This window comes from Hemitrygon akajei, unplaced genomic scaffold (genome assembly GCF_048418815.1).
Source record: "Hemitrygon akajei unplaced genomic scaffold, sHemAka1.3 Scf000096, whole genome shotgun sequence".
In the NCBI taxonomy this organism is placed as follows: domain Eukaryota; kingdom Metazoa; phylum Chordata; class Chondrichthyes; order Myliobatiformes; family Dasyatidae; genus Hemitrygon; species Hemitrygon akajei.
The window spans coordinates 172434-244522 of NW_027331982.1; the positions used below are offsets into that span (position 1 = coordinate 172434).

Sequence of the window (72089 nt, forward strand, 5' to 3'; positions counted from 1 at the left end):
CATTCTGGTTCCATCTGCTCATTCCCCACACATCTTCGTTAAACTCTGTCCAGCCCGTAATCCACCATCCCAATGATATGCATCAACCATCTTGTTCAACCCATGTCCAACCTGTATCCAACCACCCCAATATGTATCAACCATCTTGTTCAACCTCTGTCCAGTCTGTGTCCCACCACCTCATTGATATATATCAACCATCTTGTTCAACCTCTGTCCAGCCTGTATCCCACCACCTCAGTGATATATATCAATCATCTTGTTCAACCTCTGTGCAGTCTGTATGCCCTCACTTCAATGATATATATATCAAACTTCTTGTCAATTTCTGATCAGTTTTATCGCATCAATAATTACAATTCTAGGTTCAACGTTACAAAATGGCAAAGTGTTAATCTTGACAGCATTTAAAGTGAGTCTGTTATTGCATTTTTTTTGTCGTTTTTGGAGAGCCACTTTCTCTGTTGCCAGGGCAACCACCCATGTAAATTGCAGGGAGTGGTGCACATTTTTATCGCTCTCTGGTCACGGTCCCTCAATGAGAGACATGGGCCTCGGGAGCAGATGTAACAGACTGATAGTGGGGTGGGGAGGATTTTGTGAGCAGTGAATGTATCGACTGTATTAACTCTGTGTTGGAATGAAGACGAAACTAATGAATGTGGGCATTACATTTCTGCAACGTTGTTCAGACCGTCACAAACATCCTGTAATCAGTCAATAATTGTGCATAATTTAAAGTAAAAGGAGAAAAAGCTGGAAACGTTCAGCAGATCGGGCAGCAACTTGGACAGTCTCAGTTCAGATACTGGGTCTTCCACAGTTTCTCTTTCCACAAATCTAATCTGATGAAACGAGTTTCCAGCACTATTATTTCAATTTTATATTTAAAACATTTTATTCCTGTTAGCCTACAGGAAATGTGATGACCGGCTGTGCTGGGCAAGACATGATTTAACAAAAAGATCGTGATAAATTGAATCCGGATTAGTTGCAGGGGACAATGTGAAACGTATCCCCGGTATCTGGTGACTCACGCCCAGGTTTTCCAGCCTGATCATTGGTCCAGTCAGATGACCATCAGGTTCCCATTCTGCCATAAGTTGACGCAGTGTTAGTTTTTGAAATCTGATTGGCCGAAACACTGCATCATATTACCGGTAGCAAGGAGTCCTTGGAGAGTTGCTGTTTGGACTGTAATCATTGAAACTACTACTGTCTCCTCATTGTGAATTATTTTGCCTCACTATCGGTGTTTATTAACTAGAAATAGCAGAGGATTTATTAAATGCAGCCTGAGGTAAGGTAAAGGCAAACATTACAATTTTAGTTTCAACGTTATAAAATAGCTGTGTGTTAATTTTATATCAAGTCATTTTACGGGAGAATGTCAGGGTAACACTCTGTCAACTGAAGTTTAATTGAAGTTGGATAACGCAACAAGACAATAATCCAGAAGACAAGAGTAAATACTAGAATAATTACAAAAGAAAATTAGAATGGCCGAGTCAAAGTCCTAACGTTAATCCCATAGGAAAGTTGCGGAATGGGCTGAAGCAGCAGTTCCGTCGAGGAATCCTACCTCGAAGCAGCAGTTCGTCGAAGCAGTTTTGTAAGGCGGAATGACATAAAATTCTTCCAGGCCGATGTGCAGGAAGATCAGCAGTTAACGGAAGCATTTGGTTGACGTTACTGCTGTACGGGGGATTGGGGGCGCGGCGGGGGGGGGGGGGGGGTGGGGCTTCACACCAATTAATGAAAGCCAAGGTTCACAGACTTATTTTGAACAAGTACATGCAATATTGAATGATGTTAATATTGTCATAACGAGACTCACAGCGTTTTAAATTGACTCTGTTGTTTACATTTTCGGTGACTTTTGGAGAGCCGCTGTCTGCATTGCCAGGATAACAGCCCATGTGACCGGTACGGAGTGGTAAACATTTTTATCGCGCTCTCGTCACCGTTGCTCAGTGAGAGTTAGTAGCGTCAGGAGCAGATGTAACAGACTGATAAAGGGGTGGGGATGATGCTGTGAGCATTGACTGTGTGTACTGAATAATTCCTGTGTTGGAATGAAGAGAAAACTAATGATGATCCCTTTTCCCATCTGGTTCCATCTGCTCATTCCCCGCGCATCTTGTTTAACCTCTCTCAGCCCTGTAACCCATCACCTCAATAATATATATCAACCATCTTGTTCAACCTCTGTCCAGTCTGTATCCCACCACCTCAATGATATATATAAACCATCTTGTTCAACCTCTGTCCATTCTGTATCCCACCACCTCAGTGATATATATCAACCATCTTGTTCAACCTCTGTCCATTCTGTATCCCACCACCTCAGTGATATATATCAACCATCTTGTTCAGCCCCTGTCCATTCTGTAACCCACCACCTCAATGACAGTCTGTATCGCATCAATAATTACAATTTTATTTTCAACATTACAAAATGGCGAAGTGTTAATCTTGACAACATTTAAAGTGAGTCTGTTATTTCATTTAATTTTTGTCATTTTTGGAGAACCACTTTCTCTGTTGCCACAGTAACAGCCCATGTGACTTGCAGGGTGTGGTGCTCATTTTTATCGCCCTCTGGTCACGGTCCCTCAATGAGAGACATGGGCCTCGGGAGCAGATGTAACAGACTGATAGTGGGGTGGGGAGGATGTTATGAGCATTGACTTTATCGACGGATTTATCCCTGTGTTGGAATGAAGACAAAACTAATGAATGTGGGTATTACAATTGTGCAACTTTGTTCAGGCCGTCGCAAAGATCTTGTAATCAGTCAATATTTGTGCATCATTTAAAGTAAAAAGAGAAAATGCTGAGACCGTTCAGCAGATCGGGAAGTAACTTGGACAATCCCAATTCAGATTCTGGCTCTTCCACAGTTTCTCTTTCCACACGTCCTATCTGATGAAACAAGTTTCCAGCAATACTATTTCAATTTTGTATCACAAGCATTTTATTCCTGTTAGCCTACACAATTGTGCTGGACAAGACCTCACTTAACAATAAGATAACGATAAATTGTGTTCAGTTTAGCTGCAGGAGACAATGTGAAACGTATCGCTTGTATCTGGTGACTCACGCCCAGGTTTTCCAGCCCGATCATTGGTCCAGTCAGATGATCATCAGCTTCCCGTTCTGCCATAGGTTGATTGAGTGTTAGTTTCTGAACTCTGATTGGCCGAAACACTGCATCATTTTATCGGTAGCAAGGAGTCCTAGAGTTGCGGTTTTGGCTGTAATCCTTAGTACTTATACAGAGAGGACACGATGTTCCTCCTTCCAAATGAATCAGAAGTCTCGGGCATCTGGACATTGGTTGTGGGTATATCCCTGAATACACCACTTGCTGTGAGATGTGTGGACGATGTGCGAGGCTTCTGGCGTCGGTAAGGGACAGGTTCAGCTGTGTGACCCTGTGAGGCTGGGTCATGGGATATCATAGTTTTAGATCAAGTAAAATGGACCGGGGGGTCAACTTGCCCAGGTTTATGATGTGTTGAGCGAGTATTTCTGGTCTGTGGGATCATTGTTCAAACCGTTTAAACAAACCACAACTTTTCACACTAAATTGTTCTGGTATCAATTTGCCTGTTGTTCCCGGGAATCTGTTCAGTGCAGTTGTTGCTAACAAGGTCCACATGAATAATCTCAAGAATGATGGGCTTTATGTATGAGGAGCATTTGATGGTTCTGGACCTGTGCTCAATGGAGTTCAGAGGGGCAGTGGGGGTGGTGGGGGGATGTATGTTTAAGTAAACCTACCGAATGCTGAAAAGCCTGGATACAGTGGACATGGAGAGGATGTTTCCATTAGACAGGGAGTCTGTGATCTGAGAGCACCGTCTTAGAATAAAGACGCCTGCTTTTAAAATTATGATGACAGACAGGCAGACAGACATACTTTATTGATCCAGAGGGAAACTGGATTTCGTTACAGCCGCACTAACCAAGAATAGAGTAGAAATACAGCAAAATAAAACTAGAAATAATTAATTAATAATAAGTAACTTATGCCAGGGGAAATAAGTCCAGGACCAGCCTATTGGCTCAGAGTGTCTAACTCTCCGAGGGAGGAGTTGCAAAGTTTGATAGCCACAGGCAGGAATGACTTCCTATGACGCTCAGTGTTACATCTCGGTGGAACGAGTCTCTGGCGGAATGTACTCCTGTACCTAACCAGTACATTATGGAGTGGATAGGAGACATTGCCCAAGATGGCATGCAACTTGGACAGCATTCTCTTTTGAGACACCACCATCAGAAAGCCCCACAACATCACTGGCCTTACGAATGAGTTTGTTAATTCCGTTGGTGTCTGCTACCCTCAGCCTGCTGTCCCAGCACACAACAGCAAACATGATAGCACTGGTAACCACAGCCTCGGAGAACATCCCCAGCATCGTCCGGCAGATGTTAAAGGACCTCAGTATCCTCAGGAAATAGAGACGGCTCTGACCCTTCTTCTAGACAGCCTCAGTGTTCTTTGACCAGTCCAGTTATTGTCAATTCGTATCCCCAGGTACTTGTAATCCTCCACCATGTCCACACTGACCCTTTGGATGGAAACAGGGGTCACCGCTGCCTTAGCCCTCCTCAGGTCCACCACCAGCTCCTTAGTCTTTTTCAGATTAAGCTACAGATGATTCTGTTCGCACCATGTGACAAAGTTTCCCACCGTAGCTGTGTACTCAGCCTCACCTCCCTTGCTGATGCATCCAACTATGGCAGAGTCATCAGAAAACTTCTGAAGATGGCAAGACTCTGTGTTGTAGTTGAAGTCCGAGGTGTAGATGGTGAAGAGAAAGGGAGACAGGACAGTTCCCTGTGGAGCCTCAGTGCTGCTGACCACTCTGTCTGACACACAGTGTTGCAAGCGCACATACTGTGGTCTGCGAGTCAGGTAATCAATAATCCATGACACCAGGGAAGCATCCACCTGCATCACTGTCAGCTTCTTACCCAGCAGAGCAGGGCAGATGGTGTTGAACGCACTGGAGAAGTAAAAAAAAAATGACCCTCACAGTGCTCTCCGGCTTGTCCAGGTGGGCGTAGACACGGTTCAGCAGGTAGACAATGGCATGCTCAACTCCTAGTCGGGGCTGGTAGGCGAACTGGAGGGGTGTCTAAGTGTGGCCTAACTACAGGCTGGAGCTGCTCTAGGACAAGTCTGTCCAGCGTCTTCATGATGTGGAAGTTCACTGCCACCGGTCTGTAGTCATTGGAGCCACTGGGGCGCGGCGTCCTCGGTACAGGGACGAGGCAGGACGTCTTCCACAGCACAGGAACCCTCTGGAGAGTCAGGCTCAGGTTGAAGACATGGTGAAGTACTCCACATAGCTGGGGGGGGGGGTGGGACAGGCTTTGAGCACCCTGGGGCTGACACCATCCGGGCCTACAGCCTTGCTTGAGAAAAATCTCTTCAGTTAAAGGACAGCTGCTGTGTGGAATCTGTTGCCGCAGAGGGGGGTGGAGGCTGCCCTTTGCGTATATTTATGGCAGATTTTAATATGTTCGTGATTGCTCAGTAGCTTCAGGGTTGCAGAATGAAGGCAGGAATATGGTGTTGGAATAAAAAACATGTTTGAATGGTGGAACAGATTCGATGGACTGAATCATCTAATTCTCCTCCTACATCTTGTGTCTGACCATAACTGAACGATGACTCCATCGTATCCCATATCAGGCATTGGGAAGTACGAGGGGAAATTTCAGATTTGTTCTTTGAAATCGTTGTATTTGTCTTCAACATTTAAACTTCGATGAACAGAAATATTTTTTTTATCATTTGTATTGTTAATGTGCTTTATTATCTGTCTAGTTGAATTTGGAGCTTCGGTGAGAGATTTATTGGAAGAAACACCCCAAATGGAAGCAAACCACGACTGAAGACGAGGGAACATCAACAAGTGAACCAGCCCGAAGACTGAGAGCACCAACTGGAGATAACCTTTCTGACTCAGGGTTTCCATTGATTCAGTCAGGAGAAAGTCTGGTGAGTCTCATTTACTCAAACACTGGTCCTTTAGACATTACATATCTATACAAAGGAAGGTAGGAAACAGTTGGAATGAGACTGAATGTGCCAGGTATGCCTCTGTCATACCCAGCTGCAATCACTTCAAGTCTGGTAATGTGTTGTCAGCAGCCCAGCTCTTTAAAGCCACTCACATTCCCTCAGTGTTTGCTCATTTCAAGCTTTTGCGTGTTTTGAAATAGCTTTTGGTCAGTTCTGAGTGGGGAGCGGGAATGAGAGGGGTTTGTTTATACTTACTGTCTTTCAGAAATGTAATTGCTTGAACTTAATTTGTGCCGACTGACTAACCATATCCTGTACCTTATGAACCAAATTATCGATATACACGACAAGTAGGAATGGGTGTAACCCCGGGAAGCACGGAACCCAAGTCCAAGAAACAGCTTCTCACCATCAGCTTCTGCTTCCTAACAATCATCTGTTTGCAGACTCTGGGGCCCTGTAACAAACTCAATGTTAACAGCAAGATTAGACCCTATCTATAATAAAGAGGAACTTGTGCTTCCTGGGGGCAGGTCTGGCACATGTGACGCTCGCAAGGAAAACCTCAAGGAGGGCGATCAGCGGGAAAGGAAGAATGGAAGAGGGAGTCGCGAAAGGAGCGGAAGTGTGGGGGAGAGGGGTGAGGGAAAGCTATGTTTGTTACTAGTATCCCGTTCGAGATGGCGAATGTTACGGAGAATTGTGTGCTGGCCGCAGAACCTGGTGGTGTGGTAGATGAGGATCAGAGGAAACCTCTCCATTGTGGGGCCGCGGGTGGATGGGCTGAGGGCAGACGGAAGATGGGCGTAAGAAATGCGGATTAGGGCAGCATTGCTGGGGAAGAAAGGAAGCAGAAGGACATATCATTAGTTCTGGAATGAAAAGCCTCATCCTGAGAGCAGATGTGGCGGAGACAGCGGAACTGAGAGAAGGGATGGAATGGGTATAGTGCAGGTAGCTGTAAGAATCAATGGGTTTATTCAAGATGTCAGTGGATATACGGCCTCCTGAGATGAAGAAAGATAGTTCGAGAAAAGGGTTCGACGAGTCAGTAAATGGACTAAGTAAACTTGACAGCAGGTGCAGGAAGAAACACCAATGCATTCGGCAGTGTTGTGTCAGAGGAGTTGGGAAGCGATACCGGTGCAGGCTTGGAACAAGGATTGTTCCACATTCCCGGCAGTAGGTAGGGGGTTAGGTCGAAGGTACATTGTGCTTATTGTAAATGTTATTGTGTAAAGGAGTGACATGGTTTCACTTCTTTGGGCTTCGTTGAGATTGTACCTGTAATATGGTGTAAAATCCCGCTCCCCATACTAACACTGGTTACACAGACCAAAGAACAAACTGCCGGAGGAACTCAGTGGGTCGGGCAGCATCTGTGGAGGGAAATGGACCGTCAACATTTCGGGCCGAGACCCTCCCTCTGGACTGAGAGTGGACGGGAAATAGTCAGAGAAAAGAGGTGAGGGCTGGGGATGGGGCAAGAGCTGGGGAGAGAGAGGCGGATCCAGGTGGGGAGGTGGGACGATGGAAATAGTGACAGGGGTGGGAGGTGAGTGGTTGGGGCAACACGGGGCTGCAGAAGATATTTAATTCCACGGAGGATTACAAGAAGTCAGAGAGTGTTTCTTTTAGAGATTCACCAGACTGATTCCTGGAGGACGATGAAGATCAGTGATCGTCCTCACATAAAACAGATGCCGGCAGTTAGTGGAGACCGAAGGGATCGAGGAAATGGGGATAATGCAGAAACATGTGGCTGAGATGGGAGAGCAGCCGTCATCTTGTTGATAGTTTGAGGGGCTGAATGGCCACCTCCTCCTGTTTCTCACTTGATGTTTCAGTGTTCATGTCCAGTGAGGCTCCGGAGGAATGTGAATAGAAATTAGTGTTTATAAACGTAGAAGTGATTTCAATGAAACCTGCACAATTCTTCTTCGGGTGGGAATTCAGTGTCGGAACGGGATGAGAATTGATCCAGTAACTCTGAGAACCGGGTGGTGGAGCGATGGGGACGGGGAAGACGCAGAGGGAGAGATTAAAAGTGTAGCTGGGCTAAATATGAAATAATATGTAAAATGCGGCTTGCAGGTCGGGCAGCGTGTGAGGGGCAAGGAGCAGAGTCACCGGTTCAGGTGGGAAACCCTCCAGCCGTCACGTGATCCAGGTTCTCACTCCCATTTCAAACGCAGATCTGCAGCATCTCAGGTTCTCGCTTCCGAGGCCCCGCCCCCGCTCTCACAGAGTCCGGATGGTCGGGGTTTTCTTTCCGTTCTCTGTTGAAGCGGATCGTCTGCTGGGAGCGGATAGTCCGATCGCTGTCTCCTGGAACAATTAATCAAGTTCTCATCGGTGAGTATTGATAACCGGTTACTAGGGGTGAACGCGACCGACATTTTCACATCTGTGAGTACTGAAGCCGATCCCGGGGGAAGTTGGGCACCTGATGATGGGCAGGGAGTCCCGTTAACGTCCTCGAACCGGTGGTCTCGTTCCGCTTCCAGGATACAACCTGTTGTGGTCGGTCCGAGTTATGGGACCTTCACACCAAACCGACTGAGATGAGCCAGCCGCTCAGCCCCTGGTGTTATGGTCCCAGGAGCGGGATGAGGTGGTGATGCCGAGACTGAACCCATCCATTAAGATGTACCTGGGGAACTTTACCTCCATCACCCGGCCCGGTATCGGATCCAAACTTCACCTGGATCGATGCCTGGGGTCGGTAATTGTTTTACATATTTCCAGCACACTGGAAACGGCCCTATTAATGCGAGAAATAAGTCTTGTTCATTTATCTGTGTTTCTCGGAAATGTGTACACTCCTTCCGGAATTTCCAAAGGAGCAGCCCACGCTGTCTAATATTTCCACACAATTGAAATGGGGAATGTTTTCCATGTACAGAGTTAGAGTGAAAATCGTGTCTTTGGTATTCTCCACACAGATCAATACATTGCAGCAGTACATTGAGGTAAAACAAATCATTCTGGTTACAGAGAAAGTGCAGTGCAGGTAGATATGTGGTGCAAGGTCACATCGATTTAGACTGTGAGGTCAGAAGTCCACTCATCACGCTGTTCGCTTCTAACAGCAGAATGGACACCGTCCTTGAGCGCGGTGGCGTGTTTCTGTTTTATTTTATCTTCACCCCTATGGGAGGGTGAGAAGTGAGAATGTTCAGGATTGTGGGGAGTTTTCATTATGTTGGCTGTTTTACTGAGGCAGTGGGAAGAATAGACAGAGTCCATGGAGGGGAGGTTGGTTTCTATTACGTACTCAGCTCTATCACAGTTCTCCACTATTTCATTCAATTAAAGGAAGAGCAGTAGCTATATGAAGATGTGAAGTATCGGTATGGGATACTTTCTGCGGTGAATTGATAAAGTGTGTCGAGTAGAAAATGACATATGCCAAAATTCTTATTGTTTGTTCTGGTTTTGTTATATTGGAATCTGTTATCTACTCGTGCGTACTATTATTTCAGGATCTGTGTATTGCGGGAGGAACATCAGAGATCGCCCTTGATCCCATTCTCCCATATGGCTCCATATGCTCATCCCCTGCCGATCTGGTTCAAAATCTGTCCAGCCTCTGTCCCACCAACTCAGTGATAGATATCAACCATCTTATCCAATCTCTGTCCAGTCTGTATCCCACCACCTCAGTGATATATATCAACCAACTTGTTCAACCTCTGTCCAGCCTGTATCCCACCACCTCAATGATATATATCAACCATCTTTTTAAATCTCTGTCCAGTCTGTATCCCACCAACTCAATGATATATATCAACCATCTTGTTCAATCTCTGTCCAGCCTGTATCCCACCACCGCAGTGATATATATCAACCATCTTGTTCAATCTCTGACCAGTCTGTATCCCACCACCTCAGTGATATATATCAACCATCTTGTTCAACCTCTGTCCTGTCTGTATCCCACCACCTCAAAGAAATATATCAACCATCTTGTTCAATCTCTGTTCAGCCTGTATCCCACCACCTCAATGATATATATCAACCATCTTGTTCAACCTCTGTCCTGTCTGTATCCCGCCAACTCAATTATATATATCAACCATCTTGTTCAAACTCTGTCCAGTCTGTATCCCACCACCTCAATGATATATATCAACCATCTTGTTCAACCTCTGTTCAGCCTGTATCCCACCACCTCAATGATATATATCAACCATCTTGTTCAACCTCTGTCCTGTCTGTATCCCGCCACCTCAATTATATATATCAACCATCTTTTTCAACCTCTGTCCAGGCTGTATCCCGCCACCTCAATTATATATATCAACCATCTTGTTCTATCTCTGTCCAGTCTGTATCCCACCACCTCAATGATATAAATCAACCATCTTGTTCAACCTCTGGCCAGTCTGTATCCCACGACCTCAATGATATTTATCAACCATCTTGTTCAATCTCTGTCCAGCCTGTATCCCACCACCTCAGTGATATATATCAACCATCTGGTTCAACCTCTGTCCAGTCTGTAACCCAGCACCTCAATGATATATATCAACCATCTTGTTCAACGTCTGTCCAGCCTGTATCCCACCACCTCAATGATATATATCAACCATCTTGTTCAACCTCTGTCCAGCCTGTATCCCACCACCTCAGTGATATATATCAACCATCTTGTTCAACCTCTGTCCAGGCTGTATCCCAGCACCTCAATGATATATATCAACCATCTTGTTCAACCTCTGTCCAGCCTGTATCCCACCACCTCAATGATATATATTAACCATCTTGTTCAAACTTTGTCCAGCCTGTATCCCGCCACCTCTGTGATATATATCAACCATCTGGTTCAATCTCTGTCCAGTCTGTATCCCACCACCTCAGTGATATATATCAACCATCTTGTTCAACCTCTGTCCTGTCTGTATCCCGCCACCTCAATTATATATATCAACCATCTTGTTCTATCTCTGTCCAGTCTGTATCCCACCATCTCAATGATATATATCAACCATCTTGTTCAACCTCTGGCCAGTCTGTATCCCACGACCTCAATGATATTTATCAACCATCTTGTTCAATCTCTGTCCAGCCTGTATCCCACCACCTCAGTGATATATATCAACCATCTTGTTCAACCTCTGTCCAGTCTGTATCCCAGAACCTCAATGATATATATCAACCATCTTGTTCAACCTCTGTCCAGCCTATATCCCACCACCTCAGTGATATATATCAACCATCTTGTTCAACCTCTGTCCAGCCTGTATCCCACCACCTCAATGATATATATCAACCATCTTGTTCAACCTCTGTCCAGCCTGTATCCCACCACCACAATGATATATATCAACCATCTTGTTCAACCTCTGTCCAGTGTGTATCCCACCACCTCAATGATATATATCAACCATCTTGTTCAATCTCTGTCCAGCTTGTATCCCACCACCTCAGTGATATATATTAACCATCCTGTTCAACATCTGTACAGTCTGTATCCCACCACCTCAATGATATATATCAACCATCTTGTTCAATCTCTGTCCAGCCTATATTCCACCACCTCAGTGATATATATCAACCAGCTTGTTCAACCTCTCTCCAGCTTGTATCCCACCACCTCAGTGATATACATTAACCATCTTGTTCAACCTCTGTCCAGTCTGTATCCCAGCACCTCAATGATATGTATCAACCATCTTGTTCAACCTCTGTCCAGCCTGTATCCCACCAACTCAATGATATATATCAAATGTCTTGATCAATATCTGTCCAGCCTGTATCACAACAATGATTATACCAACAATCGCTCTTCTGTCGCTGTCTTCATTGTGAAGTATTTTGCCTTACTGAGTCATTTCTGAAATCGATGTTTGTTACCTGGATTTCGAGAGGATTTAGTCAATACAGTATGTGGTAGGTTAATGACAACCATTCTGATTTTAGTTTCAATGTTACCAAATGTCCACTGTGTTAATCGTTTTTAGGAAATAAATTGATAGTGAGATGCGGAGGATGTTGTGAGCACTGAATGCATCGACTGTATTACCCCTGTGTTGAAATGAAGGCAAAACTAATGAATGTGGGCATTAAAGTTTTGCAGCTTCGTTCAGGCCATCACAAACATCTTGTAATCAGTCAATAGTTGCGCAACATTTCAAGTAAAAAGAGAAAACGCTGAGAGCATTCAGCAGATCGGGCAGCAACTTGGTCAGTCCAGTTCTGACACCGGGTCTTTCCTCAGATCCAATCTGATGTACCGTTTCCAGCACTTTACTTTCAATTTTATATTAAAAGCATTTTATTCCTGTTAGCCGGTAGGACATGTGATGATTGTGTTGTGCAATATCCCATTTTCTTAACTCCAGATATGCCACCAGTTCTGATCCCACTGTGAGAACATTTATATCTCACAGGAGGCTGTACGAACCCATGTCCTTCTCTTATGCAGAGGTCACTGACACCCTCTCTCCATTCCCAATCTGTACTCGCAGCCCATGACGGTGATGGCTGTCTAGGGTAGAACCATAGAACAGTACGGCACAGTACAGGCACTTCAGCCCTCTATGTTGTGCCGACCCATATAATCATTAAAAAAAGTACTAAACCCACACTACCCCATAACTCTCCATTTTTCTTTCATCCATGTGCCTGTCCAAGAGGTTCTTAATTACCCCGAATGTTTTAGCCTCCACCACCATCCCTGGCAAGTCATTCCAGGCACTCACAACCCTCTGTGTAAAAAACTTACCCCTGATGTCCCCCCTAAACTTCCCTCCCTTAATTTTGTACCTATGCCCTCTGGTATTTTCTATTGGTGCCCTGGGAAACAGGTACTGACTATCCACTCTATTTATGCCTCTCATAATCTTGTAGACCTCTATCAAGTCCCCTCTCATTCTTCTACGCTCCAAAGAGAAAAGTCCCAGCTCTGCTAACGTTGCTTCATATGACATGTTCTCCAATCCAGGCAACATCCTGGTAAATCTCCTCTGCACCCTCTTCAGAGATTCCACATCCTTCCTATAATGAGGTGACCAGAACTGAACACAATACTCTAATTGCGGCCTCACCAGAGATTTGTAGACTGAGACTTTGTAGGTTCTGGGACTCTGTAACAAACACAATGTTAACAGCTAGATTAGACAGTAATTAATTAATATGAAGAGAAAATTGTTGCTTCCTGACATATCCTGTCAGATCCAATGAACCAGATCCTCCCTAGTTTACCACTTAATTTGCCCCATGTCCGTCCTCCACGTCCAATAACTGCGTCTGATAACGCTCAATATCCCTCCCTCCCACTACTGTGCCAATCGCTCCAAATCCTTCCCAGCATTCAGCCCACACCGACACACATATAGACAGCACCTCTTCACGCAGGTCCACCCTTCCAGCAAGGGGACCCGCATCTAACTGATCCCACAATCCCGGCTCAGGCGCAAAACCGGGACTGAAAGACTGGAGAGCCCGGAGTCTCTGGCTGTCCGGCAGAGCTCGAAACCGGACATTTCCCACTGCAACTCACCCTCTATTTACTCAAAGCCGAGATCAGCCCCTTCCTCACCGCCGCTCGTACAGGAGTCCCGCCGGCGTCAGCTGGAGTCGGCACTGCGCCTGCGCTTTGCAGGAGGTTCACCGCGGCACCATCCGTGGCTGGAGGTCACAAGGTCAGAGCGTTTGGCTGTCCGGTTCTTTCACTGTGACACCCCAAACTCCACATCAACTCCATCCAAACCACCCAGGGCGAACTTTAATGACCAACAAACCATAATTGCTCTCAGTGATCAGCGATCTGAATGATTCAGTCGCTTTTAGAGGAAGGGATACCTAAGGTCGACATTGTGAAAGTGTTTAGTTTTCCAGGAGACAAGACTGTGTACGGGAGGTGTTCTGTTACGTGATGCAATATGTGTTTTCCCTGCTGGCAATTCCAGCTAACATCAATAAAACTATTGTTTATGAAAATCCTAAGCAACACGACTCTGCACTGGATGCAGCCACTCCATCCCAAAGCAGATCACCCTGGACAGTCCTCCCCTCTGATGACGCATTGATCATAATGCGCATGCTCGCATTCCCGGATGGGCGGTGTTTTCCTTTCCATTCTTTGTTGAATAGGTTTCGGGTTTGGGAAAAGTCCGCCGGGCGGGGAGCAGGGGTATGGATCACTGACTGCGGGGTGAAGACATAACTTTCCCATCGGTGAGTATTGAGACCAGTCCCGAGTGAGGAGGTCTGATGCTGGGCAGTGAGACCCGTTATCTCAATCGAACTGGCGGCCTTCGCCCCGCTTCCTGGACGGAAACTGCCGGGGTCAGTCCGGGTTGTGGGACCTTTATACCAAACCGCATGGGATCAGCTAACGCTCAGCCCCTGTTATTCTGCTCCTCGGGAGGGGTGGGGATGAGACGGTGGTGCTGGGACCACACCCATCTTTCGGCCGTTTGGACAAGGCAGTGAGATCTACATCTGTCACGACCTTCCGCTGCAGGTGGGGAATATGTTTCTCCTGACTCCATTCCACTCTTCCAACCGGCCGAAATGCAGCCAGTGTTTCCGGGTATATTACCCATTTGTGTGAGAATTTAGTCTTTTCTATTTTCTGAGCTACTCAAAAATGTGTGCACTTCAATTAAACCTCCCTCCCGAATTTCCAGTCTATCTGATATTTCCACATAATTAAAATAAGGATCCGGTTTATTGTCACGGGAGACACTCCACCAGTCACAGGACCCTGTGTCCCCCTCTCATTTTACCGCAGATCTGCAGCATCTGTAGGTTTTATTTCAGCCCCGCACTGATGGTGCAACAGTCATTGCGCATGCTCACTGTTCCTGGATGGGCGGCAGTTTCCTTTCCATTCTGTGTTGGGTTTGTCTGCGGGGTCGGGATTGGGAGAGGACCCTCGCCTCTGGGGCTGTGAACTGGGGTAACATCACCTGCACAGGCTGAATTAAATGTAGCATGACGCAGGGTAACAGGAGCCAATACAGCTTCAATTTCACTATTATGGAATGTTGCCGCATTACTCTTGCTCATAATTAAACTCACAGTACATGATGTAAAGCTTTGTTATTTGCTTTTTCGGTTATCTTTGGTGAGCCACTGTTCAGTAACAGCCCAAGAAGGAGAGCTGCCTGTTTTTTTCTTTAAGTCTCTGATCACTGCCCCTCAGTGAAGAGACAAGTGACCTCAGCAGGAGATGTATCAGATTGACAGTGAGGTGCGGAGGTATTGGGGATGGATGTTGTGAACATTGATGTATCGGAATGAAGAGAAAACTAGTGAATATGGGCATTGCATTTCAGCAAAATCTGTTCAGGACATCACAAGCATTGTGAAATCAGTTGATGTTTGTGAATTGTTTAAAATAAAAAAAGAGAAATTACTGAAATTCTGGGAGATCTCCAGCCTCCCAGATAACCACATCTGCACCAGGTGCACCAAGCAGCAACTCCGCAGAGAATGAGTTAAGGAACTGGAGCTGCAGCTCGATGTCATTTGCCTCATTAGGGAAGTTGAGTAAGTTCAAAGTAAAAATTATCAGAGTACCTTTAAAAACACCATCCCCGCAAAACTATTCAGCAAACTCCAAGACCTGACCTCAATACATCCTTGTGCAATTGGATCCTGGATTTCCTCACTTGTAGACCTCACTCAGTTCAGATTGGCAAAAACATCTCCTCCACAATCTCCATCAGCACAGGAGCACCACAGGGAAGTGTACTTAGCCCCCTGCTCTCCTCGCTTTACACCTGTGTCTGTGCGGCTAAGTACAGCTCCACCACCATATATAAGTTTGCTGATGATACCTCTGTTGTGGACTCTATCAAAAGGGGTGTTGAATCAGAATACAGGAGGGAGACTGAAAACTTGGCTGAGTGGTGTAATAGCAACAACCTCTCACTCAATATCAATACGACCAAAAAACTGATTGTAGAATTCAGGAGAGGGAAGCCCGCGGTCCTTGAGCCAGTACTCATTGGAGAATCAGAGTTGGAGGGGGTCAGTAACGTTAAATTCTTGGGTCTCACTCTCAGAGGTCCTGTCCTGGACCTTTCATATAAATATAATTGCGAAGACAGTACGACAGTGCCTCTCCTTCCTCAGGAGTATGTGGAGATTCGGTATGTCATCAAAAACGTTGGCAAACCGCTGTAGATGTGTGGTGTAAAGTCTGCTGATTGGCTGCATTACGGACTGGTCGGGGAACACCAATGCTTTTGAGAAGAAAATCCTTCAAAATGTACTGGATATGGTCCAGTATGTCACGGGTAAAGGTCTCCCAAATATTGAGTTTATCTACATGAAATGTTGCCGTAGAAAAGCAGCATCCATCATGAAAGATCCTCACCGCCCATGCAATGCACTTTTCTCGCTGCTGCCATCAGGTAGAAATTACAGGTGCCTGAGGACACGCAACGCCAGGTTCCAGAACAGTTACTATCCTACAAACATTTGGATGTGAATGTACAAGGCTTGACCAGTAAGTTCGCTGATGGCACAAAATTAGTGGATGGTGTTCACGGTGAAGATTATCGTAGCTTATAGGGGATCTAAATGGGCAGAGGAGTGGTAAATAGATTGAAAAACCAACGCGAGCAACAACGGTTTCATGTAGAGGTGGTGATTATGTGGAGGGAATTGCCAGAGGAAGTGGATGAGGCAGACCCAATTGTATAATTCCAGAAGCAGTTGGGATGTGTAGATGGAGTGAAGAGGCCAGTAGGGAAATGGGCCCATCACTGGAAATTGGGACCATCTCGGTGAGCACTGTGGTCAGCATTGTCTCGTTGGGCTGAAAGGTCTCTATCTGTGCTCTGTTACTCTGTAACTCTATCAGTAGATGCACTGGACAGACACAGACATGGTGTGGGAGTTCATGTTAACAGGAAATGTTTTGTCCCTAAGCCAACGGATGCTCTGATACAGGGGATGGCGATACTGTTATTTGCAAATACTGTAATCGTATTCTCTCTGACTCACTGTCTGCTTGTTTGTAATTCAGGGTATCACCAGTAGGTGGAACTTACCTGCTCCGGGACCAAAGTATAAACAAGACGACGGCAATCAACCATCGTCAGTCAGATACAGAATGGACAAAGGTATGATCACTGGGATCATTCTAACTGAACTTCTGTCCTGTTGGCACACACAAGTACAGATGAACAAACTTACACAGATGCTAACTGGGCACAGAAAACTTTCATCAAGCAGTATCATTGATCCCACTGGTAAAGCGGCCTTGATGTAATTGATCAATCTAACAGTTCCAGCTCAGGGACCTGACACCGGTAATGGTCGAATCACTCCACTCACCTGAGTGAGCTTCAAAGCTTCACCTGAGTGAAAGGAGCAGGTACTCCTTGATCAGATGGCTGTGAGTGAAACACAGGAATGCAATAGCGGGCTTGTGGGCTATGTAAAAGTCCTGGGTCAGCTTCTGTTTCACCTCGACACAGGCCCTGATGTGTAAGATATCTCCAACTTTCATTTATAAAATTCAGAACCAGATGGTAGGAGCATTTCCAGGAATTCAGAGATGTGTGATAAACGAGCATTTCAGGATTTGGAACGGCAGCTATCAACTCCCTCCTGGTTTTCTTGTCTGCTGTGGAAAGGACATGAGGGGAGTTTCCGAAATCTGTTCTCTGTAGCCAAGCCGAGAACATTGGCAGCATTGGGAATGGTTGAAGATCAGATGACATTTCATTCTGGATTAATATGTGGTTTGCTTCAGTATTTTAATACCCGAATCCATGTCTGCGCTGTGTACAAATGGTGAATGTGAGTTCTCAATATTTCCCTATTAAGTTGGCCTGCTACCTGGATTTAAAATTCCCAGGATCTCTGATGGAAAACCAGGTATAGCCAATGACCAAATGTCTCAGTCCCCAGTAGGCACTGTGATTGTGCTCAACTCTGATTCCGGGGAAAATAAAACAGACATAACAGCCTGGACACAGGTCCTTCGGCCTAGCTAGTTCATGCTGATCCAAATGTCTTTTGTGCTTGCTCCATTTTCCCACAGCTTTTCCCAAATTTCCCTTATAGACTTCTATCCTTTTCCCTGCCCACATCCTCTGAACTTTGTAAATTTATTTCTGTTTATTGCCTCTTCTGGCTGCATGTAATTTATACCCATCACCCGCCACATAAACGAATGCCCCTTCGGTCCATTTTAAATTTCTGTCCTCGAGTCTTAGACTCCTCTACCCCGGGAAAAAGACTATGACCATCTACCCTATCTAGGCCCCTGATTATGTTTAAGTATATGTGTAAGGTCACCCTTCAAGATCCAATTATCCAGGGCAAATGGTCCCAGACGAACCATATAATAGAAAACCCAACATCCTAGTCCAGTGACGTACTGGTCATTCTCCACTAAACTCTTTCCAGCTTAATCTAGTCCATTCTATAGAACCAGAGCTCCAGAGCAGACAGTGGAGCGGGGGTGAAAATAAATAATGTTAAAAGTTCATGCAAAATCAGAAAGGCTCTTTGATGGTGGTAATAATCTTCTGAGGTGTGTCTATTTCAATGCAAGGAGTATTGTGGCGAACGCTGACGAGCTGAGGGCCTGGATTGACACGTGGAATTACGACATTATAGCCATTAGTGAAACTTGGCTACAGAAGGGGCAGGGCCGGCAGCTTAATGTTCCAGAGTTCCAATATTTCAAACGTGGTAGGGGCACAGGAATGAAGGGTGGGGAAGTAGGATTGCTAGTCAGGGAAAATGTTACAGCAGTGCTCAGGCAGGACAGATTCGAGGGCTTGTCTACCGAGGCCATATGGTTGCAGCTGAGAAACAGGAAAGGTATGACCACATTAATGGGGTTGTATTATAGACCACCCAATATTCAGCGAGAATTGGAGGAGTAAATCTGCGGAGAGATAAAAGACAACTGCAGGAGACAGAAAGTTGTCATTGTAGGGGATTTTAATTTTCCACACTTTGATTGGGACTCCCATGCTGTTAAAGGTCTAGATGGGTTAGAGTTTGTAAAATGTGTTCAGGAAAGTTTTCTAAATCAATATATAGAAGTACCAACTAGGGAGGGTGCAATATTAGATCTCCTAATAGGAAATGAGTTAGGACAGGTGTCGGAAATGTGTGTAGGGGAACACTTTGGTTCCAGTGATCATAACACCATTAGTTTCAACTTGATTGTGGATAAAGTTAGATCTGGTCATCGGGTTGAGGTTCTCAACTGGGAAAAGGCCAAATTTGAAGAAATGAGAAAGGGTCTAAAAACCTTGGATTGGGACAGGTTGTTCTCTGGCAAGGGTGTGACCTTGGTTCTCAAGGGATATTGGAACTATGATAAAGAAGAAGAGAGAGATGTATGACATGTATGACAACATGGAGGAAATAAGATGCTTGAGGAGTATAAAAACTGCACAAAAATACTTAAAGAAATCAGGAGGGCTAAAAGAAGACAAGAGGTTGCTTTGGCAGTCAAGGTGAAGGTTAATCCAAAGAGTTTCTACGGGTATGTTAAGAGCAAAAGGATAGTAAGGGATAAAATTGGTCCTCTTGAAGTTCAGAGTGGTCGGCTATGTATGGAACCAAAAGAAATGGGGGAGATCTTAAACATGTTTTTTGCATCTCTATTTACAAAGGAAACTGGCATGGAGTGAACGGGAATAAGGCAAACAAGTAGTAAGGTCATGGAACCTATACAGATTGAAGAGGAGGAGGTGCTTTCTATCTTGAGGAAAATCAGAGTAGATAAGTCCCCAGGACCTGACAGGGTGTTCCCTCGGAGCTTGAACGAGACTAGTGCTGAAATTGCAGGGGCCCTGGCAGATAAATTTAAAATGTCGGTATCTACGGGTGTGGATTGAAGGATAGCTCATGTTGTTCCATTGTTTAAAAAAGTATCTAAAAGTAATCCGAGAAATTACAGGCCGGTAAGTTTGACGTCATATCTTTATTTCATTTCCCAGTATCACCGGACACCGTTGCATTAAGATCCCATGGTCATCATTCAACTGCTGTAAATTAAGTGATTAGCATTACTGTGTCTATCAAGTTATTTTAATGGGAGTGAATATGTCCAGTCACCGTCTTATCAGGATGGTCACCAAACAGGATGTACGGTTCACATTACCCAGCACAGTCCCACTCCAAATCTGGTCAGCCAGAGTCACAGCTAAATTGCAGTCTGAATCAGTTTTGCTCAGATCTAAATCATAATCGTTTAACCTGCAATTCATCATTTATTTCAGGTAGGAAATTGAAACGAGTAGGAAAAGTACTGAAGAGGATTTTACCAGGCGGATCATCGAGGGAAGATGATCGGGCCAAGGGAAGCAATGTACCAAAACAGGGTCAGATTGAGAGCAATATCCCAGAATGCAGTACGGCCGCAGAGGAAGTGGAGAAAATTCAGCCCAGAGACTCCGATCAGGACCCTGGAACCGGCACAAGTGAGGCGACTGCCTGTCAGCCCAGAGTCAGTGACGTCAGAGACACCGATCAGGGCCCTGGAACCAGCACAAGTGAGGCGACTGCCTGTCAGCTCGGAAGCTCATCAAACACGGAATTGTCAAGTCCCCAACAAGGAGCAGGTGAGTGAAATATGAGAGTGATGTGTTTGCAGAATGTGGCAGGGAGGAGGGTAAATGCGATTCCTTGTTGGAGGGTTGGTCAGAGAGAGGGGGAATGTGTGGATGTGGTACATGTGGTGTAGTGGGGCAGCCGTTATCCCACTACAGGAAATGTACTACCTGCTCTGAGGATTTCCACGATGTGCACTAAGGGAAATGTGTTCGCCAGGATGGAGAGAGTATCTCTGGGAAGGGAATATTACCGACAGTCCCAGCATTTATTGCCAACCCAAAATTGAAATAGGTGAGTGGGCCGCATGGGGGATGGACTGGTTTGCATTAAATATGGTCCTTTATTAAAGTCATGGCTAGAACATCGTTGCTTCGATTTTAAGGTCAGTGTTGGAGATGGGGAATTAATCCATTTTTGTGTCTGTGAGCAGGTTCAAGTCATGTTTTTTTGTTCAGTTGGGTGAGATCAATGGAGACGAGCGATATCTGAGTTCAATCCTGTATTTTCCTTTTTATATTCCCAGATACAGAGTTCACAATCTCTGACCTCCTGGCAGAGGGGGAGGAGTATCGACTGTACCAACTGACAAAGTTCTACAGGGACAGACTCCAACAAGCAATTGAAGAAAAGGTTGAAAGACTCGGTTGGATGTTGACAAAGGAGGGACATTTCAGTAGAGAAGAGAATGAGGTGAGTGTAGTGTGTGTATTGTCACTGAACTGTATCGTGTATGGTGACCAAAATTAATCTTTACGTTCTTGGCGTTCTACATGGCAATGGAGACTTTGATCTCTGACTTCTCTCCAGCAGATCTGGTTTCAGCTGTTAAGGTGGGGAGCACTGGGAACTGCAGGGTCAGCCTCAGCTTTTTTTCTCTCACACCTGCTGCATTTATCAGTGTGATATCAGAGCAGTGGCTGCGTATCTGGACCTTGAACAGGCATTGAGTCTGAAACCAATTTCAAATCTTGTCTGAACCGTCGGGCAGATTCATCTCATCTCATTAATCCAGGATGAATATTGAACTGTCAGATTGTAAACTGAGACAACCGGCTTCACTGCCGTACATGACAGAGGGAAACCTGCTAACCGCATCTGGTCTTGGCTCCATGAGTTCCCAAACAATGTGTGGCTGATCTGTCATAGTCCTAAAAAAGTACATCACAGAATCAGGCCTGTTGGACAATCTATTTCCATGCTGGAATACTTAACTACATATTCCCATCAACCTTCACCGGGCCCTGGTGCTCTATACCCTTATCATTCATGGATCTATCCAGACTTCTCTTAACCGCTTGTACTGCCTGCGCTGCTAGCTAGTTTCACACTCTTAGCACCCTCTGAGTCAACAAGTTTCACCTTTGTACCCCCTGAACTTTTCACCTTTCACCCTTTACTGATAACCTCTTGTTGTAGTACCTCTTTACTTCAGTAGAAAATGTTGCTGCATTTATCCTGCCTGTACCTCATGTATCGACAATAGCCAATACGTGCAGGAGTAGGCTATTCGGCCATTCTAGCCAGCCCCGCCATTCACTGTGATCATGGCTGAGTATACACAATCAGAACCCCGTTCCTGCCCTCTGCCCATATCCCTTGAGCCCGCTATCTATAAGAGCTCTATCTAACTCTCTCTTGAATGCATCCAGAGACTTGGCCTCCACTGCCTTCTGGTACAGAGCATTCCACATATCCACCACTCTCTGGGTGAAAAAGGTTTTCCGCATCTCAGTTCTAAATGACCTACCCCTTATTCTTAAACTGTGGCCTCTAGTTCTGGACTCACCCATAAGCGGGAACATGCTTCCTGCCTCCAGCGTGTCCAATCCCTTCATAATCTTATATGTTTCAATCAGATCCCTTCTCATCCTTCTAAATTCCAGTGTATACAAGCTCAGTCGCTCCAATCTTTCAACATATGACAGTCCCGCCATTCCGGGAATTAACCTTGTGAACCTACGCTGCACTCCCTCAATAGCAAGAATGTCCTTCCTCAAATTTGGAGACCAAAACTGCACTCAATACTCCAGGTGTGGTCTCACCAGGACCCTGTACAGCTGCAGAAGGACCACTTTACTCCTATACTCAATTCCACCTGTTATAAAGGCCAGGGTGCCATTAGCTTTCTTCACTGCCTGTTGTACCTGCATGCTTGCTTTCGTTGACTGATGTACAAGAGCACCTAGATCTAGATCTCGTTGTCCTTCTCGTTGTAATTGTGTAAACTTCTCTGAAATCACCCCTCAATCTCCCACGTTCCAATGAATAAAGTCCTATCCCGGTCACTCTTTTCTTCTAATCCCGACAACATCCTTGTTTTTTTTTTTGTGTACTCTTTCAAACTTATTTCGATCTGCCCTGTAGGTAGGTGAGCAGAACTGCACATAATATCCAAATTAGGCCTCAGCAACCTCTTATTCAACATCATATCCCATCTACTGTACACAATATTTTCATTTACGAAGGTTAATATGCTAAGAAACTTTCTTTCAGATCAGCAACTTGAGCACATTTGCCGTCACTTTCAATGACTTATGGACCTTTATTCCCAGATCACTCTGTTCTACGACACTTTTCAGTGCCGTACCGGTCGCTGTGTAATATCTATCCTGCTTGGTCCTTCCAAAGTGCAATTTGTCTGTATTATATTGCATCTGCCCCTTTTAACCCCATTCTTCATTTTGTCTAGATCTCACTGTAAGCTCTTGTAGTCTTCCTCTTTGTCCACTGTACCTTCCCAATGTTGGTGTCATCCGCAAATTTGCTGATTCTGTTAACCATAATTTCATCCAGATCATTGATATAGATGACAAACAACAACAAGCACGGCACCGATCCCCGTGACACGCTCTGCATTCCTCCAAAAAGCTAGTGTCTAATCCAGTTTACTACCTCATCTCGGATGCTGAGCAACTGAAACTTCTTGACCGACCTGCTATGAGGGACCTTGTCAAATACCGTGCTGAAGTCCATGTAGACAATGTCCACAACCTTGGCCACAGAAAATTTCCTGGCAACTTCCTCGAAAATCTCTATGATATGTTAGGCGTGAAAGATCACGCACAAAGCTGCTATCTCATGACCACAAAAGTCAATATTTTGACCTAAAAGGGAAGAAGAAAGCACAAAACATAAATCTGCTGACTGGCTGATATCTCATGATCTCAGAAATCAACAGGTTGTCCTGAAAGAGAAGGGGCAAAATGAAAAAGAAATCTGATAACTTGCTGAATATCTAACTAATGAGAGACAGGGACACACCATTTCAGGTCCCTCTCCTTGGAGCTCAGAAACAGTGATTGTATTGTCCTATAACTAACCTACTCAGCCATGAGTGGTATTAGAAAATCAAGTGCGTTATACCCGTGAGTGACTCTGTTCTCGTTGGGATTCATTGGCGCTGTCTGTAATGAATCAGACAGGCATTACCCAAAGGTAAGAGAAGTAATTTGAAAATATGTATGTCCATCTATAAAATCATCACCTGAAGACATCGGCTTCACTGGAAAACCATTAAGTCAAGTCAAGTCACTTTGTTTTGTCATTTCGACCATAACTGCTGGTACAGTACACTGTAAAAACGAGACATCTTTTTTCAGGACCATGGTGCCACATAAAACAGTACAAAAATTACATTCAACTACGTAAAAAACAACACAGGAAAAAAAAACTACACTAGACTACAGACCTACCCAGGACAGCGTAAAGTGCACAAAACAGTGCAAGCCAGTACAATAAATAATAAACAGACAATAGGCACAGTAGAGTAAGTTAGTGTCAGTCCAGGCTCTGGGTACTGAGGAGTCTGATGGCTCGGGGAGAGAAACGGTGACATAGTCTGGTCATGAGAGCCCGAATGCTTCGGTGCCTTTTCCCAGACGTCAGGAGAGAGAAGAGATTGTATGAGGGGTGCGTGGGGTCCTTTATAATGCTGTTTGCTTTACTGATGCAGCATGTAGTGTAAAGGTCCGTAATGGCGGGAAGAGAGACACCGATGATCTTCTCAGCTGACCTCACTATCCGCTGCAGGGTCTTGCGATCCAAGATGGTGCAATTTCTGAACCAGGCAGTGATGCAGCTGCTCAGGATGCTCTCAATACAACCCCTGCAGAATGTGATGAGGATGGGAGGTGGGAGATGGACTTCCCTCAGCCTTCGCAGAAAGTAGATTCGCTGCGGGGCTTTCTTTGCTATGGAGCTGGAGGGACCAGGTGAGATTCTCGGCCAGGTGAACCCCAAGAAATCTGGTGCTCTTAACGATCTCTACCGAAGAGCCGTCGATGTTCAGCGATGAGTGGTCGCTCCGTGCCCTCCTGAAGTCAACAACCATCTCTTTTGTTCTGTTCACCTTCAGAGACAGGTTGTTGGCTCTGCACCAGTCCATTAGCTGCTGCACTTCCTCTCTGTCAGCTGACTCATCGTTCTCTTAAATCTCTTGTTAAATCTCTTTCACAACTGAAACTCATCAGACCTGGTAGCAGTGAAACTGAGGGATTATTTTACAGTGCAGTGGACCATCAGGGAATTATGCTGATTTATTCCATAATTGTTGTCCAATATTCGTGTTATGGCAAACCTTTCCAATTCCTTACTGGTAACTGTTCTGGGAGATCAATCATTCAAACCCAGGACACCATTCCTCTTGTTTCTCAGAGCAATGTCCTAAGCCCATCCATGTTCAGTTGCATCCTCGATTACCTTAATTCCATCATCGGTGTATGTTCTGGTCAGAGCACTCGTCTGCGTGCTACCGGTGCCATGTAACCCAGTACTACCTGTCGCATGGTTGGATGGTCGGTGACTAAACCAGCTCCCCCACCAGACTGGCCTGGTGAGGAGGGTGGCTAGACATCCTGCAGGACGAAAAACAAGACCTGTCAAAGGGCGGATGACCCCTCTGGTAGGGTCAACGGCCATCTAGCAAAGAAGAGCGGAAGGGGCATCCCTTGCATCGAGCTTAGTCTGGCCATTGACTGCAACAGAACTTCCCCCAGCCATCTTGGACCCAACCTGGCTGCTGGATCCGGGAGGGGATGTCGAGAGGGTGGATCCGGACCGGTGCAACGCCCTACTCACCTAAAATCCACTCACGCACACGGTTCCTTTCTGAGGAGTGGGGTACCACCCCACTAACTGACTGAAAGGAACCATCATCACCCTATGGGACGGATAGCCAGAGAGAGAGAGAGAGAGATGTTGCTTGAAGACGGTTCAATGTTTAATTCATAATTCCTCAGTAAATGAGGAACATCATGCCTGCATTCAAAAAGTGATCACCATTTTACAGCATGAGTGCCAGGCAGTTACAATCTCCATGATAAGACGGCCGCACTGACATACCTTAATGTTCTGTTGTCTTTACACATCATAATAGCATAAAGCATCGGAACACAAATAGGCCTTTAGGCCCATCGATCCTATTCCGCCATTACATCATGGGTGATTTACTGTCCCTCTCAACTCCATTCTCCTGCCTTCTCCCAGTGAAACTTGCTGACCTGATTAATCAAGAAGGAACCAACCTCTGTTTTAAATATAATAAATGACCTGGTCTCCGCAGCAGTTAGTGCCAACCAACTCGACAGATTCACTACTCCTCGGCTAAAGAATCTCCTCATCTCTGTTCTAAATGGACGTCCCTCTATTCCGAGGCTGTTCCGTCTGGTTCTAGACTCCCCCACTTTGAAGCATCATCTCCACGTCTTCTCAATGCCTTTCGATATTCCACAGGTTACAATTAGATTCCCCTCATCCTTCCACACTCCAGCCAGTACAGGCGCATCCAGGAATCATTCTCATCAAAATCAGGTTTAATATCACTGGTTCTGTTAGTTTAGATTCCTCTCTGGATTTCCACAATGCCATCACATATTTTCTCTGATCAGGGGACTAAAACCGTTTGCATTATGCAAGTGCGGTCTAGCCAGTGCTTGTTCTTATATTCTAATCCTCTCGAAATGAATGCTAACATTGTTTTTGCCTTTCCTAACTCTGACTCAGACTGCAAAGAATCCTGCACTTGGTCTCCAGAGACTCTTTACAACTCTGATTTCTGAATTTTCCCCCAGTTTAAAAAACAGTCTATGCTTCATTATTTCTGCCAAAGTGTATGGCCATGTACCTCCCTATAATACATGCCAGATGCCACTGATGTGTCCTTTTATTCATCGGTCTATGTCCTCCCTTGAAATCCTTGCTTCCTCAACGCTTCCTCTTCTCACTATATCTTCATAACTCACACAATCTTGGCTATATAGCCTTCAAATCATTGACATAATGGAAAAAGAAACTGTCCCAAAACCAACCACTGCAGAACACCACTGGTCACCAACATCCAACAAGAAAAAGCCCTATTTGTTCCCGTTCTGTGCTTCCTGACAGTCAGCAAAATCTGTCTGGAGAAAAACATGGATCCTCTATCCATGCTAGTATCTTTCTTGTCCTACTGTCGGCCCTGGTCTTGTGAAATGGCGTCATGTGGGACACCTGGTCAAAGGTCCTTGGGATGTCCAAGTAAACAACTTGCTCTGACTCTCTGTTGTGGACCCAGCATGCTGTTCTCTCAAAAAATTCTATCAGGCAAGATCCCTTCCGAGGACTTTGGCCTTTTTTTTATCATGTGCGTCCAAATACCCCGAAACCTTATCCTCAGTTATCGACTGCTGACATCTTCCCAAATGCTGATCAGACTAAATGGCCTATAATTTAAAGTGGTGGGTCCTCCGGAACCATTCCAAAATCTATTGATTCTTGAGCGGTCATTACGAACGACTCCACAATGTCTTCAGCCTCCTCCTTCAGAAGCAATCGGGTGCAGTTGGTCTGAACTCATCTATCTTCAGAACTTTCAGCTTCCCGAGCGCCTTCTCCTTAATAATTGCAAAAACACTCCCTCCTGCCACCTGACCTTCTCAAATATCTGGCACGTTCTAGTGATTTTTACAGTGAAGACTGACGGAAAATACTTACTAATACCTTCCGCCATTTCCTTGTCCCTTGAGAGTACCACTCCACTGTTATTTTCCAGCAGCCCAAAATCCACTTTCCTCTCTTTCCCTCTTCATATATCGGACAGACCTTTGTTTTGTTAAGCTATTTTACATTATTCGCTAGCCTACCTTCATATTTCATATTTTTTCTACTTACGGCTTTTTAATTGCCTTCTGTTGGTTTGTATAAACATCCCAGTCCTCCAGCTTTCTACTATATTTTGTAATATTCTGTGCCTTCCGCTTTGTTTTTGTGCTGCTTTGACTACCTCGTCAGCCACGGTTAATCATCCTCCCTTTAGAATAATTCTTCATCTTTGTGATCATTTGTCCTGCGCCTTCTGAATTGCTCCGAGAAGCTTTAGCCATTCCTGCTCTGCTATTGTCCCTGTTAGTCATTTTTGAATTTATTTTTGCCCAGTTGCTCTCTCGTGCCTCTGTAATTCCTTTAGTCCACAGTAATACAGGTACATCTAACTTTACCTTCCCCCTCTCAAACTGCAGTGTGAGTTCTGATATTTGATGATCACTGCCTCTTTACTTTCCTTAAGCTCCCTAATCAAATCTGGTGCAATACGCAGCACAGGATTCAGTTCCACCTTTCCTATAGTGGGATCAACCATAAGCATCTCTCAAAAAACCATGTCAAAGGCATTCAATAAATTCCCTCATATGGGATTCAGCACTGACCTGATTTTCCAAAGCTACCTGCATATTGAAATTCCCCATTGACTATTTTAACATTGACCTTTTTACATGCCTCTTCTCTTTCCCACTGGAATTTGTAGCCCACATCCTGGTTATTGTTAAGGGGCTTGTATATAATTTCCATCAGGGTCATTTTTCGTATGCAGTTACTTAACATCTACAGCGTTCAATCAGATATCACTTCTTTCTCAAGACCTTTCATTTTTAATGACAACAGAGTCAACCCAACCCTTTCACCCACCTGCTTATCCTTTCAATTAAATATGTATCCTTGGAAGTAAGCACCCAAATATGATCTTCTTTCAGACACGATTCAGTGATGCCCACCATCCACTTTTTTTTTTGCTCTCTCGCTCTCCCCTCTCTTCCGTTCTTGTTGTCAAATCTTTTTGATGTAATGTTGCACATTGACGGACAAGTAAATTCATCACGTTGCATCTACCGCAGGATGTCAGTAAATCCTTATTGTTTCACAATATTGATTTAGAATTTCCTCCAGTTACTGTTTCTCTGTTAATGACTGAACCCAGGGAGGATGAGGCAACAGCCCAGTGACTGCATCTGTTCTGAAGCTACTGGGGCCATGAACAGATACTTTCCTGTACATTCTCCATGTCTGTCTGTCTGCTCCACAATAAATTCATTGTTTTCCTTTTGTAGAAAGTCACTGAGCTGACAGAGAAGGGAAAACGGGCAGAGAGTTCCAGACTCTTCCTCAGTTTGGTGATGGGCAAAGGCTCCCGGGCTCGGAGGGCGATGTGGGAATCCTTTGTGATGTGGAGGACTGAGTTACCCAAGTTGGACAGAATTCTGAGGGAAATAAAGGAACTCGGTACGTTAAAAACATGCACTGAACACAAAGACATATTGAAGTAAACATTTTAGTTATTTTTGCTCTGTTTTCATGGACATTATTTTGACTTAAACAGGTCCTGATCCACTGGAATACATAGACATTGCCCAAGGGTTATCTGAGTTGCCCTCTCATCTGATAGGTGAGTGACGAAATGCACCGTTCAAACCACATCTCAAATGTTATACTGTGACTTGGCAGAATCTGGAAATGAAAATTCACCATTAATCATTCGCTTGAGTCTGGTTTCAGGTTAAAATTCAGATCATCTCTTTTTGCAGCCTGAATATTCTAAAATGTATTTTTCCAGCTGTTCCAGCTGTTAATGTGTTAATCCATCTGTTGGGTGTGCTGAACCCTTGACTCCAGTTTCTAATACTCTGGGAATCCCCAGACACCCCAGACAGGCTCCTGATACACTGTATGTCCCAGTCCAGGTGACTTTTCTATCTTCAGACCATTCAGATACAGATGCAACCTTCCCCTTCATAATTGCAGCTACACTCAATTCTGTCCGCGGATGCCCTTTACATTTTGGAATTCTGCTAGTGTTTATGTATTTAAGTAAACTACATAAGAACTTTTTAAAAGCTATTATTAATGCTTTTTGAGAGGGTGATTTTAGATGCATATCATATTTTTACTGAGTTAAGTATTGTATGTAATTAGTTTTTGCTACAATAAGTGTATGGGACATTGGAAAAAATGTTGAATTTCCCCATGGGGATGAATAAAGTATCTATCTATCTATCTATCTATCTATCTATCTATCTATCTATCTATCTATCTATCTATCTATCTATCTATCTATCTATCTATCTATCTATCTATCTATCTATCTATCTATCTATCTATCTATCTATCTAGTGACTTCCACAGAGTTTGTCTAGAATGTCCTACTCACCCGTTACTAAATCTACAATATCATTTTCCAGCGGTCCGATATCAACCCTCTCCCTTTTTTTCCACTCTTTATATATCTGGGAAAGAAAAACAAATCTTTGATATCCTCTCTCGTGTTATTGACAATAACCTCACATTTCCTGCACATTCAGGTATATCTTGGAGCATCTTTAACACAGTTGCCTCCAACACGACCCAAGCTGTAAATTCCAGGCATCCACCACCCTGTGAAAAAACGACCCAAACATGCTGTAAATTTACCCCATCTCACCGTAACCAAATGCCCTCTGGTATGAGTATGAGCTAAGCTGAAAGCAAAATGCAGGCTCTCTACCCAGACCTTATCTTATAAACTTCAGTCAGATCTCTATTCTAACTCCAGAGTAAACAAACCAAGTTTATTAAACCTCTGCTTGTCTCACATGCCACCGAATCCAGGCAACATCCTGATGAACCTGTTCTGTACCCTCTCCAATCCTTCCCAGAGCTGGACCATCGGAAATGAATACAAATCTCCAGATGGTCCCTAAAACCATCAGAATTAGGAAGAGAATTCAGCTATTCGGCTCTGCGAATTTACTCCGCAATTCCTTTCAACCCTATTATCCTGCCTTCTGTAAATGTTGACGCTCTTCCGAATCAGGAACATAGACCTGCATTTTAGTATACCCATTGACTTGTCTTCCTCAGCTGCCTATGACAATAATTTCAGATTCACCACACACCAGCGAAAGCAATTTCTCGCAATGTGGGTCCCCATCAGCCAGGACAATTCCCCACAGTTCCCAAGCATGTTAATATCCTGTATGAGCCTCCCATGTGGGATCTTGTCAAAGACTCGACCAATATCCAAGTAGACAATATCAATCTGTAACTTCATCCACCACCTTTGTCACCACCTGGAGGAACTCAATCAAGTTAGCCAGACGCAAACCCCACCCAAAACCTTGCTGATGAACCCTCAAACATTCTCCCTTTCATACTCCCATGCAGCAGAAAATATAAAAAAAAACTGAAGGTATGTATCGCCAGCTTTAATTCTGCATTTATAAGACTATTGATTGGTCACCTATTATTTTATTACTGGCTGATAATAATAAGGCAATTTTATATATAAATTTGTAACATTGTGGATCTCATAAATAATAACCACTCATTTAGAAAACCACAATACTTACAGAAGAGCAGAAAGAATACCATTAGGGTATGAACGGATTTAAGGAACAACTGATAATAGATTATGTAATTCTATATCAAACCCTCAGGAAAGCAGAAATATTTCAATGTTATATTGTATCAAAGACATTTGATTCCCTCCCTCACAGGGTTAAGAGAAGTTCCAAATATATATAAGATTCATCCAATACTTGTGAAATTACAACATCTAATAAAACATTGGCGTAGAAGAATCACCTTATTAACAACCACAAAGGAACAACCACCGTTATAAAAATAAATGTAGGGATTTTTCAGTGTGACTCACAAAGCCCACAATGGTTTTGCCTGGCTTTAAACCCGCTCATAATTTACAGAAACGGACAAACCTCACGTTTCAAATCAGAAAAGAAAATCGAATTATACCTTGACACAGCTGTACATTGATGTTTTGAAATTATTTACTCTTGCATCAGTAAAGCTAAAACAAATAATTCAAATAATGGAACTAATCTCCAAAGATATAAACATGAAATTTAAGCTAGAAAACTACAGAACATGAAACATAAAGAGAGGTGCAACAGAGCCGGTAGAATATCAAACAGAGCATCAGGATTCAAGGCAACTGATGGATGAATATGAAACATATACTTAGAATATCAATAAGCAAAGAAAATAGGTCATCGTGTGATGAAGGAAAATCTTTCAACAAAATTTACTTCAAGGCCGAGGAAACGTTGAATTTACTGCGAGTCTGAAGGAAAGGTGAATTTATATCAAGGCTGAAGGAAATCTGCCAAACAGAGCTGAACAGTAAAAATATAACAAAGGTACTAAACTCTCCCTATGCCCATATTGACGTATTCTTCTGGTATGAAATGGATCTGGAAAATATGCAAAGAAAACTAAGAACTTAAATAACAATTTCTAGAAAACACCGTGTGCACTGGTGCGCACTTAGATTGATATGAACGAAGACAGTATGAATATAATGAATAACAGATCTAAAACAAATGACACAACAGTAAGAAAAAAAATTCAGGATCAGGGTTAATATCACGGAGATAAGTTGTGAAAAGTGTTTTTTCTACGCCAACAGCACAAATGTAGTATATGTATACAATTGTAGAAGTAGAATTGTATCAGCTTGAATTAATGAGTCTGATGGCCTGGTGGAAGAACCTGTCCCGGAGCCTGCTGGTCCTGGCTTTTATGCTGCGGTACAGTTTCCCAGATGGTAGCAGCTGGAACAGTTTGTGTTTTGTGAGACTTGGGTCCAGGATGATCCTTTGGGCCCTTTTTACCCCGTGTCTGTAACGTTCTGAATAGTAGGAAATTCACATCTAGAGACGCACTGGGCTGTCCGCAGCAGTCTCTGCAGAGTCCTGCAATTAAGGGAGGTACAGTTTCCATACCAGGGCATGGTGCAGCTAGTCAGGATGCTCCCAATTGTGTCCCTGTAGTAAATCGTTAGCATTTGGGGGCCTATACTAAATGTCCTCAACCATCTGAGGTGAAAGAGGAGCTGTTGTGCCTTTTTTCACCACACAGCTGGTGTGTACAGACCACGTGAGGTCCTCAGTGATGTGGATGCCGAGGAACTTAAAGCTGTTCACCCTCTCAACCCCAGATCCATTGGTGTCAATGGGGGTTATCCTCTCTCCATTCCCCTTGTCTTTGCGACATTGCAACCAGCTCCTTTGTTTTTGCGACATTGAGGGAGAAGTTGTTTTCTTGACACCACTGTGTCAGGGTGATGACTTCTTCTATGCAGGCTACCTCGTTTTTAATTGAGATTTGGCCAATCAATGTAGTATCATCAACAAACTTAATTAGCAGATTGGAGCTGTGGGTGGTAACACAGTCATTGGTATATAGAGATAAAGGAGGGAACAGGACATAGCCCTGATGGGCACCTGTGTTGAGTGTCAGAGGGGCAGAGGTGAGGGAGACCCCTCTTACGACCTGCCGGTGATATGACAGGAACTCCACGATCCAGCTGCACAAAGCAGGGTCAAGGCCGAGGTCTCTTGAGTTTCATGTCGAGCCTGGAGGGAAATGATGGTGTCGAATGCTCAACTCTAGTCCGAGAACAGCATTCTGACATAAGCATCCCTCTTCTCCAGATGTTTAAAGACAGTGTGCAGAGCAGTGACTATTGTGTCATCTGTCGATCGGTTATGTCGGTAGTTGAATTGTAGAGGGTCCAGTGTGGGTGACAGCGTGCTGCAGATGTTGTCCATGAACAGCCTCTCAGAGCATTTGCTTATTATTGAGGTGAGTGCGGCAGAACACCAGACGTTCAGGCATGTTGCCTTAGTCGTTTTAGGTACAGGAACAATGGTAGACGATTTGAAGCAGGAGGGCACTCTAAACCTGGAGAGGGAGAGATTAAAAGTATCCGTAAGCACACCTGCCAGTTGTGCCGTGCAAATCCCAAGCACACGGCCTGGGATGCCGTCCGGTCCCGAGCCTTGCGACTGTCCACTCGTTGGAAACACCTGCGTACTCCAGACTCAGAGATGACCAATGTGCATGTCGCATCGGCAGCTCTCCTCGGCGGTTCAGTGTTGGCGATATCGAACCAAGTGTAAAACAGATTCAGCTCATCGGGGAGAGAGATGGTAATGTTGGCAGCACCACTGTGCTTAGCTTTGAAGTCCGCGATGGTGTGCAGACCTTGCCATAAGCTGTGTGTGTTGTTGGTGGAGAGTTGTGCCTGAATCCTGTCTCGGTATTGTCGTTTCACTGTCTGGGATGACTTTGCACAGATCGGAGCTGAATTCCTTGAGCTCCTGCTGATCACCAGCATTGTAAGGTGTCGGTCACGTGGCAAGTGCTATTCACACGGAACTGTTGATCCAAATTTTGTAGTTTGGGCAGTCCTGACCGATTTCTGGTGGAGAACATCCCCCCTCTGTGATAATAACACACAGCTGAGGAAGTTGTGATTACAGAGCTGTGATAATAAGAGCCGTGACTCCCTCAGCAGACAGAAAGGTTTATACAGCAGCACCAGGTACTCCAGATCTGGGGAACAAAAGGATTTGAGGGAATGGACATTCCAGGGTTCCATTAAGCATTAATGACCAGGAAGCATTGTGTGTGTGTGTGTGTGTGTGTGTGTGTGTGTGTGTGTGTGTGTGTGTGTGTGTGTGTGTGTGTGTGTGTGTGTGTGTGTGTGTGTGTGTGTGTGTGTGTGTGTGTGTGTGTGTGCGCGCGCGCGCGCGTACTGGATGACGGCATGGTCGTTGGTGACTGTCAGGGCCAATGCTGGATCTGCGGACCTGAGAGCAGTTTGAACACGGGACAGCTGGGATGCAGGCGCTTGGGTAGTTGGATCCTTCTTGCATCTCATTTTCTTTTCGGCAGTCGCTCTTCTGGGTTCCTCAGAATTCTTCTCTTCTCCGTGGATCAGCAGCTGCCACTCGTTGACCTCCATATTTGCCTGAGAGAGCTGCTATTTAATTTGGTCCTTGTACCTTTTGTGCGGAACACCATGATCTCTCTTACCTTGGGAGAGTTCTCCGTAGGGTACTGATTTTTGTAACGAGTTCTCCATGCGAGGCCATGTCCTGTCCAGTGGAGCTGTCTGAGCAGCAAAATGGCTTCAGGCTTGGAAGTTGAGCATATAGAGTTATGCATGTCTGCGTGATTATATGAAATGTTAAATTAAATAAGTTGTGCAAAAATAGAAATAAAAAAAGAGATTAGTGAGGCACTATCTATGGGTACAATGCCCATTCAGAAACTGGATGGCCCAGGAGAAGTTGTTCCTGAATCGTTTAGTGTGCACCTTACTCCTATCCTGTGCAGTAGACCCCGTGAACCAGACGGTGATGCAGCCAGTTACAATGCTCTCCAAGTTACACCTGTAGAAATATTCGAGTGACGTTGGAAACTCCTGATGAAATATAGCCACTGTTGTGCCTTCTTTGTAGCTGCATGGATATATTTGGTTCAGGTTAGATACTCGGAGATATTGACAGCCAGGAATTTGAAACTGCTCACTCTTTCCACATCAGATCCCTCGATGAGGACTTGTGTGTTGTGTTTCCTCATCTTGCCTTTTCTGAAATCCACAATTAGCTCTAAGGATGTATTTTCATCAATGCAAGCAGGATTCAGCACTCCGTACAGGCATATGCAATTCTGATAAAGGGTACACATCACTGAACGGAAATGAAAACCTAACCCATAAAAATAAAGAAACTATCATAATGGTAGAAAATGTTAACCAGTGGAAGAGTCTGACTCTCCATGGAAGACGTCCCCATGATCTGAGCCGACTAGATGTCAACAAGGAAGCGTCGATCGCCTGGCTCAGAGTTGGAGACCTTTTCCCAGAAACAGAAGAGATCATTGAAACAATACAGGTCAAGGTTGTTAACACATGTAGTTATTAATAATACAGAATAAAAGACCAATAGGTTCAAGACGATAAAGCTGAGAATTACAGGAGAAACCAGACACAATCCAACACTTTACAGGATCTTGCTGTAGTTTAACTGAATCTCATGACCTGCACAAGCACTATCAAATGGTGGACAACATTCCCAAAAATCTCGCTTAAACGACAACTGATGAAAAACACCATAACTTGCTATAAGTACAAACCAGCTCCACTTTTACAGTTAGAGTCCTTCATATCATATTGCGACTGATCATTATTTCAGATAGGATAATCCATGATAACCGTTCGGATATAATTTTACAGAACAAACAAGTAAAAACAACTTTTTGAATATATATAGCCATTCCAAACACAACTTACAAAAATGAATTAGTGAAAAACACCAGAAATATGCTGAATTAAAAGGGGAGATTGAAAGACTATGGAACAAGAACAGGGTATTCATTATCCCAATCGTAATATTGATAACTGGTATCATCCGAAAGGTTTTACACAATAGTATTAATAAATTAGGCCCACACGGGAATACTTGTGTAAATCTTCAAAAACCCACAATACTATACACCACGAGAATAGTCTGAAATTTCCTATCAATTCAATCATGAATGTGCTTGGCTATGCCCGTACCTCCAGTTTTACCAGTTTAGGCTAAGAAAATAATAATAACAACAACAACAACTCCTCAAACCGCATCGCAACGGGATAAAGTGCCAACTAGAAAATAAAAGACAAAATGTTTTCAGTCATAATATACACCTCAGGATTCTGCACAGTACTGTACTTTTAGGTGTTGAATTATACAGTTTACGAGCATAGTTTCAAAAACAAAATCCTGACCTCCCAATGTTCCTTTGGCCTTCTACCTTACTGTCTGCCTGCACTGCATTTTCTCGGCAACTGAAACACTGTTTCCCTGAACTATTCTGTTTAATTTTTCCTTGTACGACCTCATTGCATCGATGTGATGTAATGATCTATTTGGGTCGCATCCAGAAAAGTTTTCCATTTTACTGTGGTGCATGTGTCAATAATACAGCGCCCCTTGGTTGCTTAAAATTGTTTTACTGGGGGTTGGTAGTGGGGATGAGCTGCCACGAACTATGAAATACTCCCAGTGGCGTGCGACTAAAATAGCCTCTGGCAACAAAGTCCAGCTAGGGCCTTCACGTGTGGTTTAGCCACTAAGCCCAGTGGAAGCATTTCTTCTGAATGGTGCCTTACAGCCAGTCACTTTGGGCAGATGAGGCTCATCGGCCGTGATTGGCAGCTCACCCAGGAGCAGGAAAACTCTGATCTCAAAACTCCGCTGCCTTGCAACTGTACCCCTCATGTGGAAGAGTTTGGGAGTAAACCCAGTAGGAAAAGCCTGGAGCTGGAGCCCCTAAGTTAGTGTTAAACAGTGTTCAACGCAGACTGGCATATCCTGCGACACCTCTGGTCCCAAGCTGTGTCAGTCTCTGCCGTTCTGTCGTGTTCATCAGATGCATGGAGAGAGGGAGCTTGCTACATCGGCAGAAGCTTCCTCTCCATATCGGAGTGTCCCGGCTTGCAGGGGTAGGACATCCATGGCTGACTCTGACAGACGGAGGCCTTATAAGAGAGCACCCCACACCCCCACAGCAAGACTGATGAGTAGCATTTGCCAAGACTTCACCACCCTCTCCCACAAACACGATGTACATCACTGAGACAGACGCTTGTGGTTTCTTCCATTAACGGAGATTCTATCTTTCCACAAATCCTCCATCACTGCGATTGAAAACTAGCCATTTTCTTTCTTGTCGTTCCGATGGGTTATTGATCCGCAATTTCACTGTGATTCTCACCCAGACTCTGCCCGACTTGAGTATTTCCCGCATATTCTGCTCCTGTTTTGATGCAAGAGCAGTGGACACCTCTGACTCCCCAGTGTGCAGCTTTGCCAAAATGCACAGTGTCCTGCTCTCCATATTTCCACACAAGATCAGCATTAACATTATCTGTTAATGATGCAAGCAATGCTTTAAATATAGTGAAATGTTGCTTTAACGGAAGTGCAGTCAGGATTGGAATAGGATATCAGGGGTATCTTCACCATCACAAGTAATGAGTACCAGAATATGAGAATTGGACATTTTCTGGGACATTCATCGCTGTTAATTCCAGTGTCTGTGAACAGAAATGTACTTCCTGTCCTAATATCCATGGAAGCATTGAATTAATTCATGTAATCTCAAACACAGAATATTGGAATGCATTTAGAAATTTCTTTGTCCGTTGAACTATTTAATATTTTGACTACGTTCTCTGTTCCCATGGAAGATGTTCAACAGAAACACAAGGAGAATCTGCAGGCACAAACTGAAACACTGAGAGTGAACACGATCCTGATGAGGGAGAAGGTGAAGGTTTTCCATCTGGTTGATCGATACGCTGAGCTCACGGTCATTTCTACTGTTCGAGATCGGACACTGGTGGAACATGAGCTGCTGGTAAGAGGCAGAGACAACGAGGAGTGGAGAGAGAAACATCTCCGTGGAAAGCTGGAAAAAATCCGGACTGATCAGTTGTTCCAGAGCAGCTTTTCCCGGAGTAAATCCAAATCTGGGAGTTCGGCAGCAGTGGCCGGAGTCCCGGGGATCGGGAAATCAACAATGGTACAAAAGATTGTTTATGATTGGGCCACGGGGAAAATATACCAACAATTCCAGTTTGTCTTCAGTTTCAAATTCCGGGATTTAAACACCATTAACTGCAGAATAAACCTGAAGGAACTGATTCTGGATCAGTATCCTTACTTTGGGAATATCCTGAGAGAGGTCTGGAAGAACCCAAAGAGATTGCTGTTTATATTCGATGGTCTGGATGAATTCAATGACACAATTGATTTTGCTGACAGTTGGAGAGATACAGAACATCGGTCCACATGCTCAGATCCTGAATTCAAATGCAAGGTGTCTGATATTGTGTACAGCTTAATCCAGGGCAAGATGCTCCCAGGGTGTTCAGTGCTAGTGACCACCCGTCCTACTGTGTTACATTTATTGGAAAAGGCTAAGATCAGTGTCTGGGCTGAACTCCTGGGATTTGTCGGTGAGGAACGGAAGGAATATTTCTTCAGGCACTTTGAAGATCAGACGGTGGCAGCAGCTGTTTTCAAACACGTGAAGGAGAACGAGATACTGTACACCATGAGCTACAACCCCTCCTACTGCTGGATCCTCGCTCTGGCACTGGGCCCCTTCTTCACACAAAGAGTCAGGGACCCGCAGCGAGTTCCCAAGACCATCACCCAACTGTACTCCTACTATATTTACAACATCCTGAAAACCCACACCCGTGAGATTGAGAACCCCCGTGATGTGTTACTCAGGGTTGGTCAGATGGCCTTCAGAGGAGTGTCCGAGAAGAAGATTGTGTTTACAGATGGAGATTTGATCAAGTACAATCTGCAGCCTTCCCAGTTCCTGTCCGGGTTCCTGATGGAGCTTTTGGAGAGAGAGGATTCTGCCCGGAGCGTGGTGTACACATTCCCACACCTCACTATCCAAGAGTTTGTAGCTGCAGTCACACAATTCCTGATCCCAGATGGCAGAGATATTATGAAACTCCTCACTGAAACCCACAACATGACAGATGGGCGATTTGAGGTATTTCTCCGTTTTGTTGCTGGTCTTTCCTCCCCAATGACAGCTCGGTGCCTGGAGGAGTTTCTGGGTCCATTTCCTAATCAAACAACCTGCCGGGTGATTGACTGGGTGAAGGAGGAGGTTAAACGCCAGATTGGAAACACAATGAGTAAAGCTGGTAAAAGGAGATTCCTGAACACATTGCACTACCTGTTTGAGTCTCAGAATCGTGGACTGGCTCAGGCTGCACTGGGATCTGTGGAAACACTTTCATTCAGTGGAATGACACTGACCCCGATTGACTGCGCGGTCCTGTCTCATGTCATCGGACTCTGTGATACAATAAAACACCTCAAACTGGAGGACTGCCACATTCAGTGTGAAGGAATCCAGCGTCTGGGACCCGAGCTGCACAAGTGCCAGGAGTTGAGGTAACTTGATTTATCTCTCACTCTGAACTGTGGAACTGTTCCATTGCGTTATTTCAATGTAATGGAATTTGGGTTAAACTTTAGTAAATCAGATTGTGAAGAATTGTGACAAATGCCCAGGGGATCGGTCAGTAATATCTCAAGGACGGGAGGGTTCTGTGGTTCCTTGTGAAGGGATGTTGGAGACTTCATCAGATCAGTGACACCCAGACCGACACTGACTGCAGCAGGTGGGTCAGAAATTCACACTCCCTTCCCGGTTAGGGACAAGAGACCGTCAGCAGACTGATCCAGTCAGAGGGAGAGAAATACAATTGTCAGATTGTCCTCACCTGCCCCTCCCCGTGTATGACTTTGCTCACTACCAGATACGCAGAGAGAGAGGGCGCATTTCCTCTGGGCCTCTGTTCAGACCCAACACACAAGTACAAAAATTATCTGCATCCTATCGTCTCGTAGGATTACCGTTTAACCTTGGAATCCTGTGGGATCTCTCTTCTCAATCCCGCTTCCTCCTGTGGGATCTCCCTTCTCCATGCCCTTTCGTCCTGTGGGATCTCTCTTCCCCATCTCCCTTCCTCCTGTGGGATCTCAATTGCCCATCCCCTTTCCCCCTGTGAGTTTTCTCTTCCCTATGCCCCTTCCTCTGCGGGAGCTCTCTTCAATTCCACTTTCCACCTGAGTGAACTCTCCTCCCCATCCCCCTTCATAGAATCATAAAATCATAAAACACAAGCGCACAGAAAACAAGCCATTCGGCCCTTCTGCTCTGTGCCAAAACTTTATTCCACTAGTCCCATTGACCTGCACGCAGTCCATAACCCTCCAGACCTCTCCTATCCATGCATCTATCCAATTTATTCTTAAAGCTTAAGAGTGAGTCCGCATTTTTTACATCAAATGACAGCTCGTCCACACTCTCACACTCTCTTAGTGATGAATTTCCTCCTAAACCTTTCCCCTTTCACCCTGAAGCCAAGTCCTCCTGGAATCTATCTCTCCTAATCTATGTGGAAAGAGCCCATTCGCACCTACCCTGTCGATACCCCTCAGAGTTTTGTAACCTTCTATCAAATCTCCCCTCATTCTTCTGGGCTTCAAGGAATAAAGTCCTAACCTGTTCAATCTTTCCTTGTAACTCAACTCCTGAAGACCCGGCAACATCCTAGTAAATCTTCTCTGCACTCTTTCAATCCCAGTGATATCCTTCCTATAGTTCAGTGACCAGAACTGCACACAATACTCCATATTTGGCCTTACCAATGTCCTATACAACCTCACCATAACATCCCAACTCCTACACTCAGTACTTTGATTTATGAATTCCAGGATGCCAAAAGCCTTCTTTACAACCCTGTCTACCTGTGACGTCACTTTCAGGGAATTATGCATCTGAACTCCCAGATCCTTTTGTTCCTCCGCACTCCTCAGTGCCCTACCATTTACTGTGTATGTCCTACCTTGATTTGTCCTTCCAAAATACAACACCTCACACTTGTCTGCATTAAAGTGGTGACTAGTGGTGTGCCTCAGGGATCTGTACTGGGTCCAATGTAGTTTGTCGTTTGCATTAATGATCTGGGTGATGGAATGGTAAATTCGATTAGTAAGTATGCAGATAATACTAAGATAGGTGGCGTTGTGAATAATGAAGGTTTCAAAGCTTGTTGTTCAAAGATTTAGGCCAGTTAGAAGAGTGGGCTGAACGATGGCAGATGGAGTTTAATGCTGATAAGTGTAAGCTGCTATATTTTGGTAGGAATAATTCAAATAGGACATACATGGTAAATGGTAGGGCATTGAGGAATGCAGTAGAACTGAGTGACCCAGGAATAATGGTGCGTAGTTCCCTGAAGGTGGAATCTCATGTGGATAGGGTGGTGAAGAAAGCTTTTGGTATGCTGGCTTTATAAATCAGAACATTGAGTATAGGAGTTGGAATGTAATGTTAAAATTGTACAAGGCATTGGTAAGGCCACATTTGGAGTATTGTGTACAGTTCTGGTGACCGAATTATAGGAAAGATGTCAACAAAATAGAAAGAGTACAGAGGAGATTTACTAGAATGTTACCTGGGTTTCAGCACTTAAGTTACGGAGAAAGGTTGAACAAGTTAGGTCTTTATTCTTTGGAGCGTAGAAGGTTGAGGAGAGACTTGATAGAGGTATTTAAAATTATGAGGGGGATACTCAGTTGACGTGGATAGTTTTTTTCAATTGAGAGTAAGGGAGGTTAGAACAAGAGGGAATGAATTGAGAGTGAAGGACCAAAAGTTTAGGGGTAACACGAGGGGGAACTTCTTTATTCAGAGAATGGTAGCTGTGTGGAACGAGCTTCCAGTAGAAGTGGTAGAGGCAGTTTCGATTTTGTCATTTACAAAAAAAATTGGATAGGTATATGGACAGGAAAGGAATGGAATGGAGGGTTAAGGGCTGAGTGCAGGTAGATGGGACTAGGTGAGAGTAAGCATTCGACATGGACTAGGGCCGAGATGGCCTGTTTCCGTGCTGTATATGGTTATATGTCATATGTTATAAATTCCATCTGCCATTTTCTGGCCCATTTTTCCAATTGGTCCAGATCCCTCTGCAAGCTTTGAAAGCCTTCCTCGCTGTCCAAAACGCCTCCATCTTAGTGTCATCAGCAAATTGCTGATCCAATTTATCACATTATCATCTAGATCTTTGATATAGACAACAAACAATGGTCCCAGCACCGATCCCTGAGACACACCACTAGTCACAGGCCTTTGTCTGAGAAGCAATCATCCACTACCACTCTCTGTCTTCTCCCACCCAGCCAATTCAAATCTAGTTTACAACATCTCCATGGATACCTAGTGTCTGGACCTTTAGAACTAACCTCTTATGTGGGACCTTGTCAAAGCCCTTACAAAGGTCCATGTAGACAACATCCACAGCCTTTCCTTCATATGCATTCTTGGAAACTTCCTTGAAAAACACTACAGGATTCATTAAACATGATCTACCATGAACAAAGCCATGATGACTATCTTTAATCAGCCCTTGGCTGTCCAAATCTGTGTATATCCGATCTCTCAGAACACCTTCCGCTAATTTACCTACTATTGATGTCAGGCTCACTGGCCTGTAATTAGCTGGTGTACTTTTGGAGCCTTTTTCCAACAATGGAACAACATGAGCTACCCTCCAATCCTCCAGCACCGCACCCGTGGCTAAGGACATTTTAAATATTTCTGCCAAGGCCCCTGCAATTTCTACACTAGTCTCTCTCAAGGTCCAAGAAAATATCATGTCAGGCCCCGGGGGACTTATCTACCTTTATTCACTGTAAGGCAGCAAGCAGCTCCTCCTCTTTAATCTCTATACGTTCAATGACACTCCTGCTTGTTTCCCTTAATTCCATATCCGCTATGCCAGTTTCCTGAGTAAATACTGACACAAAAAAACTTTAAGATCTCCCCCATCTCGCGAGGCTCCACACATAGATGACCACTCTGATCTTCAAGTGGAACAATTATGTCCTTTACTATCCTTGTACTCTTAATATACTGGTAGAAACCCTTCGGGTTTACCTTCACATTATCTGCCAAAACAACCTCATGTCTTCTTTTTGCCTTCCTAATTTCCTTCTTTCGTAATCCCTTACATTCTCTATGCTCTTCAAGTACCTAATTTGTCCCTTGTTACCTATACCTACTAAACACCTACTTAACCAGATCGCCAATATCCCTTGAAAACCAAGGTTCCCTATCCCTGTTAACTTTGCCTTTAATCCTGGCAGGAACATGCAAACTCTGCACTCTCAAAATTTTACCCTTGAAAGCGTTCCACTTACTGAACACATCCCTGCCAGAAAACAACTTAACCCAATCCACTTTTCCCAGATCCTCTCTCATTTCCACAAAATTGGCCCTTCTCCAATTCAGGACCTTAACTGGTGGACCAGTCCTATCCTTATCCATAATTATCTTGAAACTAATGACATTATGGTCACTGGACCCAAAATGTTCTCCTACACATACTTCTGTCACCTGACCTGTCTGGTTCCATAATAGGAGATCAGGTACTGCACCCTCTCTCGTTGATACCTCAAGATATTGATTTAGAAAACTTTTCTGAGCACGTTTGACAAACTCCACGCCATCTAACCCTTTCTCAGAATGGGCGTCCCCGTCAATATGTGTAAAGTTAAAATCCCCTACGATTACAACTTTCTGTTTCTTACATTGGTCTACAAACTCTCTACAGATTTGCTCCTCCAATTCTCTCTGACTATTGGGTGGTCTATAATACAACCCTATTAGTGTGGTCACACCTTTCCCGTTCCTCAGCTCCACCCATATGGCCTCTGTAGACGAACCCTCCGCGCAGACCCGTCTACGCACATCTGTGATATTCTCGGTGACTGGTAATGCCACTCCTCCCCCTTTCATCCGTACCCCCTATCACGTCTGAAACAATGGATACCCGGAACATGAAGCTGCCAGTCTTGCCCCTCCTGCAACCAAGTCTTACTAATAGCAAAAATATCAAAATCATCGTGTGCCAATCCACGACGTAAACTGATCGGCCTTACGTACAAAACTCCTTGCATTGAAATAGATGCACCTGAGAACATTTCTGTCACGTACAAACCATTGATATCTGTCTATACAAGCAGTCCTCGCATGACGCTTATCCTCCTCCACCTCACTATCTGCTCTAACACTCCGGTTCCCCTCCCCCTGCAATCTAGTTTAAAACCCCCGGAGCAGAACTTGCTAACCTACCGGCAAGGATGTTAGTCCCCCTCCAGTTCAGGTGCAAACTGTCCAATTCGAACTGGTCCCACCTCCCCTTGAAGAAAGCCCAATTGTCCAGAAACATGAACCCCTCCCTCATGCACCATCCCCTCAGCCACGTATTTAGTTGCATTATCTTCCTTTTTCCAGCCTCACTAGCACGTGGCATGGGTAGCAATCCACCTGTGGGATCCCCATTCCCCATCCCCCTTCTTCCTGTGCGATGTACCTTCCGCAACTGACATTCTCCTGTGGGATCCTGCTTCCCCAAACCCCTTCCTCCTGTATGATCTCTCTTCCACGTCCCTCCTCTTCCTGTCGGATCCCTATTCCCCATCGCCCTTCCTCCTGTGAGATCTGCCTTCGACATCCCACTTCCTGCTTTAAGATCGCACGTCCATCCAACCTCCTCCTGTTAACCGTCCCCCTTCCTGCTGATGGGCCTCTGTACCCATTCCCCTCCTCCTGTGGCATCTGTCTTTCTCATCTCCCTTCCTCCAGTGGGATCTCTCTTCCCCATCCCCCTTCCTGCTGATGGGTCTCTGCTCCCATTCCCCTCTTCCTGTGGCATCTGACTTTCTCAGCTCCCCTCCTCCCGTAGGATCACTCTACCCCATCACACTTCCTCCTGCTGTATCTCTCTTCCTCATGCTCCTTCCTCCTGTAGAATGGCTTTTCCTCATCCCCCTTCTTTCTGTGGGATGACTCTCCCACATCCCCTTCCTCACTCCCTTGATCTTTTTTCATCTCCACCTCTGTTCATCCTGTGGGAATCTCTCTTCCCCATCCCACTTCCTCCAGTGGGATCACTCTCCCCCATCCGCCTTCTTCGTCTGGGATCTCTTTCCCCATCCACCTTCGCCAGTGGAGCATTTGTTACCATCCCCCCACTCTTCTTGTGGGATCTCCCTTCCACATCCCCCTTCCTCCCGTGGGACTTCTCTTCCACATCCCCTTTCTCCTGTGGGATCCCTCTTTCCCATCTCCCTTCCTCCTGTGGCATCTCATCCCCATCCCCCTTCTTCCAATGGGATTTATCTTCCCCACCCCCTTTCTTCCTGTGGGATCTCTCCTCCCATTCCCCCTTCATGCACTCTCCTTCCCAAACTCCCTTCCTCGTGTGGGATATCCCTTCCCCATCACCCTTCCTCCTTTGGGATCACTCGTCCATCTGACTTCCTCCTGTGGAATCTCTCTTCCACATCCGCCTTCCTCCTGCGGGTTCTCTATTCACCATCACCCTTTCTCGTATGGGGCCTATGTTCCCATCCACCACTCTTCTTTTGGGATTTCTCTTCACATCTGCCTTCCTCTTGAGGGATCTATCTCTTCCCCATCCCCCTTCCTCCTGTGGGATCTCTCTTCCCCATCCCCATTCCAGCTGTTGGATCTCGATACCCCATCCCCCTTCCTCACGTTGGGTCTCTCTTATCCACCCCCTTCCTTCTGTGGGATATCTCTTCCCCATCACCCTTCCTCCTTTGGGATCACTCGTTCATCTGACTTCCTCCTGTGGAATCTCTCTTCCACATCCGCCTTCCTCCTGCGGGATCTCTATTCACCATCACCCTTTCTCGTGTGGGGCCTCTGTTCCCATCCCCTACTCTTCTTTTGGCATCTCTCTTCCACATCTTCCTTCCTCTTGAGAAATCTATCTCTTCCCCACCCCTTTCCACCTGTGGGATCTCTCTTTCCCCCCTTCCTCCTGCTGGATCTTTCTTACCCATCCCCCTTCCTCCTGTGGGATCTGTTCCCCATCCCCCTACCTCCGCTGATTTATCTCTTCCCCTTCGCCATTCCTCCTTTGGGATCTCTCATCCCCATCCCCCTTCCTCCGGTGGGATTTATCTTCCCTACCCCCTTTCTACCTGTGGGATCTCTCTTCCCCATCCCACTTCCTCCTGTGGGATATCCCTTCCCCATCACCCTTCTTCCTTTGGGATCACTCGTCCATCTGACTTCCTCCTGGGGGATCTCTCTTGCCCATCCCCTTCCTCCTGTGGGATCTCTATTCACCATCACCCTTTCTCGTGTGGGTTCTCTGTTCCCATCCTCCATTCTTCTTGTGGGATCTCTCTTCCCCATCCCTTTAGCTCGGGTGGGTCTATTTCACTGTGTCCCATTGACATTTCTGCTTTTCTGTTAGGAACATTTTGTTTAGCCATCTGGAAATGAGAGAGTTTACAGGGTCACACCGACAAACTAAATTACCGACATTTGGTGAATACGCTGGAGCTGGGCAGTGAGGGGCAATGACTGAGATGGGAACTCCGATCAGTGATTTACTGAAGGTTTTAATGTTTCCTGAAATATCCGAGCGAGAGAAATTCCGCTAAACCCACGGTTTGAATCACTTTGTTCATCAATCTGTCTGTTTGTGTTTAGACTTGGGCAGAATAAACTGGGAGATTCAGGAGTGAAACTGGTGTCTGCGGCTCTGAGGAACCCAGAGTGTAAAATACAGAAACTGCGGTAAGTACCAGACTGTGGGAGATTGTGTTTAGTCACAGGGTGTCTGACACTGAACATTAATGTGATCAGCAAAAACAAAGAAACATAGAAAACATACAGTACAATAGAGGCCCTTCGGCCCACAAAGCTGTGCCGAACATGTCACTACCTTATAATTACCTCGGTTTTACCCATAGCCCACTATATTTCTAAGCTCCATGTAGCCATTCTGGAATTAAAAGACCCTATCGTTTCCGCCTCCAGCAGCCCTTTCCACGCACTCACCAATCTCTGCGTAAAAAAATCTTACCCCTGACATCTCCTTTGTACCTAATTCGAAGCACTTTAAAACTATGCCCTCTTGTGCTAACCATTTCAGCCCTGGGGAAAAGCCTCTGACGAACCACATGATCAATGCCTCTCATTATCTTGTACGCCTCTATCAAATCACCTCTCATCCTCTGTCTCTCCAAGAGAAAAGGCTGAGTTCACTCAACTTATTCTCATAAGGCTTGGTCCCCAATCCAGGCAAAATCCTTGTAAATCTCCTCTGCACCCTTTCTAATGGTTTCCACGTCCTTCCTATAGTGAGGACACCAGGATTGAGCACAGTACTCCAAGTAGGGTCTGACCAGGGTCCTATAGTGCTGCAACATATAACCATATAACAATTACAGGATGGAAACAGGACATCTCAGCCCTTGTAGTCCATGCCAAACGCTTACTCTCACCTACTCGCACTGGCTCCCACTCAGCCCGTAACCCTCCATTCCTTTCCTGTCTACTTACCTATCCAATTTTACTTTAAATTACAATACTGAACCTGCCTCTACCACTTCTACTGGAAGCTCATTCACAGCCACCACTCTCTGAGTAAAGAAATTCCCCCTCGTGTTACCCTTAAACCTTTGCCGCCTAACTCTCAGATCATGTCCTCTTGTTTGAATCTCCCCTACTCTCAACGGAAAAAGCCTATCCACGTCAACTCGATCTATCCCCTTCATAACCTCTCAACTCTTAAACATTACCTCTCAACTCTTAAACTCAATCCCACTACTGCTGAAGGCCATTACACTGTACGCCGTCTTAATTATAGAGTCAACCTGCATAGCAGCTTTGAGTGTCCTATGTACTCAGACCCCAAGATCCCTCTGATCATCCACACTGCCAAGACTTACCAATAATACTATATTCTGCCATCATATTTGACCTACCAAAGTGAACCACTTCACACTTATTTGGGTTGAACTCCATTTGCCACTTCTCAGCCCAGTTTTGCATCCTATCAATGTCCCGTTGTAACCTTGGACAACCCTCCACACTATCCACAACACCCCCAACCTTTGTGTCATCATCAAATTTACTTATCCATCCCTCCACTTCCTCATCCAGGTCATTTATAAAAATCACAAAGACTTGGGGTCCCAGAACAGATCCCTGAGGCACTCCACTGGTCACCGGCCTCCATGCAGAATATGACCCATCTACAACCACGCTTTGCCTTCTGTGGGCAAGTCAGTTCCGGATCCACAAAGCGATGTCCCCTTGGATCCCAGGCCTCCTTACTTTCTCAATAAGCCTTGCATGGGGTACCTTATCAAATGCCTTGCTGAAATCCATATACACTACATCTACTGCTCTACCTCCATCAATGTGTTTAGTCACATCCTCAAAAAAATCAGTCAGGCTCGTAAGGCACGACCTGCCTTTCACAAAGCCTTGCTGTCTATTCCTAATCATATTTTGCCTCTCCCTACCTCTCAGGATCTTCTCCATCAACTTACCAACCACTGAAGTAAGACTCACTAGCCTATAATTTCCTGGGCTATCCCTACTCACTTTCTTGAATAAGTGAACAACATTCCCAACCCTCCAATCCTCCGGAACCTCTCACATCCTCATTGATGATGCAAAGATCATTGCCAGAGGCTCAGCAATCCCCTCCCTCGCTTCCCACAGTAGCCTGGTGTACATCTCTTCCAGTCACGGTGACTTATCCAAATTGATGCTTTCCAAAAGCTCCACCACATCCTCTTTCTTAATAACTACATTTTCAAGTTTTTCAGTCCACTGCAATTCATCCCTACAATCGCCAAGATCCTTTTCCGTCATGAATGCTGAAGCAAATGATTCATTAAATACCTCCGCTATTTCCTCTGGTTCCATACGCACTTTTCCATTGTCACACTTGTTTGGTCTTATTCTTTCACACCTTGTCCTCTTGCTCTTCACATACTTGCAGAATGCTTTGGGGTTTTCCTTAATCCTGTCTGCCAAGCCCTTCTCATAGTCCCTTCAGCTCTCCTGATTTCACTCTTAAGCTCCTTCCTGCGAGCCTTATAATCTTCCAGATTCATGTCATTACCTCGTTTTTTGAACCTTTCATAAGCTCTTCTTTTCTTCTTGACTAGATTTACAACGGCCTTTGTGCACCATGGATCTTGTACCCTACCATCCTTTCCATGTCTCATTGGAACGTACAAACTCAGAACCCCACGCAAATATCCCCTGAACATTTTCTACATTTCTTCAGTATGTTTCCCTGAGCGCATCTGTTTCCAATTTATGCTTACAAGTTCCAGCCTTATAGGCTCATAGTTTCCCTTACTCTAATTAAAGGTTTCCCAAGCTTGCCTGATCCTATCCCTCTCTAATGCTATGGTAAAAGAGATAGAACTGTGATCACTATCTCCAAAATGCTCTCCCACTGAGATACCTGACACCAGGCCAGGTTCATTTCCCAATAGCAGATCAAGCACAGCCTCTCCTCTTGTAGGCTTATCTAAATATTGTGTTAAGAAACCTTCCTGAACACACCTAACAAATTCCACCCCATCTAAACCCCTCACTCTAGGGAGATGCCAATCAATATTTGGGAATTTAAAACCTCACACCTCAACAACCCTGTTATTAAAACTCCTTTCCAGAATCTGTCTCCCTATCTGCTCCTCGATGTCCCTGTTACCATTGGGTGGTCTACACAAAACACCCAGTAGAGTTACTGACCCCTTCCTGTTCCTAACTTCCACCCACAGAGACACCTTAGACAAACCCTCCATGACTTCCTCCTTTTCTGTAGCCGTGACACTATCTCTGATCAACAGTGACAGGTCCCCACCTCTTTTGCCTCCCTCCCTCTCCTTTCTGAAACAATTAAATCCTGACACTTGAAGCAGCCGTTCCTACCCCTGCACCATCCAAGTCTCTGTAATGACCACCACATCATAGCTCCGAGAGCTGATCCACGCTCTAAGCTCATCCGTTCGATTCATCATACTCCTTGCATTAAAATAGACACATCTCAAACCATCGGACTGAGTGCCTCCCTTCTCTATCACCTGCGCATCCTCCCTTTCACACTGTCTCCAAATTCTCTCTATTTGTGAGCCAACCTTCCTCTCCTCCATCACATCAATTTGGTTCCCTCCCCCCAGCAATTCTAGTTTAAACTCTCCCCAGTAGCCTTAGCAAACCTTGCTGCCAGGATATTGGTGCCCCGGGATTCAAGTGCAACCCGTCATTTTTGTGCAGGTCACACCTGCTCCAAAAGAGGTCCCAATGATCCAGAAATCTGAATCCCTGCCTCCTGCTCCAATCCCTCAGTCAATGCGTTTATCCTCCACCTCATCCTAATCTTATTCTCACTGTCATGTTGCACAGGCAGTAATTCCAAGATCACTACCTTTGAGGTCCTGTTTCTCAACTTCCTTCCTAACTCTCTGTAGTCTGTTTTCAGGACCTCTTCCCTTTTCCTGCCTGTCACTGGTACCAATATGTCCCACGACCTCTGGCTGTTCTCGCTCCCACTGCAGGATATCTTGGACGTGATCAGAAACATCCCGGACCCTGGCACCTGCGAGACAAACTACCATCCGAGTTTCTTTCCTGCGTCCACAGAATCGTTTGTCTGACCCCCTGACTATAGTCCCCTATCTCTGCTGCCTTCCTCTTCCTTTCCCTGCCCTCCTGAGCCACAGGGCCAGACTCTGTGCCAGAGGCACTGACACTGATGCTCCCCAACCCATAGGCCATCCCCCTCCGGCAGTACTCGAACAGGGGTACTTATCGTCAAGGGGTACAGCTACTGGGGTACTCTCTAGTACATGCTTCTTGGCCTTCCCTGTCCTGACTCTGACCCACTTCTTCAGTCTCCCGTGGCCCCGGTGTGAGCACCTGCCTGTAGCTCCTCTCTATCACCTCCGCACTCTCCCTGACCAGACGAAAGTCACCGAGCTGCATCTCCAGTTCCCTAACTCGGTCCCTAAGGATCTGCAGCTCGACACACCGGGTGCAGATGTTGCCGTCCAGGAGGCTGGGAGTCTCCAGGATCTCCCACATCTGACACCGAGCACAGAAAACCAGCCTCACACACATACTCTCTGTCTGTATTGTCAACAGATAACCTACCTCGCCTCGACCCTTTATCGCCGAAGCCCCGTTGAGCCAAAGCCTTCCTACTCTGTCTCCCGCTCCTCTGACGCTCACTCTGTAAATCTGTCTTCCTTTTAAACTCTTCTCGCTGTTTTCACTGGCTGACTTGCACAGTCGTGCTGAAGAAAAAAATCAGCAATTCTGTTACTGATAAACACTGGGGATTTGTACCGTCTCCTGTGTCTCTGTGTCCTTCACCCTCACTCTCTCTCATCTCCAGGCTGAGGGAGGTCGGTCTCACAGATTCTGGTGCCGAGGATCTCGTCTCCGCTCTCAGTACAAACCCATCACTGACGGAGCTGAACCTGAGTGATAATAAACTGGGAGATTCAGGAGTGAAACTGGTGTCTGCGGCTCTGAGGAACCCGGAGTGTAAAATACAGGAACTGCGGTAAGTACCAGACTGTGGGAGATTGTGTTTACAGTCACTGGGTGTCTGACACTGAACATTAATGTGATCAGTAATTGTGTTACTGATAAACACTGGGGATTTCTACCGTCTCCTGTCTCTCTGTTTCCTTCACCCTCACTCTCTGTCATCTCTAGGCTGTGGGATGTCGGTCTCACAGATTCTGGAGCCGCGGATCTCGCCTCTGCTCTCAGTACAATCCGATCACAGACGGAGCTGAACCTGGGTTCTAATAAACTTGGTGATTCAGGAGTGAAACTGGTGTCTGCGGCTCTGAGGGACCCGGAGTGTAAAATACAGAAACTGTGGTAAGAACTAGACTGTGGGAGATTGTGTTTACAGTCACTGGGTGTCTGACACTGAACATTAATGTGATCAGTAATTGTGTTACTGATAAACACTGGGGATTTGTTCCGTCTCCTGTCTCTCTGTGTCCTTCACCCTCACTCTCTCTCATCTCCAGGCTGAGGGAGGTCGGTCTCACAGATTCTGGTGCCGAGGATCTCGTCTCCGCTCTCAGTACAAACCCATCACTGACGGAGTTGAACCTGGAATTTAACTCTCTGACAGACGGATCTGTCCCCGCTCTCCACCGCCTCATACTGACCCTCCCGAGACTGAAGCAGATCGAGTGAGTGTTTGTGTTCATGTTCAATGTGATAAAATATCAGCGGATCCGCGGGTTTTCTGGTGATATTTGTCTGTGAGTGTTGTTGAAACATTAACCCCAGTCCCTGTTACTGACACTGTTGTGTAATCTGTTTATTTTATCTTTATTCTCCCATCTGTTTCAGGCTGGGGGGGAATCGGTTCAGTGTGACCGGGAGGAAGGAACTGGGATCTCTGCGGGAATCCAGACCCGGACTGAGAGTGGCCGTGTGAACATCTGAATGTGTGAACATCCCCGCCCGCGGGATGGGGACATTTGGTCGATTCCCCGCCCTCCCCTTTAATTCCCGCCCTTACCTTTAATGGCCGCGCGCCTGGTTCAACTCTCAACAGTTTTAACTGAACCGGCTCAGGTCTCGCGCTGTGTGTCGCTTGGAACGGTCCCGCCGTGACGTCATTCCGCCTGTTGTCCGGCGGGTCAGCTTCCGCCGGATGTGCGGGTTCGAGGCTCTCCCACGTGACACCCCGGAGAATTACCCAGACAGGAAGAGCCCGGGGGTCCGGGGCTCAGTCTGGGACACCGGTTTCCCGGGGTGGGATTATCCCGGGAGAGAATCCTTTTGCTCCTTTTGCTGAGGACGGTGCATTCGGCAGTCTGGCCGATATAATGTTGTTAAATTGACAAATCCCTCGGCAGTGACCCTGGATCTGCAGCGATCCCGGACACGGCCCTGAAGTGTGATTTTATAATCATCGGTTCCCCGATGCAGAGTGACGGTGAGAAACGGGACTGATTATTCTAACTGTCGCTCGTTGTCGCCGGTCAGTTAATTGTGTGTGACTGTGAGAGAGTCGGGAGCAGCTTATTTATTCCCGCACGTCAGCAGCTCACACATTGTTCAATTTACATTTGTCATGATGAAATCAATAAACCGCTGTAACTTCCTGTCTTGGTGTTGGACTCGAGTTTTATTTGAGGTTTCTGCTGCCCCCCGCACCCTGTGCACTGCAACAGTGGGTCGGAGCTCCTCACACTGACACAGTAGCGTCTCAGCTCCAGGCTGAGGGAGGTCGGACTGGCAGAGTCTGGGTGCCCAGGATCTCATCTCCACCGAACTCCCATTCTGGCTATCTGTCCCCCTCCTGCCCCCCTGATTGAAAATGGTGAATAGGGAGGGAGCGACAGAAGGATTTAGATTGGTCACTGACGAGTGACTGAAAGGTTGACTGAAAATGGTCTCTGGGGAGAAAGTGATGGGCTGAGTGACAATGGGTGCCAGGGAGGGGGCGATGGGTGGAATTAAGATGGCTGTGGTCACCTTGTCCCTCATGCCCGGCAGGGAGGGAGTGATACACTGACAAGAGTGTGGGAGTGACAGGCAGAGTTAAAATGACCGACAGGGTGGGGCTGAAACACTGACTGAAAATTATCACGGGGGGTGGGGAGTTACCTGCTGATTAAAATAGGATTCTGGATTAAAGCCAGAATATAAAATTATTACCGGGGCAGAGTGTTGCGCCGAGATTACATTGTCACCAGGGAGGGGGTGTCGCACGCATTGAAAATGATCACCAGGGAGGGAGGGATGCACTGAGAGAAAATGAACACTAGGAGGTGACAAATCCGAGGGAGTGGCGGCCCGACCTGAAATAGACCCTGATACCTTTGTCACAATGGCCGACAGGGAGAGAGTGATGGACAGACTTCAAATGGTCCACAGGGAGGGAGAGGGTAAAATGGCCAAATGGAGTCAGTGACACATTGAGAAGAGAGGGGGGTAATGGGTCGATGTACAAGACAGTGACGCTCTGACATAAAATAGCTGTTGTTTCGCTTGAAATGCCTGACGGGGCAGTTTAGGGTTTGTGATACCTTTTTTAAAGTGGGCGCCAGGAAGGAAGGGGGTGAGACTCCGATTGAAAACGGCCGTTAATTCTGTCGAGGAAAGGGGAGCGATGTGGTGCCTGAAGGAGACCCCGTTCGGCCGGGTTGAAATGGGACAAAGGAGGGAGAGATGTGGTGACTGAAGGAGACCCCGCTCGGCCGGGTTGAAACGGGATCAAGGAGGGAGAGATGTGGTGACTGAAGGAGACCCCGCTCGGCCGGGTTGAAACGGGACCAAGGAGGGAGAGATGTGGTGACTGAAGGAGACCCCGTTCGGCCGGGTTGAACCGGGACCAAGGAGGGAGAGATGTGGTGACTGAAGGAGACCCCGCTCGGCCGGGTTGAAACGGGACCAAGGAGGGCGAGATGTGGTGACTGAAGGAGACCCCGTTCGGCCGGGTTGAACCGGGACCAAGGAGGGAGAGATGTGGTGACTGAAGGAGACCCCGCTCGGCCGGGTTGAAACGGGACCAAGGAGGGAGAGATGTGGTGACTGAAGGATACCCCGTTCGGCCGGGTTGAAACGGGACCAAGGAGGGAGAGATGTGGTGACTGAAGGAGACCCCGCTCGGCCGGGTTGAAACGGGACCAAGGAGGGAGAGATGTGGTGACTGAAGGAGACCCCGCTCGGCCGGGTTGAAACGGGACCAAGGAGGGAGAGATGTGGTGACTGAAGGAGACCCCGCTCGGCCGGGTTGAAACGGGACCAAGGAGGGAGAGATATGGTGACTGAAGGAGACCCCGCTCTGCCGGGTTGAAACGGGACCAAGGAGGGAGAGATGTGGTGCCTGAAGGAGACCCCGCTCGGCCGGGTTGAAACGGGACCAAGGAGGGAGAGATGTAGTGACTGAAGGAGACCCCGCTCGGCCGGGTTGAAACGGGACCAAGGAGGGAGAGATGTGGTGACTGAAGGAGACCCCGTTCGGCCGGGTTGAAACTGGACCAAGGAGGGAAAGATGTGGTGACTGAAGGAGACCCCGTTCGGCCGGGTTGAAACGGGACCAAGGAGGGAGCGACGCCTCAGTTAAAGTGAGCGGCAGAGAAGGAGTGAAGGACACGTTGACTTCAAATGTCCGACGCTTCACTTGAAATGGCCGCTGAGGAGGGGGTGATGGCTTTGGTAGAAGTGAGCACAAGAGAGGGAGGGACGCGCTGATTTAAAATGGGCGAATCCTTGGTTAATGTGGCCGCCAGGGATGGAGTGAGACACTGACTTACAATGGCCACTGTCACACGCAGAATCTATGGCGAAGGAACATGCGGTGCCCATGGGTACAATCCCGGGATCCAGTGTGTTATTGGTTGTCATAACAGTTTTATATCGTCTTGGGTGTTGTATATATGATTTAATTCTAATCATTTTGTCATTGAATAAACTAATGTATATATCTCAGATATTCACACATACACATATACATGCGGGTTTTGGGGAGGAGGAGTGAGGGTTTGGGAGGAAGAGGAGTGATGGGACGAGGAGTGGGCTGATCAGACGGTGAGCGTGGCGAAGTCACTGACTCAATAAGGGACGGAGAGGGGAGGGGCGAAAGTTCCCGTCACAAGCAGGAGGCCGGCATGGAGAAGATAAAGCCGGTGTGAGGAGGAGTGAAACGACAGGAAGGGAATGGGACTGATGGGACAGGGAGGGAGGGAGAGTAATGGGACGTGGTGGGAGGGGAACATGGAATGGGAAGGGAGGGGATGTAATGGGACGGGAAGAAGTGTCTGATGTGGTGGCCAGTGCTCTCATGTTTGCTGTTGTGTGCTGGGGCAGCAGGCTGAGGGTAGCAGACACCAACAGAATCAACAAACTCATTCGTAAGGCCAGTGATGTTGTGGGAGTGGAACTGGACTCTCTGACGGTGGTGTCTGAAAAGAGGATGCTGTCCAAGTTGCATGCCATCTTGGACAATGACTCCCATCCACTCCATAATATACTGGTTAGGCACAGGAGTACATTCAGCCAGAGACTCGTTCCACCGAGATGTAACACTGAGCGTCACAGGAAGTCATTCCTACCTGTGGCCATCAAACTTTACAATTCCTCCCTCGGAGTGTCAGACACTCTAAGGCAATAGGCTGGTCCTGGACTTATTTCCACTTAGCATGATTAACTTATTATTATTTAATTATTTATGGCTTTATATTGGTATATTTCTACACTACTCTCGGTTGGTGCGACTGTAACGAAACCCAGTTTCCCAGGGGATCAATAAAGTTTGTCTGTCTGTCTGTCTTTAGCAGCCGGAGCTGAGAGCAAAAGGAAAACAAAACGTGCAGCAGCAGTAATATCATTGATAATAATTTACCTGTTTAAAGACAGGATATAAAATTGTAGCATCATGCATCCCACAGCTATTCGACACTCACTGAGATAACAGAAGAGCAGAAAGTATGCCGTGATTGTGTGAAATTATTTAAAGATAACTGATAATAGATTCTGTACTTCTAAATCAAGCCCGAATGAATATCTGAAAACATTCATGTTGTTATGTTGACTACGAAAAATCATTTAATTCTGCCCCACACTAGAGAGACATGTCATTTGGACTCGATAACCGGAGAATATTAAACATAATGTAAAGTGCAATAGAGCTAGCAGAGAAGCAAGGTCCGATACTCCCGATGGATGGAAATGAAACAGATAAACACCTGGGATATCAAAGTGCAAACGAATTGGATCATAGTGTGATAAATGGAAATAAATCACTTCAGGACTTAAGAAAATGTGCCAGAAGGAGCTCAACAGTGAAAATATTACAAAGGCAACGCGCTGTTTGGCAGCAAATACATTATGTTTGTTTTAAGAAACAGATCTGGAAAACTGATAAAGAAAAATAACAATTCAGATGAAGTTTTTTAGAAAACACTACATACACTTGAGCGCACTTACCACGGACAAAGGCGGAAGAGGAATAACAGACGTAATACGTTTACACACTAGTCAGATGAAAATTCGAAAGATAACTTTTCATCAAAGAAGACAGGATTTAGCAATCAACGCGAGCATTAATCAACATTAAACTTAAATGAAAGTACGATATAGAAAAAAATAACAAAATTATCACTTTGGAAGAAAGAGTTAACCAATGGAAGAACAGGACCCTCTGTGGAAGACATCCCCACGATCTGAACAGAGTCGATGTCGACAAGGAAACGGCGAAGGTTTGGCTCAGAGTTGGAGTCCTTTTCCCAGGAACGGGGCAACAAAAGGTGATGAACTCTGAACCAATATAAAACACAGAAGAATGAACAAAAAATTCAAGCCGACAATATCACGAGAAAGCAGAAACAACCGAACGCAGCACAGGATCCTGCAGCAGATTAACTCAGGTTGATTACTGATACAGGTGAAATCAGGTGGCAAGCGTTATTCACCAAGTTCTTGCTTTAAATTGCTAACTCATAAAAGGCAGCGTTCATTGCTATCAATGGAATCCTGATTCCGTTTTAGATTCGGAGTCCTACAATTATATTAAGGCCGGTCCATTATTACAGACAGGGCCGATACATGATGTTCATCCGGATAAAGAAGCAACAACAACTTATAGCCATTCCAGGCACACACAACTTCCATAAATCAACATTAGAAAACACCGGTAATGTGCTGACTTAAAAGAGAAAATTAAAATGCATTGAAAATGATCGGGGTATAAGACCATAAGACAAAACTTCAGGGTGAATTCTATCATGTAATGATCACTTATCCCGAAAGGTTCCTTTACCTTAAGTTCCACAAACAACTTCCGTTCATTGCACAACACCGAATCGAGAACAGCTGATCCCGCAGTGGGCTCAAACAGAGCTGGTCGAAAAGCCACCTCGGAGGTTTTCCTTTGGGATCTCGCAGCAACCTGGTCTTCCCAGTCTACGTGTATATTTAAATTCCCCGTGATTATTGAAACATTGTCCGCTTAGCATGTAATTTCTATCTCCCATTGGAATTTGCAAACTAGATCTTTATTATTGTTTGGAGGTCTGTATATTACTCCGATCAGGGTCTTTTTTTAACTTTTGCAGTCTGTTACTCCACCCACAACGATTCAATAACTTTCGACACTATGTCACCTATTTCTGATGATATGATTTCATTGTTTTTTACCAACAGAGACACAACAACCCATCCGCCTGTCTGTTTCTCCTTAAAATATAATGTGGATCCTTGGATGTTAAGTTCCCAGCTAAAATCTTCTTTCCGCCACGATTCAGTGATTCCCTCAACTCCTTACACGCCAGTTTGTAACTGTGTTACAATTTCATCAACCTTATTCCATATACTGTGCGCTTTCAAGTATAACACCTTTCGTCCTGCATTCACCCTTTTCAATTTTGTCACCTTTAACATTGCAGCATCCTGTTGACTGCATTTTTGTCCCATTATGAGTTTCTCTTTACTAAGAGTCTGACTGCACACTGGCTCTGTTTCTGAACTAGCGACCTCATCCTCAGCACGATCACCTCGGTTACAATGCACCGCCAGATCAGCTTAGACCCTCCCGAACAGGCGTTGTCTAGTATACATTGTCCAATAGGTATATTCACCACTGGTCTCATCCTATCCATCTCTTCTCAAAATCAAATAAAGGTTCAAAGGTTGGTCTTCTAATTTTCTCCAAGCTAAGACACAGCATCACTTGAGAAAACCATTGTGACAACGTAGGAGCTGATATATTCTTCCATTTCAACAAGATGGCCCTCCTAGCTATCAATGTAACAAACATGTTGGTCAGACACAGAAATACCATGGATATTTTGAGGAATTATTCCAAAAAGCACAGTCAATTTATTAGGCTGTAAATTGATTCTGAGTGCTTTAGAAATTGTCGAAAAAACTGACTTGCAACACTGTTTTAATATAGAACCTGACCAGAACATATGTGTCAGTGTAGCCATCTCAGATTTACATCTATCACAATACTTATCAACATTGGACAATATTTTAGAAAGTCTCTCCTTCGTCAAATGGTAATGATGTACAATTTTAAATTGAATCTGTGAATGACTAGCACAGATCGAAGAAGAGTTAACCAGCTTCAGAATCTGTGTCCAATCCTCCCATACAACAGTCAAATTGAGTTCCTTCTCGCAATCCTGTTTAATCTTAAGTAAAGGACGCTTATCCCATTGCAATAATAAATTATAAATTCTTCCAATAGAACCTTTCATCAAGGGGTTCATATTCATAATAGTATTTAACAAGTCAGCCTCCAATATGTCAGGAAAATTACTTAAACATTTTTGTAAAAAATGTCTACCTTGAAGATATTCTAAAAAGTGTGAATATGAGAAACAATACTTACCGACTAATTGTTCAAAATACATCAATCTGCCTTCTTTAAATAAATCCAAAAAAGAATTAATACCATTATTTTCCCAAAGTAAAATGAAATGGATCACTCCAAGAAGTTCTAAAAAAAAAAGCAGTTACGATAAATTATACTACAAAGTATAATTTTTAGTTTGACTTTCGATAAAAATGATAAAGTCAGAGTTTTGCAATAAAGTCTGAGACATGCGCCATGGTGGACGGCCAAAAATGAGATCATCAAATTTAAAGGACAAACTCGAAGGCGCATGATCAGATATAGCAATAGCGTCATATTCATAGTTTTTAATATTAGGCAAAGGATGTGGATCAACTATAATATAATCAATCCTCGAATATTTTTATCAACATGTGAAAAAGAAGAATATTCTCTGTTAACAGGGTGTAAATGCCTCCATGATTTGATCAAACCAAAATCGGTCAAAAAGGAGTTAGTAAGTGACGCAGAACGATTTGGAAGTCGTTGATTACTTGAGCTCTTAACAATCATAGGATTTAAACAACTGTTAAAATTCCTACCCATTATCAACATATACTCATTTAAATCCTGCAGTAAAGCAATTTAAAAAAAAAAGTATTGTCTAAATTATGACCATACAAATTAACCAAAACAACCTTTCTATTCCAAATCACTCCTTTAACAATTAAAAATCTTCCATTAGAATCTGACTCAATATCCTCTTCAGTAAATATATTAGATTTAATAAAGATAGACACGCCCTTAGTTTTGGTATGCGAATTAGCATGGAGCTGTATCCATTCCACCAGCGAAAAAAACTATTTTGATCTCCCGCCTTGATATGCGTCTCCTAAGCAAAAATTATATCAGGTTGGAACCGATTAATAATTTTTAAAATCTTTTTTTGTTTAATTGGATGATTCAAACCACGTACATTCCAACTTTAATTTTTAAACTTAAATTTTAATTACATTAATCCGTTTAACTACCAATTTTATTCCGATTTACTTTATACATGCGCAGAACACATACCAATACAGGATTATCAAAGATGGCGGGACGAAGAATACAACCATATAGAAAACACGCATGCTCCAGAACCACCCAATGGGAAGAAAAAACTCCTAACTCTAAATCCACCCACCCTCCCAAAATCCCGAAAACAAGGCACATGAACTGAGATAGATCCGAAGCCATGGGTCGCTCTGTTGGTCTTGTCTTTCCCTCCCTGCAGCTAGTACACACACACAAAAAAATTAAAACGACCTTGCAAGAAAGACAGTAACGTCTCAACAAAGGAGAGTGTTTACATTCTATCATGTATTAAACGGAAAAAGAACCAAAATAATATAATTTCTTAGAGAGAAGAACAGCGCCATCTTAAGTTTAGCTTTAAATCCCAAAGAAAAAATTAAATTCGGTTATAGAGCACTATAATAAAACAGATAAAAAATAAAAAAAGATCAATAGTATATTTAACAAAACTAAATTTACGAAAATATTAATCAGTAATATCAGAGTAACTAAATCCTCCCTTATATATATATATATTAAAAAAATCAAACCAAATATTAGATAAAAGGAACAAATCCTTTTATCCTCTTTTCTCAGTCAAATATGTAATTAACCATTTAAACAGTCAAACATGAAACGTAAATCTTCTTTCCAAACAAAAACCAATAGAATATAATGATGGGCAGGTTTTCTTTTCTTCTTTTATTAATCTGTCAATGAAATATCCAAATAGCCTTCATATATCTTCTTTTCGTAGTGTGAGTAATATACAGATAATCAAACAGCTTTTCAGATAGTTCATTCAGTAGTAATGTCAGTGGCGGTGACAGGTATAGCCTGGACAAAATCCAGCTCGACTTCTGGGTCAAAGAAAGTACATGGGGAAGAATTAGGAGGAAAACCTTACATTCTTGTCGGGTAACTCAAAGAGGGAAATAATTCTTTATCTTATGCTTGTTTCATTACCAATGCAAATCTTGTTCTTTGTTCCAATACTTCTGTCGGATAATCTTCATAAAAACGGAGCTCAGATTCATTGAATCTGAAAACTCTCTGTTTTTTTGCCTGTCGCATTATTTGAATTAATTTTAAAGTGATGAAAACAAATCAATATAAATCTTGGTCTGGTTGAGTCTTTAAATTTCGAAGTGGACAGCCTGTGCGCTCTTTCAATAGCAGGCGGCTGTGATAAAATCGTCGGAAATAGATCATGAAAGAGCTTACCAAAGTAAACCATTAAGTCTGCATTTTCAGTCCAACGATCCGTATGTTGTTTCGGCGAGACCTAGTTTCCAGATCAATAATCTTATTAACGATATTTTTCCAAACGGGTTGTAGTTTCAGACAGTTTTTGCTTAATTGACTTCAATTCCTCTTCATGTTGAGTAACTTGAGTTTCCACATCTTTAAGTTTTTCCCAGAAATAACTTCATTTCAATATTATTCTTTTCCAGTTGATCTTTAATTGCCTTATTCTGATCTCGAATTGAATTCAGTGTCCGAACGATGTCTTCAGCCCTTGATGGCATTTCATCAGATCTTTCCTAAGGCATCTTTCCTTTTCCATTACCTTTGTCAGTAGGTTCATGCAGACTCTTTCCACTTCTCGTAGACATATTACTCCCCTTCAAGAATCAGCAATTAACAAATTTAAATTCAAAATGTAAGCTGGGGGGAGGGAAAGAAAAGTAAGAGCAGCACAGAATTGCTGCTACTCCATCAATAGACAGAGGCGGTCTCCCTGAACACAGTATTCCAAGTGTGGGCTAACCAATGTTTTATAGAACTGGAACATTATCTCACAACTTTTGTGATCGGTTCCCTACTAATGAAGGCCTGCACGTCTTCTTAACATTCCTCCCAATTCGTTCATATTTCAGAGTACCTTTATTGTCAAAGTGTGAACACAGCATACAAATTTGAGATTTGTCATTTTACACGCACCTAAATGCAAAGAAACACCGTCGAACCAGTTTAAAGAAAAATCACAAACACAGAACAAGACCATTAAACGTGCGAAAGCACAAATAACATACAGCTGACAGATAACACACAGAATATCAGACATCAAATCGCAGAGACCCCGAAAGGGAACCTGCATCCACGACCCTTCGAGGTGAGTGAAGCCGCCACCGCCACCGACTCGGTCAGTTCAACTGTATTTGCACTACACTGGCAGAGAGAATTCCGAGCCGAAGCACCTTGATTAAATAACGAAATAGCAAAGCACGTTCCATGCTGAGGACATTAAACATTTCAATGTAGCATAAAGTGAGTCCACAGCCACGAACCGCCAAAGCGAGCAAACCTTGCAGTATGGGACCCAGAACTGCTTCACATTCCTCCGGTAGCAGCACCGAAAGTGAGTGTGGTCAAGCGCCTGCAGACGGCACTGAGCATGCGTTCGTTTGACGCTCTCATGCTCGCCGAATTTAATCATATTTGACACCTTATTCGGCGCAAAATAATGGGGTCGGCCAAGGGTTAGTGACCCGCTATTAGGAATTGTCATACTGTATACGGGCAACGTCGATGTATCTGAACTCCACACCGAAACCACCAAGAGTTCACAGAATCACTAGGTTTTTCAGTCGGCCCAAAAATGCAATCCTAAAAGGGAAACTGTTGTCTACAGTCGATCGAGTTCAGAAGAAGAAAAAGGGCATTTGGAAAAAAGAAGAGAATCCTATATTTCTGTACTGGCGCTGACGGCCACTGTATCCATCTTGCTGGACTGGGCAGAAACTTTGAGAGATCTATGGACGTGGAGCCCAAGGTCCCCCTATCCATCCACAGTGCTGAGAATCCAGGCACAAACCCTGCATTCTGCTTCCAAATTCCACCTTTAGGAGTGAATCAGTTTACACTTTTTCGGGGTGAACTCCATGTGGCATCCCAGTTCTCCGTCCTGTCCATGCTCCAGTGTAGCCTACAACGATCTTCTACATACAAGCAGAATTAGGCCATCTAGCCCGTCGAGTCTCCTCCGCAATTCGATCATGGCTGAACCTTTATTTCCTCCTCTTCAACCCCAGTTCCCGGACTTCTCCACGTAACCTTTGCTGCAGTGTTCAATTAAGAACTTATCATTCTCTGCCTAAAAAGACCATATGAGCTTTGACTCCATAGTTGTATGTGGCAACAAATTCCACCAATCCACCACCCCTTTGGGTAAAGAAAAATCTATCCTGGGGCTGAGACGATCTTTTCTAAGACGAGGGGCCCAAAACAGATCGCAATACTCAAGGTGAGGCTTCACAAGTGTTTTATAAAGCCTCAGCATCACATCTTTGTTCTTAACACCTCACTACCAAACCCACTTACCGACCCCACCCACAAATGCATGCGCTAAAACCCGCAAAGTGGATAGCCAGTAATTTGTTTTGAACTTTGTAATGAACAGAGACGGAGGGAGCGGGGGTTCGCTATATGTGGAGAGTGGCAGTACACAGGTGACAGGAACGCGGCAATCACCGTCACAGAAAAAGTTGCCGAGGTACCCAGGCCTTAATCGTTTGTCGAAATCCTTGTGGTTGGAGATATGTATTGATTCACCCAAAGAGCCCTTGGGAATCAGTTGACAACGCCTCCTGCGCAAAACCTACTCCCTTTGAGGTACCGAATATCGTACACACACCCAGCATGCTCCGATTCAGGCATCTTCGACTCCGACTGTACACATTTTAATTACACAGAACCCAGTTTTGTGCAATGTTTGATTGTTCTCAATTTCCAGTTTATCTCTGTCCTGTGACCAACGTATCAGCAAGACAGTAAATTCCCTTATTCATTTGCATGCTTACCCAGTGAATTTAGTGGTGATTCCGATCTTCTCCCGGAGAAAGTGCGGCCTCTCCACCTGCACCACTCGCTACCTGGTGGGCATGGCAGATCTACTGACCATCATTAATGTCCCACTGTGGTGGATCAGTTATTATTACTTCCCCGGGAATTTTCTGGACATCACCCCCGTATGCAGTGTGATTACTGGCCTGAAAGATGCAGCCAATGGCTGCACTGTCTGGTTAACTGCCACTTTTATGTTTGATTGGTTTGTCGCCATCTGTTGCCAGCAGTGGAAAGCAGAGTATTGCACCGGGAAAACTGCGGCTGTGGTTCCGACAAGAAGTGGCGTTCCGCTCTGTTAAAAATGTGTCCGAATTCTTTAGATATGGTCCTGCGAAAGTGATCGACAATATACCCTGCGACAGTATTGGAAAGCCGAGCTACTGTACGGATTTCGGGTGGAAGGGTTATAGGATGTTTTCTACGGTTCTAACTCCATTACTCCCGTTCGTGCCAATACTACTGTTCAACGCTCTGACAGTCAGACATACTTTAGTGACAAGTCGCGTCCGTAAGGGGCTCAGGGATTGAGCAAGGCGGAGAACCGCAGTGACCCGGAGATGGAGAGCAGGAGGAGGTCTGTGATCTTACTTCTCACCATCTCCGGAAGCTTCATCATCCTGTGGTCAGTGTTAACGAATTCCTTGATTACACCATTGCCGGATTGGATCAGAAGAATTACAACGATTATGAATACATATTGCAACACTCTGGAATCATGCTGGTGATACTAAGTTGCTGCACAAACACGTTTATTTATGGGGTAACTCAGTCCAAGTTCAGAGAGCAGTTCATCAGCGCAGCGAAATATCCCTTCACGTCAATGATTCAACTAATTAATGAACAGAATATCTAAGATCTTCTCAGAGGCCGTCGCAGTGTTTTCATCTTGTTACTATGGAACTGACGGTCACTGGAGAACGAGGCAGAGGTGAGAAATAAACTGTTTTTTAGCCTGAGATAGACACAGCACGGGAACAGACTCTTCGGCATCCGCAGCCCGCGACCTCCACCTCCTAACAATTGCTCAACTCATTCCAGCATTTTCTTCACCATAATCCCGCTCCCGTTACAGCCACACCCCTTTAGACAATGATAGGGCTGTTCAGGATCTGAGGACATTTAAGACCAAATCGGCAGATATGTAAGCCATTCGTTACTTTTGCACAAGAATAAAACGAAAAAGAAAGTCAACAGTCCGCACGAACTTACAGTAAACCTTACACTTGTCCTTCGCGTTAGAAAACCCTGTTGTGGAGAAATATTTAACACCGCAGAAATCATGCATTTTGATTATAATTGTGCAAATCCCTTTGGAAAACCCAGATGCCCACTCTGCTCCAGGGAAAGAATGTCATCTCACCTCACGAGTTCGATTAAATTTCCACCCGAGGAAACTGCATGTCGAATCTCCACTGCATTCACTCCAGTACAGTCGCAAGTTTATTATGACTTTTCTCAGCTAAAACTGGTAAAGCCTGAGGTATGGACATGGGAAAGCGCACTCATTTCTCAATTGCTAGCAACTTTCTGGCTATTCTGGTGGTGATTAGCATTGTGGCTTTCGGGAGATTTACATAGATTTTGCCGGGTAATAGTTTAATGTCATTTTGTGGTGACTTAGGGATAATACCAGTTGTAGATATTTATATTGGGACAATGTTTACCATGTTCGTGTACTATGGACTTTCAATTTCCCCTTTCAAGTCAGTCAACATATTTCGGGTATCTTCACTTTTCGATTTTCTGTAAGTGGTGTTTAAATATCTCAGATCTTTTCAGTGGTGATGGAAGTGTTTTCCATGAGACTCATCTCAACTGTTTTTTTTATTTTGACACCGTATTCCCGCTCTCGTCACCGCGCCGCTTCCCTTAGGATACTGTGTCCGGATCTGAGGACTTTCAAGACCAAATCAGCAGAAATGAATTTCATTCGTTAGTTTAGTCTTTTGCATCAGAAAGAAAAGGAAAAGAAAATCAACAGTCTGAAGGAACTTACAGTAAACCTCGCACTTGTCCTTCGCATTAGATGAAACTGTTAGTGAGATATTTAACACTGCAGATCACATGCATTCGGTTCATAATTCTGCAGAAAACCCCAGTGCCGATTCTGCATCAAGGAGAGAATGTTATCTCACCGCCAGTTTTCTAATACATTTCTATCCGGGGAAAAAAAACTGCATGTTGAATCTCCTCTGTTAATTAATATCTGTTTTCTCCCAGCTAAAACTGGTAAAACCTGCGGTAAGTACAAAGACACGCACACTCGCTTTCAGTTGCTAGGAACTTTCGGACTATTGTGGCCTTCTGGAGATTTACGTAAATATTGCCGGGCCCGCCTAATTGTTTAATGTTATTGTGTAGTGACTTTGGGTTGATACCAGCTGTAGATATTACTATTGAGACTGTTCGTGTACCATAGCCTTTCAATGTTCTCTCTCAAGTTCGCATACTTCCAGTGTTTTTCACTTGTTGATTTCTGTGTCAGTTCGGAATGGCCATACCTATTAATTAAATAGTTTTTGCCTGTTTCTCCTGTAATATTATATCCAGACTGACATTATGTATTGCCCTATCCCCAAAAGTGAATCAGTGGTAACATAATTGTAGTGCCCTGAGTCTATTACTGGATCAGCATTGTCGTTATAGTGATGTATGGCGTCCTCCCCGAGTTTGCACTTTAAAGCGTGATTTTGTTGAATGACGCTTGCCACTTGATTCTGTCGGTGTAAATTACCCGATTGAATTTAACTTCTGCAGTATTCTGCAATCTGTTGGATTGCTTCCGGTTTCTCTTGGCATTTTCTGCTTTTATCCTCTTGAATGTGTGAGTCTTTAATTGTGTATTTCTGCATTTTTTTTCGTGAACTAACTGGTCCTATATTTCCAGAAGGAACTATTCTGAAGGTTTACTGTGAGCGGGACAAAGGGAATGGAAATCCCCCAACAGCCTCTCTCAATGTGTACAGCTCCCGCAACATCTTCTTCGCTCCTCTCCCAACAGTAACTCAGATTTTCCGACTCCCGCTTCCTCCCCACCACACACAATTCTTTCACTCCACAGCGCATCCTCCTCTTTCGGCCTCACTCTTCCATCTATTACACTCTCCTCCATTTCTTCTCTTTTGCCTCCTCACCCTAATACTCTCTTTTCCTCTATTTTCCTCTTCCTCACCTCCCTCTCGAACTGCCCTCACCTCCACTTTCTCTCAGTTCTTTTCTCCCCTTTCTGTCTACAACCAAGCACACCCCCCCACCACCACAGATCCTTCTCTGACCGTCACTGAATCTCTCTCCCCGTGCTCAAAACTTCCCGTCCCTTTCAATGGCGATGTTGTCAGAGATACAATTGTCTGCAAGATAGACAGCCTTAGTCTGGGGTTTGGAGATTGGAATTTGCAGGCATTCAGGGCTGGCTGAACCAGAGAGAGAAAAAGACGGGGAGGAGGACAGAGAGAAAGGGCGTGCCTAGGAAGAGAAAGAGACTGACTGGGATAGGGAGGAGTGACTGCATGAGAGGTGGGAGGAGGGTTTGGGGAGAAACGGGGCGGAGTCTAGAAACAGCGAGGGGAGAGAATGGCGGGCAATGTGATTGGCATGGCTGAGAAATACACGTGGAGCGAGAGACGGAGAGAGGGAAACGGGGCAGAGAGAGGTGGGGAGGAGGGTGGTAGAGGAAAGAGAGAGTGGATTGGGTAGGGGTGGCTGACGCGGGAGAGTGGTGGCGCGCGAGATTGTGATAGAAACGAGGGGGAGTAACGGGGAGAGATGGAGAAGTGCGAGAGAGATTGGAGGGGAGTAGACTCAGGGGTTAGAAAGACTGAGAAGGATTGTGGGCAGAGAGCGTGTAGGAAGAGAAAGAAAGGAAGGAAGGGAGGGAGGGAGGGGCAGGCGGAAGGGTGGGATAGAGAGTTCAAAGTGAGTAAATATGGAAAGAAATTGAACGAATGTAGAAGGGGTGCGGGAGATTGCTGGCTGTGAGAGACAGACAATGCAGACAGTGTGAGGATAAAAGAAAAGACTGGGGAAATTGTTGGGGGATGGAGAGACAGAGGGACAAAGGGAGGCTAGGGAGAGCTGGGGAGGGAAAAACTGAATGAGGTAGAGAAGACCAACAGAAAGAGAAACGGAGCAAAGAGGGAAATGGGGAGAGAGACAGCAACAGCGGGTGACGGGGGACTGAGGTAGGGAGACAAACGGGGGCGTTAACGAAGAGATAGGCGAGAGACGGGAGGGAGTCCTGAGGGAGATAGAGACGGGGTGAGAAAGTCGGAGGGGAGGGACGGAGGAAGAAAAGACGGGAAGAGGGAGACTGAGGCGAGAAATAGACAAGGGAGGAGGATACACAGCCGGGAATGGACTGGGAGGGAGAGAGTGTCTGGGGCAGAGACAGAGGGAGAGACCGTAGGAAGAAAGAGACTGGGGAGAATGAGACTGGCATTCTGAAGAGGGAGACTGGGGGTGGGAGGAAAGAAAGACCGAGCGGGTGAGAAAGAGCCGGGGCGAGAGAAAGGGGAAGCTTTGATTGGAAGACAGATTGGAGTGAGGAGTGAGATTGGGATGGGGAGAGAGATCTGAGTGGAGAGGGGTACTGGAAGACAACCAGAACGGGAGAGACCGGGACGGTAGAGGGAAACAGGGAGGGAGGCGTTATGGATAGTCCTCTTGAGTGGCCAAGTTATCCCCAGGATACTTTAGTCAGCGGGGGCGGGGGATACTGCTGCAGCCTTGCTACCCAGAGAAGTAGTGCCAGAGGATTGGAGCATGGAAAATATTATTCCGTTGTTCAAGAAAGGGATTAGGGATAACACTGGAAATGATAGTTCAGTGACTCTTACTTCAATGGTGGGCAAACTATTGGAGAAGATTCTGGTTTTGTGAGGGAAATTCTGGTTTTCTTTCGAGCCTGGTTTAATTTAGAGAGGTTGTGACAAGGCACATTGCTAAAAGCAGATAGGTTGATCTAACTAGTATAAATGGATTTTAATGAGATATTTGATAAGCTTCACCATGATATGCTCTTTCGTGGTATCCAGGAAAAGTTGGCTGCTGGACTTAGAATCGGTTTTTGTCCATGGAAGGCAGAGGAGAATTATGCATATGACCTGTGATATTTGGTGGGGACTTGTTCTGGGACCCCCTGATTTTAGTGTATTTTTATAAATAGTTTGTTGAGGAAGTGGAAGGATCGAAGTAGTAAGTTTGCATATGTTATGGAGTTTAGTGCAGTTGTGGATAGCGTAGAGGATTGCCCTAGGTTGCAATAGGACTGACAAGATGCAGAACAGGGCTGAGAAGTGGCAGATGCAGTTCAACCCAGAAAAAAAAAGTGCGAACTGATTCACTTGGGAATGACAAATTTGAAGGAAGAATACAGGGTTAATGCCAGGATTGTTAGTAGTGTAGTGGAGCAGAGGGATGATAGGGCCCTCATCCATAGATCCTTCAACATTTCTTTACACATTGATAGGGAGTTTCAGAAGGTAAATTGGGTGTCGGCCTCATTTGTCAGGTGTTTAAGTGCAGCGGCCACGAAGTAATGTTGTAACTCTAACAATCCCGGTTAGACCTGAAATATTTCGTTCAGTTCTGAGCGCCTCATCACAGGTAGAGTGTGGAACCGATAGACAGGGTACAGAGGACGTTCACCAGGATGCTGTCTGGATTAGAGAGTGTGTGCTATGATGGTACTTTGAGCGAGTGAGCATGTTTCTTTTTGGAGCAAAGGTGTAGACAGTGTGGATTTGTGAAGGGACGGTCATATCTCACAAGCCTGGCAATATTCGGTGTTGATATGACAAAGTACAGTGATAAAGGTCGAGAAGGTGATTTGGTATGAAATAGATATTAATAAAGCATTTCATACCGTGATCGGCTTTGTCAGTAGCCGTGGTATCCAGGGAAATTTGGCTGGTGGGTTCAGAATTGGCTTCTGTCCATAGGAGATAGAGGATAATTTTGAATAATACCAGTGTTATTGTGCAGGGATCTGTTCTGCGATTCCCGAGTGGAATTAGTAAGTTTGCAGACGATATGGAGATTAGTAGAGTTGTGAATAGTGCAGACGATTGTCGTACGTTACAACAGGAAATTTACATGATGCAGAACAGGGCTGAGAAGTTGCAGATAGAGTTCACCCCGGAAAAGTGTGGCGTGATTTACTTTGGAAGGGCGAATTTGACGGCGCTCCTTCCCTCCACCAGCCTGCAGGACACCCTTGGGCAAGGAGTAGCACCAACTTTGCACAAACCCTCTCCACCACCCCGATCAGGGTCACATGAAGCCATGGGAGGATATGGTGGGTGGTCTTATGAGAGCCCGGTCCATGTGATCACTGACACCGGGCAGACAATCTCTGAAGAGCGTTAATGATTGCTGGAGTCACCAGGATTGTAAAGACGCTGCCCAGAAGGTGGCAACTGCAAACCACCTCTGTAGAAAGATTAGCTGGGAAACCACGGTCATGAGAAGTCCATAATCACCTACATCATACGACACGGCACGTAGCGAGCTAACAAGCAAATATGACTTGGGACCTGCTGAGTGTAAGTGGTTTAAATGGAGCAGAATTTGTTAGTTGCACCTTAAATGAATATGTGTATTGTCCAACAAGCGGAGGGCGTGTGCTGCTGGGGAATAAGCCGGGCCAGCTGAGTGAACAGTGAATACAACACTTCAAGTTTTAAAAGTCCTGTCGAAAGGTCTCGGCCCGAAACGTTGACGGCTCGTTTCCACGGATTCTGTCCGACCTGCTGAGTTCCTCCAGCTTGTTTGTACGTGTTGACTTTAAGTTTCAAGACAGCTGCAGATGAGAGGCATTGATCGTGTGGATAGCCAGGGGCCTTTTCCCAGGGCTGTAATAGCTCACACGAGGAAGCATAGTTTTAAAGTGCTTAGAAGTAGGTAGAAGGGATGTCAGAGATTTTTGGACGGCATTGTGGACTGAACGGCCTGTAATGTGCTGTGCATTTCTATGTTTCTATAAAGATAAGCACGGAAGAGAATTAAACTGCAGCAGGGCAAATTATGAGAACATTAAGGAAGAAGGAGGGAGAGTTGACTGGGAACAGCTGCTTTTGGCAAGTCCTCATCCAACATGTAGAGGGTCTTTGAAATCTAACTACATAGAGTACAGAACAAGCAGGTTCCAATGAGAACGAAAGACAAGAACGGCAAGCTAAGAGAACTAGCGATGTCGTGGGAGATCATGAATATCGTCCAGAATAAGAAGGAAAATAGGTAATGCTGAGGTAGATAGAATCAAACCGAGACTTGTGGGATTAATAAGAAGCCAAAAAAAGGGAGGGTAATTAGGAAAGCCAGGACGCACCATGCAAAATCCTTGGCAATTATGATTAAGGAGAATCTCAAAGCGCTCTATACATACACCAGGAGCAAAACGATAACACGGGAGAGGGTGGGACCGCTCAAGGACAAACGGGCAGGGGAACATTTGGTTGGATGTGAAGAATCTGGGTGAAGTTTATAATGAGTACATCAATATTTACCAGAAAGGACGTGGAGGATGTGGATAATATTAAATTGCTCGAGCATTTGGAAGTACAGGAAGAGGCCGTGTTGGATCTCTTAAATAACATTAAGGTGGGTATGTCCCAGGACCTGATGGAATATAGCCCAGGGTATTGACAGATACAAGTGAACAGATTGCTGGGGCCTTGAACAAATTGTTTGTATCCTCCCTAGCCACGGGCAAGGACATAGAGGACTGGTGAGCAACCATTGTTG

At 45.0% G+C, this 72089-nt stretch overlaps 1 protein-coding gene across 3 annotated transcripts; it reads left to right on the forward strand.

Moving 5' to 3' along the window:
• The first annotated feature begins 1168 nt into the window (after positions 1–1168).
• On the forward strand, positions 1169–53243 carry LOC140722977 (NACHT, LRR and PYD domains-containing protein 3-like). Of its 3 annotated transcripts, none has more exons than XM_073037600.1 (14): positions 1169–1300; positions 5843–6016; positions 8135–8395; positions 17031–17127; positions 20257–20598; positions 21114–21280; positions 28948–29119; positions 29217–29282; positions 37914–39651; positions 46802–46888; positions 51519–51689; positions 51845–52015; positions 52171–52338; positions 52502–53243. In XM_073037600.1, exons 4-14 carry the CDS (start codon positions 17118–17120, stop codon positions 52587–52589), a joined length of 3180 nt encoding a protein of 1059 aa, XP_072893701.1. In that variant the 5' UTR covers positions 1169–1300; positions 5843–6016; positions 8135–8395; positions 17031–17117; the 3' UTR covers positions 52590–53243. The 3 variants fall into 3 exon arrangements, with proteins under 3 accessions (XP_072893701.1, XP_072893702.1, XP_072893703.1); XM_073037602.1 differs by having other exon boundaries at positions 1174–1305; XM_073037601.1 differs by lacking the exon at positions 8135–8395.
• The last annotated feature ends 18846 nt before the right edge of the window (positions 53244–72089 follow it).

What these genes read in the sequence shown, in the direction of transcription:
- LOC140722977 (XM_073037600.1), top strand. An exon ending in GAGGGAAATAAAGGAACTCG is followed by an intron (nt 29,120 to 29,216) that starts GTACGTTAAAAA and finishes TGACTTAAACAG; the next exon opens with GTCCTGATCCACTGGAATAC. An exon ending in TGTAAAATACAGGAACTGCG is followed by an intron (nt 51,690 to 51,844) that starts GTAAGTACCAGA and finishes TGTCATCTCTAG; the next exon opens with GCTGTGGGATGTCGGTCTCA.